Consider the following 72,089-nt stretch of genomic DNA (forward strand, 5'->3'; position numbering starts at 1 on the left):
TTCATTTCTGTAATCAAAAAAGTGATAAAAATAAGTTTCATTTTGAATAAAGTAGAACGTTAGATATCATTTCGAATTCTTATCCAATATTTCACGTCACATATATTTGAGGGTACAGAATAAACTCGTTCTACTGGTTTCGTTCTCATACCTTTCCAGCTATCTTCTACTGTATGCTTTATTACAGATTCAAATTCTTCATCAGTTGTATCAGGCTTTACTACAGATACTTCATTTAAACTTTCTGCTTGATTAACTTCTTCCTTAGGTTTAAGCGTAGATCTATCAAGTTTTAAAAAGAAGCTCTAATACATGCGTACGAAGCCGAATCAATTTTCCGCTAGATCAGTTTGTATTAAAAAATATTCCTCGCCTGTATGCCCTTAATATCACTAGCGTTGCCGATATTAGTATTAAGAGTGCAATTGTTACTGACGATGCTGAAATGATAATGGATAATTGGGCACTTGATGGATTCGGATCTTTATATTCTGAAGAAGATTTGATTTTTCTTAGGAATTTGACGTAAAACAAACATTTTAATAAATAAAAATTTAGCATTATGCTTACGTGGTGGAAATATTTTAGTAATTTTACTGGAGGTAAAAGATGCTTCTTCCGTCTATTATACAATCATGAATTTTAAGGAGTAAAGATCATCCGTTAAGTATTCTTGTTGTGATCACTTAGAAAGTCTTTAATTCTCCATCATTTACCGAAGTCATCATTTAAGCTTGTGGTTCGTGATATTGAATCCATACAATACATTAGTAATTAAAATGCAGTTTGCTATTTCTTACCGTAACTTTATGATGAACGTATGCTCTTAGAAATATTCCTTGATGATGGTCGACAGAGAGTGGACGATTATAAAATTGTTTGGATGCATTTTTATCGCCAACTATGAAACTGTTTGGAAAGTCAGTGGATAAAAATCGAGCTGTCTTGTATATTTGGAGCAATTTATTGCCGTATTCTAACAACATATAGGTAGTATTTTCTAGTAGGATTGTTTCCCCGGCGAAATCTTGATAAATATTGTCTACGATAAGATCTTGAAGGGTAGAATTTGCAGCAATAACGATAAGGTCGTAGTGGCTGTAAATTGCAAGTGTAAGCAACTGTATATCAGTTTATAAATTTTTTATATATAAACAGACCATACCCAATGCAGAAAATTTGATTTAGTGATTTTACGATATTTACAGTATGATAATGATAATTAATTAATGGATTGCATTGGATTAATTACTGAATCTATACAATATCGATATCGAAACCGTTTAGTAGTGTATGGCAACCATTGTTACCTTAAAGGTCCATTCTCTTCTGATGCAGGTTGCAAAGAGACTTCAACAGCAAAAGTTTTACCGGGCTGAACCCACTTTGTTGCATTGGTCACTTGTACTTTATTCACTTGAATTGGAGCTATTAATAGTAATGTTTATTAATGATTAAATTAATGATCTGTTTTAGAAGTGTTTCATATTCGAGGATTTAATCAATATCAATAAACTTACGAGCAATCAACGTTACGACGACTATATCTCCGATCACACCCTGGATCATGTTGCTCACCATGGCAGTAACTTCGAAATGATATTGGGTGTACGGCTTCAGGTCTTCAATCATATAAGTTGTTTCACTAGCAGCAAGATCTGATATTACGTACTGTGCTGACTTTGATTTGTTATCTTTCATCTTTTGACCAGTATATTTAATCTAGGAATGTAGTGGAATTTTAGTAAGCTACACAACATCCTTGAACTGTCATATATCTTAAATGTACAATTACGCTGTAAAGTCTTAATTTTTCAATCAATACTTACAGTATATCCTATGATGTGTTTCTTCAATGATGAGATTACGCTCCAGTTTAAAAATACGGAATTGCTTGTGACATTGTAAGCGATTACTGAACCCAACTGATCTCCATTAAATGAGATTGTAGTTTCAGTTGTCGTACTTGCTTTGGCTAAAGAAGACAATCATAAAGACTTTTCATTAATTTTTAGTAGAATAGCATTTTAAATGTTACAAGGCATTTGCATACTATCTTAAATTGATAGTTTCTGGACATAATTAACTTAATTCTGTGGTGTATTTTATTGAAGAATGTTATAAATATAGAGAAATGGTAAATATCAGATGCTTGCATATAAAATATAGTAATTTCTAGGATTAGGGACCGAGATTAGTTAATCTCTCATTCAATTTAAATTAGATTCATTTTCAAAGAAATTTAATCTATCATATGCAGCATTGTAGTACAGGAATAGAGTTTTGTGCAGATACAAAATTGACCATTTAGCTGACATTTAGTATTGACAAACAGCAAATGTTATAAAGTACAGTATTTGATGGGATAAAAATTCTAAAATAATACCAAAATTACGTGTACTAATGAATTATCGATGACATTCTGCTGTATTTATCCTCCAAATACTACTAGATATGTAAAAATAATTGTTATATATCTCTATTAATGATCTATTAAACAAGATTTTAACTAAATTAATGGACTAATGAATTACCTGTCGCTGACGTTGCAGTAGTCTGAACTGTCGACGTACGAGTTGTAGATTTAGTCCCAATAAACGTACTAGTGGCTCTACTTGATGGAGTTGCTTCCTCTGCAGCATTTAAGTTACAAATTTAGCCAGTTAGTAAAATGAAGTGATACTTGATGAAGATCTAAGTTTTGATATTTCGTAGCTAGTCATAACATAATATAGATTCATTTTACTTACGAGGCTTCGTTGTTACTGTTATACTTGCTTCTTTACCAGTGCCAGCACTATTTTGAGCATTTATGCTAATTATATAGGTCGTATTTGGTACTAATAATGATAATACAGCCGTATTTAGAGCTTATGAAATGGCGTATTAATTACATATAAGATATTGATGAGACTTGAAAATGAAATAACTATGCTGAATAATAATCAGTACCGTAATCTTTCTTACTGCAAATAATTATAGAAAATTGCGATAAATTTGGTTATACATGTATGTTTTTAAATTAAGTACGGTGCCTAAAAATTTAGTAATATCTTGTTATAAGCAAGTAAAATCGTATATTTTACTGTAATTGACAGTAATTTACGGATTAGAATTCTCCTAAACTATAGTATTAATTTATTCAGGTATACGACTAAGGAAAACTGATAGTATTTGTATAGTATGTGCCTTTATGTCGTCTTTAAATGAAGCATTAACAGTTTTAGCACTATATTATTGTTAAGGTGTGAAAACTATGTACGCTATATTTCATAAGATTTTAATTACTAACTAAGATTGAAAAAGCGAAAAAATGTTTGAAATCCGCTCAATCGGGTCACTCGGGCAATTTCATTCATTTGACGAATTGTCAGATAGAAATTTGTCACTTCTTTAGCGTTAACGGTCCATTCGACATCGACTGTAGTACCGCTTAGCACTTTTGCAGTTATCTTTGGAGCCGAAGGAGCTGCAAGTACAATAAAGTAAATTTATATCTGCGAAAATTTTATTAGATATTGGACTAATGAGTATATTTATACTGAGTTGAGCTATGCAGACTGGATTATTGTGCTTAGTCTGCCATTGGTAGTAAAGGAGGAAATATTGTAAATATGATGTAGTATATCGAAAGTGCTTAAGTTATCGTATGAATTATCTAAATACAATACGAGTATAAAATAAAGATAATTTTTAGCCAAAAGCTTACGAAGCGGTGCGGTTTTGATTTCGATTGTACTTGAAATGCCGTTTCCAGCTACATTAAATGGTATAATGCTAATAACATAGGATCCTGAAGGCAGTAAATTCTTCACATAGCAGGTCTTTCCATATAAATGATTAAAATTTCATTTAGTGATACTTTGTTACAACTTACTGGCTCATACACTCCTAGCAATCTGATATTACGGCTAGACAGTCCCATTACTTACATGCTGATTTTTAGCCAGGGTAAGCTCTCCTTCTTTGGTATCTATTGCGCTCCTTTTATACCAGGTAACTGTATAACCATCAATAGACTGAGAACTAGATAATGTTGGTGGGTCCCATGAAATTTTTATCCACGTCGCATTTAATTTATCTACGCGAATTTTGAACACGGCTGATGAAACTGTTGTGTTAAGAAAAAATTAAAAAAGATAATCTTCATTTAGTTTCTGATTTCTTCATTGCATAGGTAGGATATCACGGTATTTAGTATTTTACCTTCCGGGAAGGTTCTCACTGATATACTCCGACTTCGTTCACTGCGATAAAGAATATTTTCAACTTGAAGGCTGATTAAGTACTTTTTATTTGCCTTTAGCCCAGTATAAGTGTATTCGGTAATATTATAAGAAACCGTTTTGATGTCAAAATTAATATTATCCACTTTTTCTCGGATAAAAATTCTTATCGAACGTAACGGTCCGTTAAAGGTGTCAGGTGATGGTAGCTCCCACGAAATACGAATTGCATGTGGACTTATAACCGTTGCACTAATGCTAGTGGGTGGCTTGCTTGGCTCTATTGTCGCAATCAATATTTGAGGCACGTCAATGGAAAACTCAATGACGAACGTTAAAATTTACGATACGTTACATGCAGCAAAGGCTATTGTGCAACATCTCTATTATTAATATATCAAATTTTCTATGGCTACGGCCCTAAACTTACTCTTAGGCGGGGTCTGGATGATAATCACATTGCTCGATTGGCTCATCGACGTATTTGCTATCGCATAAATATATACAGTATAGTTACGGTAAGGTAGCAATGATCGCAGAACGAATGATTCCATTTTGGGAGTTTTAATAATTTTAGGTTTGTCGTAGGTATTGACGACAATCCCATATTGTTGAATAATGCTGATGCCATACTTTGGTTTTACCCAATTTAACTGTGCATCCCATTCTGAAATCATGGTAACGGTTAAATTCCTAGGATGGCTTGGTGCTATTTTCAGAAGAAAAATCAACGAAAGTTGAATGACAGCCAAAGTTAGATAATGTTCAAAAATTAGTTCTGTACGGATTGATAATTATATTTAATTAATTCTTAACAGGACTGTCTGTGTAATATAACTGCAGGTATACGTATATTAATTACAATTAGCAATAGTATTTTCGAGCATATTTAATCAAGTAGTTATTACTGCCCTTTGACGTCATTCTCACTTTTTGACAATTAAACAATCTATTTAATACATGTTGTATAGAATTATTAAGCAAGTAAAAAATTTAGATTTGAGATGAAATTCTCCAATTGAGACTTCCAAAGATCCGATATACTATCCTTACTCTAGATTTATATCCGCCATTAATCGCTAGGAAATCAAAAATAGCGTAAAAGAATTAATATGCCGAATTTACCTCCTTCTTGGACAGTAAAATTTGTTATTAAGGAGAAAGGTCCCTGTCCAGCTGAAGTTTTAGCCGCCATTGTTAACCAGTATGCAGTTCCATTTATTAAATTGGAGATAATCCTACTACCGAATTCATCGTGATTAGAAACTTTAATGGTATTATTTGAACTTTGATCAGCTTCTCTAGCATATATGATGACATATTCCGTGATAATTCCATTGGGTTTTGATGGTGGATTCCACATTACTTCGACTGATTCATGATTTAAATTGTAAACCATCACATTTAACGGGGATGATGGTGCTGTCATAGAAATACAAATAATTGTTATCCCAGTGATAAATTAAAATTACACACTGATATGAATTGGAAATGAATCAAGCATATCTAACTAAACTGATGTCTGTATTTGTGTAAAATAAATTCATGAAGCGGTTAAAATTGAGTTAAGATACGAAGAGTAATTATAATATGTGCGGTTGCTGAACTCTTATTTAACCTACCAGCTTCAGCAGTAGTTATCGTTAGGGTATTGCTTGAATGGCTTTCCCCGTAATTATTTACAGAAGATAAATTAAATTGATAACGTGTAGCGGGTGATAGTTGGTCAACGAAAGTTTTTAATTCATCGTTATGGACAAAGATTACGGATGACCAGCGATCATTGTTCTTGGAGATATCCAATATCTTATAACGGAGAATATAACGATCAACCTTTTGATGGATATTTCCAGAAATCTGCGTAGACTGCAACTGCCAGCGTAGAATGAAATTTCTTGATGTGATATTTGTAGCTATTAAATTTTCAGGTGGGATTGGTAAATCTTATCACATGAAATATAAATTACATATTAGAAGAATACAGCATCTTCTTAAAGGATGTATTTTGTTTAATATTCAGTGAAGCTAGTTTCAAATCTTCGTTCTTAAATGATGATTGTATCTCTTACCTACAATGATAATCTTAAAATATCTGGTGTCTTGACCAAGTGAATTGGATGCTTTACAAGTGCATGTTATGTTAGATGTTAACTTACGTAAAATAATTACTGGAGCACTTTCCAATGGATATGCACCAGTTGAATTTATGCATTTCCATTGTATACTAGGTGTTGGATAACCTTCAATGGTACAATTTATTCTAATACTGTTTCCTCGAATCATAGTCAAATTTTTCGAAAATTCATTAATAGCGGGTGGTCGATCTCGTTCTATTATAGGGAATTTATAGAATTAGAATTACTTAAGTGTTTAATCCAGGAAATTTGTAATAGAGATTATCCTAAGTAATTACAATATTGTAGTACTAATTTCTGTTTCTCAAACTTACCTGTAACATGATAATAAACTCTCTTACTAAAATAGCTACCATGCTGATTTCGAGCTGCACATCCATAGGTTCCATCATCCGATGCTATAGCAGAATAAATTATTAAACTACCATTTTTAGCTATAAAGATGCGTCCTTGGTGATCTAATATATTAATTTCCATGTAATTCTTTTCCCAAATAACTTTGGGATATGGATTTCCTATCGCATTGCAAATTATTTCCTTCCTGTTTCCAAGTATGAAGGGACGAGATCCAGTCTCCGGTCCAGATATAATATTAGGAAAACCCTCTGGTTTATTTTCAGCTGAAATCAATTGAATCGTAGAAATATTAATAAAAATAGGCCTCAATGTTGATTCATAATAAAATAATAAGTTACAATAAGACAATACTTTCGATCTTGAACTACTAGCTAACATATTCATATGAAACTTTAAAAATGCAAACGTTTATATTTTTCGGGATTAATTATATCAACGTATATTCAATACAGTATGTTTACTTCAAATTCGCAGAGCATTCCATAAATAACTATTTACTGTATTATCGTCTTCATAGACGCAATATCTATATTCTAATATTTGAATATTAAAATGGCCTTGCCTGGAATAGCTATAATTTTTGCAACTGCCGTGGCAGGTTCACCAATGCCATTATCAGCAACACACGTATAATTCGCTGAACCTTGCTTAACTTCGAAAATTCGCAATTGTGATGGGCCATTAATAAAAGTTTCGGTCTTCTTATAGGGATCATCATCTCGAATTACACGATTATTAATTAGCCACGAATAAGATGGTGGTGGAGATCCATCAGCGTAGCATGAAATAAAAATACTGGATTTTACTTCTACGACTGTTGATTTTGGAGGACGCGTTATTTTCGGTGCTGAACCTATCATGACAGCAACATAACATGATATAGTTAACGATAGTTTAATTTGATTATAATAGTTTATATCGAAGTCATTGTTAAACCGTTAGTAATTTCAGATTACAGTATTATCGATTATCATTCCTCAAGTTAGCTTAATCCATAAATTCTATCTATAGTTTTATAAGACTCTATCGGTGATGTACACAAAAATATCATGAAGAACCGGTAGAGATGAAAGCTTTATGCGTCCATGTCAAGCGTAGTGAAGCTGAGCTATAGCATTTAAATCATCGCAAACACCACGCTTTACGAACACAAATTATTTACTAGTCACCTTAGAGTTGCTGTTGTAAACTTACAGTATATCACATGAAGAAATTTAATTGTCGCGCAATTATGGCTTATATCAGTTTTGATTATTGCTTTTTTGTTGCTTAATCATGGTCTGCATTTATAATACAGCACTTAAATAATCTCATAAGTTTAGAATTAGAAAATTGATAGACTTAAGACCTCAAATCTTGCTTAAGAACGAGAAATGTAAGCGCCTTTCTTATAGCAATGAATCACAAGTCGAAAAAATATTTTAAGTCACCTTACTGTTATATACTGTATAATCTTTCAGGTTCAAGATTTCGTCTCCATCCTAACTTTAGATTTTAAACTGCTAGTAATTATTTTCTATGACAGAGTACCGTGTCATAATATTATGATAATATGAACTAATCTCTTCGTAACAGTGCTGAATAAATGAACAAATGATTGATGTGTTTACTATCCGTAGTGGCATTATGGTACAAAGCATTACAAAATCTGCATATTTTTACGAGTGTTAAGAAGATATGAAGGAAACTAGATTAGATTATACTGTATCATATGCAAAAGAAAGGTTGATTGTATCTTGCAATGCTTAAATACGTCGATACACACGATCTTAAACGAAAAAACTTATCTTTTTATGTCGTTTGTAAATAATGCTAAAGTATGATTCATATTAACATTTACAAGGGTGTAAATTATTGCAACTTAACATAAAAAATTTAACCCTAAAATTAGTAAGATTTAGTATAGTATTTTTAATACACGACAACATGTGTCGTTTTACGTAAAATTTAACGATGACTTACTACCTCAAAACGTGTGGCAATTGCAAAATTAAACTACTATTAATTCAGCACATTACATATCAAATTCACTTTTTTCCACCGAAATAACAACCGTGCATCTTTTATCACTCTCATTTATTTATGACAAATAAATTTGCAAGTTTATTTCTAATCAGTTGACAGGCTACTAAGCAGCAGCATAGCTAACGCACTATTTATATAAACTACGGCAATGGACTATTATGAAGCTAAAACAAATACTATCGCATACAGTAGACTATATCATAAAATTTACTAATTTTCTTCCCTCAAGTAGTTTCTCTAACTGCAAATAATGAAATTAGACCTATTCTAATTAAGTGATTATAATATGTAAGCTAAAAAATTAGTATATGGTTTCGGGTAATTTTTATCTTCTTATACTATAAAATTGTTTTAGCAGTTTAAAATCAAATCGGTAAACGCAGCGTGAAGGTACCGGCCGTTATTATATTTTATCTCATGAGCTGGCTTTTCTTGGCACTATTTTTTTGAAGTGAAAATCGAAATAAAGACTACATATATAGTAAGAGAACAAATATCTACGTAGATACAAAATTCTTAGAATATTATAACAGTAAATATCGAAGTGGTTTTGACTGCGAATACATTCAGTGATAGCCTAATGGCCTATTTTGCTCATATATTGTGGCGAGATTAATTTTGAATTTAATGTTTGGGAGTCAGCGTTGTAAAAACTACAAGCTCAAATTTAGAGCTAATAAAATATTTTAATTATCACCAACATAGATTTACTTATCTAAGGAAAGCTGTGGGCTAAAAAGCTTGTTGTGTAATTTAAGTTTATTTCACGCTGTCACTATGTAGTAGGGTGGATATAATCAGTATATCAGTATGTCATAAGTAGTCTGATTATAAACTATGCGCAATGTTTCGTTAATCGAAGTCATGGATTTACCAGTCTGGAAAGCACTAAAAGCAATTTTTTTAACAAAAACGAAAAAGTTTGAACTTTATATTGTTAGATTAAGGTAATTCCTTATGGTAGGTGCAAAATTATTAAATTTTTTTGAAATTCATTTTAGCCGCAATTAACTTAAAATTGTAGTTATATCAGGATTTAATAGTAAAATTTTAAAGTTTTGGAAGATTTTATCAATAAAAGTAATATACTAGAATTAGAGTAAGTATGGTGCTCTCAGCTGTAGAATTAAAAAAATTCTTTATATTTACCCGAGCATGGAAATAAAAGCAATAATTTTGTATCTGGAACTGAATATTTGCAGTAAAAGGGTTTTGAACCTACGGTTTTTAATCCCTACCTTGAGCCGCTGCCGCCGCTGTGCAAGTTGTTAATAGGAATAGTAAAATCCATGCCATAGTTACGACATGAAGATTATTTTTCGGTTGGTTGGCTATCATCACGATAAAAATTGTATGATTACCATTGCCTTATTATCGAATTCGTATTCTATTTTCCATCGAAATTATTTCCTATCTGCGTACAAGCTGAGAACCAATTTGATTAAAAGTATTTTTAGTGACTTAACTATTAATTTGTATAACATAAATAGCCAGGTGGTGTTTCAAGCTGTTAAATTCAAGCTTATTGTATGTTACCAATGTGTCATTCCGGTATACTTTTGAATATTGATTAGTAATGTCTTGCCTACTTTAAGGCTATTACTAATTGATTACCATATTTAATATAAGGTTAGACAAATACGGTAACGATGCCTCAGTCATCAAATAGCATGAAAGATCTTTTATAGAAAAACATCATGATGGTAATGGTGACTAATGGTTTCTATGCTGTAATCCTTATTGGATATTCCTATTGATCATTGCTGGGAGTATTTGTTGATTCTCTTGTCTAATTATTCACTCAGATTAACCGTAAATATTGTATTGTCAAATGTGATCACTGATCGTTTGTGCAGATTAAATGTTCGTACAAGATTTATAACTTGGCATCGATAGGATTATTCTAAACTACAATATTTTTTCTACACCTACGCGATGTTAGAATATTTTCATTCTACATAAATATGAAGTAGACACATAATTTCGAAAATTGTTTTCATTTACTGATCAATTCTTTTAGCCTCAATGTCTTGCAAAAGTTGCTGTTAATTGTACTTTATGTTTTTAAGGCAATATTTGTAACTCTATACAAACAGTACAACCACATAATTACTAAGCAAAAAGGGGGCTATACCTGTCAATCAAATGCTTTCAGCAAGAAATTAAATACAATCAGGCAATAAAGTGACTACGCGGTCCATTGGCGTTGGTATTGTAACAAAAGCTATTATGCCGTTTATTTGTTACAATTTAATTTGAATAATTAATGGAGATACAACAATTCTTGGCCCACTAAAATTGTCAACATTACATTATGCTATAGGCTACTTTCGATGATATACAGTATATCAAACTGGGGCTAAATGACGTAGAAATCTACTCTATAGAACTAGGCAGTAAATATATAGCAGTTTGGGAAGTACTACATCGTCATCAATTTCTTTCTTTGTTACAATATAGATGATGCATACTAGAAACAATAGCGTACATCTAAAAGGCTTGCTAAATTGACCGCACGTAATCATTCTGTTAACTTTCATGTGTTATACTAATCACTATTAATTGAAATGTTTATTACGGTAGTCCTTCTTCGGTTACATTATATGCTACACTTTATTAATATGATAGTACTTTCCAGAATAATTCTGAATAATTCTGTTTTAATTAAAAATTTAAGATTAATTGGTAAACGCAGACACTTAACTGAAATTAGACTATTTTATATTACGTATTGAACCACGATTTCTTCTACTCAAAATGGGTGCTGCAATGTCTTTTTTACTTCAGTCAAGGATAGACTTGCTTTCAGAAATGGTTAAAATCAAATAATTAAAAAGGAAGATGAAGAAGCAGTATGCTCCTTCCGCATTTGAAAAGGCAAGGTGGAGCTGACAAAGACCTATGTACAAAACTTGTTTGCCTATAACGACAAATGATGCCGCTAAAACCTAGATTAGAGCTTTGTTGCTGTACATCGATACTGTTATTAAAACAATTTTTATAACAATTAGATATGTACTGGTTCCTGACGGGCCGAAAAATTTCTTACAGGCAGTTACAAATAAAAGCGCGATTCTTAATGTGATGGTCGAAAGTATACTGTAGTCTTGACTAACAGTAAAATTTTTGACCATATGGATTATTCTAAATTTTTACTTATAGTAGCCCGAAGTGAGAGCTTAAAAACGGTGTGGAGAATAAATATCACGCTGTTTTCTATTATAGTTATGCAAAGCGATGTTCTTCAGGATACACAATGAACTTTTATAGCATATTCTATTTTCTATAAGTTAATCAAATAACGTGGTAATGATTTCTTGGAATCCTTAGATTGCGCATATGATTAATAAATTGCTTTTCGTTCACAAGATTATGTTGTGTGTTATCCTATATTCACTTGTATAGTATTATTACAATCTACAAACCAGAGCTGGGAGGTTAAAATTAGGACAATACACATATCAATAGCAATTTAGATATGATGTAACCAAAACATTTGTCAATGTCTTTGTTAAACTTATTAGCTATATCTCTATTAACTTCTGCTAGCCTTATAACTAGCTATTTTTCTCTATGTATAGCTATTTAAAATCTTTACCGATTATAAGCAGACTATTTGTAAAAGAGTATGCAACAATGAATTGAAGCCTAATTCTTGTTATGAAATCTACATCGAACGATACAAAGCTGCATCGCGAACTTTCAATCTGCTGTTTTCCGATTGGATATTAATTTACAGATAGTTACGATATAACATTTGCTGATGATGATAATAATAGCAAGGTAACGTCGTTATTAGAGTCAACTATATTTGCTTAAATAGAAATAATTAAAAATTAAAAAAATTTTAATCAGCTTTATTAATATATTAAGTAGGCACTTGAGTAATAGCAGATATAGTAGTTCCAAATTTGTTAAAATATTAAAAGTAAGTCAGCATATTGTAGTTTGTTCATGTTAAATAATAAGAAGCTATAATTAATATTGCATAAATAGTGTTTGCCATATTTTGGAGAAACAATGGTTAATACTGATATTAACTTAACAGGAGCACGGCCTATGGGCTTGTACTACTTCTTAAATTGATAGGATTTAATAAAATGCTTTAAATAAAGCACTCAAATGATTTTTCGGTCATTTGATTAAAAAAATAATTTAAATAATTATCACTTGAACATGTTATAGCATCTGCGTATGTGCTTTTTATGTACTTAAGATAAAAAACCGCGCCGATTAAGTTACTGTAGTAACAGTATATGGAAAGCGCGGTATATTACCAACGATTTTGTATAAAGCAAGACGCGATTGGAGTTTTTGATCTGGGAATGTTCAGTTCGCTCCCTATGTACATTTGCCACTTTTTTTTAATTTTACATGCTACGATGGCCCTTTTATATGGTTGATCAATAGTTCAGAGGATTTAAATAAGTAAGAAGAAATAATATTCCGCTATGATCTTTTGATACAACAATTTCCATTAAATCCAAAAGCTGCTTCGGTCGTGTTGTGATAGTTGGCGTCTCATTTGATATAATGAAATAGAATCACGAACATCATCTTTAACTTGGTATTGATATTTTAAGCTATCGGTTTCTTCTTGTTCGTCTGCATGCGTTTGAACGTAGAATAGTTGTATTAGTAATAAATTTTATCACTTCTATTTTAATTAGAGTAATGTATAATTTAACCACACTCAGACTGAACGGAAAACATCAATCGTCGACGTTAACATTTCATTAATTAAATTTTGCTCATATTTATGCTGACTAACCGTTGCCAATATCGATGTGTGAACAGCTATGACACATACTGTCGTCATAATCTAGTCCAACATAACCTGATTCATGATCTTGATCGAAAGTGTTACTGGGAATCTGGCAAGTTTTATTATATGAGGCAATTTATTAATAATGTCAGCAAACGATTCAGCATAAGAGGATTATTAAAAAAACTTCTCAGAAAATAATATAATTGGTGTACTGAATTTAAATTAAGCCCTGTGAAATTCTTTAACTGCAATTGATTCGCACGCTAGTTGCAAGGATTTATTAAGTCATTTCGCTTGCAATTCTTACCTTTTCGTCAGTTGGATATTTACAAGTTATGATGCGCAATTGAGGTTCGGAATCTTGTGAAGGCTTTTCTTGGGACGATTCTCGAGTTTGATCAATCGATATTGAGTTAGGATAATGAACCGAACAATTATGAGGACGCAATTGTGCTTCATTATTGCCCTATATCATATTAATTAACAGAAAATTACTGTAATATCTGTGATAACAGATAGGACTATTAAATCCTTCTGATTCTATGATGGCGACTGCGTACGATAATTCTTCAAAGAACTGAATTATTTTTCGTTACAGCAATAGTTTTTACCATATCAGATTCGATATTGCAGCTATTGGCTGGCTTATTTTCAGTTTTAGGGTTTCTGATCGTATTCTCGAACAATGTCTTATTAGTTTTGTCGTTCTTGTCCTCCGTTTTAGTATAGTCTGATTGGATATTAGCTTTAACTGTTAAACAATTTTAAAAGTCCATTTGCAGAAAGAAAACTATGCATCAGAACCTTATTCCCAACAAGCATGCTATATGACAATTCAATAATGTGGTTGATATCAAATAAGACTAACCTGGATATTTAACTATGGTTTTCAAATTTCTCTGCGAAGATGTTTTGTTATGAATGCGCCGAACAGCGACAGGATGCTTATTCTTGTAGAATTTTCTGGAAACAATAGCAAAGATTTTTGGAAATTTATTTATAATTATGATACTTTCTGTCACGTAGACAGAGTTCATTCTTAGGTGAATTGTTAGAATTTAATTGTCCATTAAACTAGGATAAGCAAATTTTGACTGAGATTGATTTCATTCCTAAAATGTTATGAATTTGAGTTGCATCTTACCTGACTATAACCGCGACGAGAACTATCAATACAACTGTTAGAAGGGCACTTCCAGCTATAATGATTATTGGAAGTGAAATTATGACCTGAAGTTCAAGTTCCAGACTATCCTCGATACCTAAGTTCAATATAGATCCATTAATTCTTATTCATTAGAACCGGAATTTAGCTGATAGTTCTGGTAAGTATGAATTCGTATTGAAAAATAGCAAGATGTAAGCATAATTCTAATCGCTAAGTGTAGTTACCTGGCAACTGTACCATATGACTGGACGTATAAAGTAACGAATCCTATATTATATAGAAATAAAATAACATTAGGAGCTAAAAGATAATGATATCTAGTAATTACTTCGATGATAATTGTGGATGACTGCATAATTTAGAAATTACTAGCTACAATAATTATCAAAAAATATTCATGTACTACATCAGAACTTACTTTGACTTGATTTGTTTTTACATAAGCTCTTAGTATTGCTGCATATTTTATATTAGATAACAAAGGACGATTGTAGATACTATTTGACGTCGTATTATCGCCAATAGTAAAATTTATTGGTAGTTCTTGAGGCGAAAATCTTGCTGTTACATATGCTGGCAGGTCGATGTGGCGAAACTGAATGCCCAGGAGTCGATTTAAAAACTGAGGATTTAAATCCTCGAGATTATAGACTGGCAATAATTTTTTATCACGGCCAACTACAATCAATTTTATGATAATTAAATCATAGTAGCTAGGAAAAAGTTAAGCATAAAATTGTTAACATAAATTCGATACCTTTTCAGTGAGCTCAATTTATCATGTTGAAAATGGTTGAGTAATTTTTGAATTCGCAATAACAAGTTATTGTACTAGAGTTACCTAATTGGACCATAAGCTTCCGAAACTTTAGGTATTTGCACTAGTACCTGATACGATTGATTCTGATTCGGTAAGAACTTTAATTTCAAAACATGAATTTTTTCTACAGCAACCGGCGCTAAATAAGCGGTATGTCGGCGTTAATGTAAAAAATACGGTAACTTACGGAAGCTTCTTGAAGTAATTTCTTGACATAAATCACTTATCAATTGAAATATATTTACCCAATTTTTCGGTAGTAAACTGGATATCGCTTTGTAGTATCCTACTGTCATTCATGATTACAGCAATGTGACCGTGATAAGTAGTAAAAGGCAGCAATTTGGTAATTCTGCAGGAGGTTATGTTAACCATGAGAAGTTTGCGAATTGATTGCTTGCGTAAATTACTGTTTGCATCTTTACTAGATGCTGCCAACGAAATCTATAAATTAAAGCGGCAAGTTACAGGTAAAATATGCTCAATAAATATTTTACAATTTATCTGCTATATATTATATTGCATTAATTAATATACAGTCCTACCTCATAATGATCAAATTTGCTTCCTGAAGATAGATTTGGATATCTCCAATTCAAGATTATAGAATTTGGCATAATGTTATCGATGCTAAGGTTAAATTGGTTATATGCTGCAATATTCACAAAAAATATATTAAGTATCTATACAATTTTCGTTCAAAGATACTATTACTTTACATTGATCCATACTTTCGAAAATTGCACAAAACAAGGTATGTAATAGCTATAACTTACTCGCTTGATCATCGCTGTTTTTAGCTATGGTTGTCGAACGTTGAGACTGTTTCGTTGGCAGTAATGCAGTAGTTGTAGTAGTAGCGGTTTTAATGCTTGTTGCTTTAATGTTTTGTTTTTCTACAGTGGATATTTGCCATTGATGTTGATATTTAATCTCTAAAATGTGATGTAGCTATGAGCTGAAATATTCACAATACCTATCGGATTAATTGGAGTAGTTTCCTTGTTAGAAGTTGATACATTGATAAAAACTTCTTGACTTGCTGACTTTCCCCATCCCGCACTTGTTTTAGCAGCTAGTTTTATCGTATACTTGCCACTTTTACCTGTAATCATACGATATGATCAGGATGCTATTTGTAAGTTAGCGTAAATGTTTAGCATCAATGCTACCTTACCAAATTCAAATATTCCCTGTTAAAGAATTAGACATTCACAACTATCGTGTGCAGTACGTGTTATACTTACCTAGACTTGAAAAGTAATGGAACTTAAAATCTGGCGGCAAGTGGTAAACATTTCCTGTATTGTTGTACAGGATGGAAATTTGATATTTTGTTACGGTATCTACATGAACATTTTTAGGCGATTGCCAGCGGACAATAATACTTGATTGGCCATATACTTCTAGTGTCATATTGGGTTTACCTGGAACTATAACGATTAATACTTTTACTACTGGGATGTTAGAGAATAGAATTTACAAGATTTCGCATATTAAATTCCATGTTTAACGTACTCAAACTTGCTGTGGTACCCACAATTGTTAAGCGTGGATTATCAGCAGTTGCATTTAATGATGTTACGTGAATCAGATAGCTGGAACTTGCTTTTAAATTGGAAATAAGGTATTTCTAAAAAATTTTAAAATTCGTCGAAATGAATATTTTTTTTCAATTTCATTATTATTGTATAGCTTCTTGATGAAAATAAGAACAGCTAATGCTTTACTTAGTTATACTTTAGAGCTGCTACTTTATGAGATAATCTTTGTTCTACCTGGATTTTCTTTACTTTAACTTCTCCTATTTTCATTAAATTTGAGACTAAATACCATTCAATTCTGTAAATAGATTGCTTGCTTGTTGATGGATTATTAAAAAACTTCCATCTAATTTCCATAGATGTTCTATTTTTGAATGATATCCTAATATTTTTCATGTTTTGGGTTCGTTCTGTAATGATTTTCATACATTTCGTATACAGTTAGGCATTATATAATGCAATTTGACAGCAACTGCATGGCATGCAGTACGAAGTGAAAACAACAATACAGAGCGGTTAGTAGGACAATTAGTCCATCTATTCATACCTTGAGATGGCATTTTAGTAGTCACCTTAACCGTTAGTTTACGACGAAGTGCAAAATCGTAGGCTATTACCGAAATAGTATATTTGGTGCGGGGCTTGAGACTAGTGACAACATAGCTTCTCTTGGATCCCGGCAACACTGTATTTCTAGCAGACGACGAATGTGATTGGCGAATCATAATTATAAATTTTGCAATTTTGTACTTTGCTTCTTTAGTTATATTTAACCGCCATTCTAAGATAACTGTCGTTGAATTGATAATTTTAGTTTCCGTTATTTTCAACATTGCCCCTGTCATTACAGAAATCATTATTATCATTAGTGATTAAAGTTGTGTTGGCTGTAAGTATATAACACCAGACGTTAATACATCTGTCCAACATAAAAATTTCAATAACATCTTTGAAATTAGCTAAAATCGTCATAAGAAGACATTTTTTATGTACTGTTTATGTAGATAAAATATATAACCATAAAGTTTAATAATATAACTCTATTTCAATTTTGTCTTTACGGCTACACGTATATGGAATTCAAATATACTGTATGAATTTCAGTAGTCCAAATGAATTAAATTTTTACAGGTACTTTTCACTTAAACATTACTTAGAAATATTCATATCAAAATTTATTCCTCACCTTTTCTAATATCGATATCGTTGGGCACCACCATAACGAATAAGCACGACAACAGAGTTAAAAGTAGGTATCGATTCATATTCTTATTGCGATTCAAAATCCGTGTTTATAATTTAAGCGACAGTGACTTTCTCTTTGGATACTAGCAATTAAAGTACGTTGAGTTATCTCAAATACTACTAACACATCAGCAATTGTGTATTCTAGACTAAGCCAAATCAGATAAATAAGGCAATAACATAAGTATTTCTAGCCTGGTCTAGAGCGCTGCTAGATTGCTATCAGTGATAACAAATAACAGTTAGATTAATTACAGATACAACTGTGTCATAATACTTAAAGAATGATGCGTTGGTAAGTCGTTTGATCGTTTAAATGGTAACTCCTGGCAGAAATTCATTTCAAGTTTAAAATATAAATTATTTCAAACTATTGTTTAAAAGAATTTTGTAAGTCTATTCATTGTTATAGTTAGGACAAGCTCCTCCCCACAGTCCATGCCAGCACTTAGCGAATAAAGAGTTATCTTGTTCTTTCCCATCTATATTATTTAGGAATGCTTGAATATTTGTTATGAAACATTTTAATTGCATTTATTCAACATTATAGATGATACATTATTATTACTGAAAGGATACAACTATAAAAATATTTGCTATGCATTACGATTTGGCAATAAAGTAATACTAGCTCACATGTATAACTTTGTCCCTAAGTGAGGATTGTAAAATTTAATATTCTATATTACAATTTATTTTCCTTCGATTATAATTATAATTTATTTTGAAAATTTGCCATTTCATTTCTCAGCCTAATCAGTACTGAGAAACTGACTTCTTAAATTCACATCGAGAGCTATCGGTAACACTCTCTCATCGCATCTACTGAAGCAACACGTATGAAATTGCTCTTTCCTTTTGGTTATAATTCTCAACCGGATCTGCTTAGAATACGAATATTTTCAATTTATATTACAACAGCCCACTGATAAATAATTTAAAGTTTTGCGTAAGCGTTCCAAATAATTTATTAATACAGTGAAAAATGATTCTGAAGATAGCGATGAATGCCGCATGTTGATTACATTTTATGGTCAATTTCTGTGGTAAAAATTTGTATTGGAACTATATGATTCCTTTGTTGAACTTTAAGATTTCAACAGGTGGTAATATCATTTCCCAGTAATTAAGCTTAATGCCTTCAAATCCGATGCCATTGTAATGTAAATAAAGGACAAACAATAAAAGTAAAGGAATTAGGCTTGGCATCACCAAGGTAACAAATTATAAGATTTAAATATTAAGCGTCTACATCTGCGTTTAATTAGATCTTTTCTCACGAGTCACGCACGACAAGAATGCTTGGCACTATCTAAATTATCATGACATTATTGTTGTCACAGGGAGCACACTGATAAAATTTTAGTCTTGTTTATGTTATAAGTGGCAGTATTAGCTAGCTAGCCTAGGCTACACTATTTTATTGCATTAAGAAATACATCGATAACTATTTTTTTTAAAGCATAATCACGGTAGTAGGCTGTAACTAAATTCCACAGTGAAGCATTAACTTCGGCAGCATTTTACTATATGCACACCTCTTACTAGATCAAAGACATCTCTACGACGATACGTATAGATTATCTTGTATTCAAATACTATCTACATTTCTTCTAATCGAGCACAAATATTTGTATTCCATTAAAGAAACTATAAGTCATAAACTAATAGGATTAAGCCAAGGTAGCTGAATATGGGCAAGATCTCTTTTAAAGAGAAGGATAGTTCAGTAAAAGAATAACTGTACTGTACGGTCTGTGTCTGTACCGTGGTCGATTCTTCAATTCGTCCTCAAAGCGTTATCGTTAATTATTAATAACAACGTATTTTGTATTTTGTATAGTAAAAGAGTTCATCGAATAATTTATGAATCGGTTGATTAGCTAGGTATTTTTACTAATCAGTAAGATGAATTTGTGTAATAATGTATACTCTTACTTTAGTGGAGATCAATCATGTCTATCTTCATATTCATATGCTACCATGCTAAGACAAGACATGAATAATTGACATACACTTGAGGTTGAAACATGCGCCTAAAAATGGCGCAAACTTTTGTTTTACTACACATGCTCATTAGCTTAACAGCTGGATGTCTTATTAAAACTACTACCGTAAAATTTCCTAAAATGAATACAGTAGCCTGCAGATTAATTCGTTTACTAGTACCGTACGTATATATTAAAATGGTTGGAGATTTTCAGATGGTAAAAATTACTGGCTTTACGGTAACATTCTGTTACGTCCCTCCCAGAAAAATACTGGCAATTGCATGTGATAATAGCCATAACAAGTCATTGCTATTAATCGTGAATTTTAACTTTAACTTTATGTCAGGGTTATGGGTCAGTTAGAAATAGCTAGCTTTACTTAAAATATAAATCTTGCCAGCTTTGAAACGTTAGCAATTAAGGTTACACGATAAATATCTAAAAACATTCTGCACATGAATGTGCCCTAATATAGTACATTGATAAATAATATTGTCCTCAACTTTATTCTGAAGAATGTACGCGTAAGGGTGATAAAAATAGTTTAAAATATTGCTCTACTAAGTACAGTACCATTGCGATGTGAGGGTAAATGTAGGATGGTATATCTAATGTGATCGAAGGCCAGGTATGTCGGTTTAAATTCATCCATGCTTTGTTATAATATTATAAATTTAATTGTTAATGAATATGCAATATTAGAATTCAGGACAGCATCTATACTTCGTATTGTAATTACGGAGCTTATTCCATTTAATTTTAAATTAGCACGTTGCAATTTTATGCACTAATAGATCTTGAAGGGAAGCAAAAGCTTTATTATTAGCAAAGTTTCATGATTTTAAAGCGTTGAATTAAAAGGTATACAGATCAGTCAAATGTTGTGTATTATATTATCAAGAGTTTTATCAAGTTATACTAACAAATGTACAAGAATATGCGCTTCACTTATTAAAAAATTTATTGAACGACTAACGTACCGAATATTGCGATCTGTATTTACATTGAATTCTTTAATAAATTGCTTTAAAGTGCTAATTAGCTTGGATTTCCGAGAGTACTAAATTATAGTAATCATGGTTTAGCTTTAAATTTTATCTTCTACAGCACTTATAGTATAACTACAAAAGTCCACTAAGATCGACCAACAATCTTAAAGCAGATCTTATATAAGTAAAATATACTAGGTTCTGTTATCAACCAAATAAATTATTTTTCTAAAGCTACAGTAAAAATAGAATTACTGAACCAATACAGCTTACATGAATTGAAGTTTGTGAAATATATAATTGAGATTGCGGCATTTATTATTTACTGATTGACTAGAATTTAACGGCACATCATTTTGATGCAAACAATAATTAGTTACGTTTTAAGATGTTTTGATATAGGCTATTATTGCAGTAATTTTCAAGTTTAACTGTAAAGTTAATTTGTCACTTTAAACATATTAAGTATTTTAGATTATTATATCAAATTACATGACTGATATAATTGCGTAAAGTTAACTTGTATTTATACTGGACTTCTGAAATGCTCGTATTCAGACATAATTAAATCATTAAATCTATGGCCACAACTGTGGCCATACCTGAATCATAGACCTCAATACTCAGCTATCCGTATCTAAAAGTCTATAACTGAGCCCTACACGTAAACTATACACGCTCGGTATTTTAATCAAGTAATCAATTTGAATTATATATTATGCCGATAAGAAGCGAATTATATGCAGCATCCAACTAGTGATTACGTAATTATAAATTGTCTAAATCAATAATTATACGAAAATTTTAAAGCTAAAAATGATTTACAGGCTCATTAATTGTAGATGACGTAATGATTTGTCGAAATACGCAGGATATTTTATAGGCCGAAGGCATAAAGATGATTGTATTTGCCATTGACTTAACATAAAGGTAGATAATTTTGCATGGTTAACGAAATGATATTCTCCTATGTAAATTAGCGTTGAATCACTGGCTAAAAAGTTTAAAAGGCTTGACCGGATTCTAACCTAATAATTGAAATTCACCGAGCTATTTTTAACTACGATTAATTAGTAATTAATGAAAGGCAAGCATTCTATATGAGTTTCCAAACGTTGTGCGAATACTGTACGTGGCCTTGGTCGTGATTAACAGGGTAAAAATTATAATAATGCAACGGTATTTTGTAGAACATATCTTGAATAGGCGTACATCTCTAATCAATTTTGGAAATTCATGCTTATTGTGATGGAGAGTTCGAAGAGTCTGCGGACGGGGACTTCTTAAGCATTTCACAATAATGATGCGAGGGGCTATTAAAAAAAGAGATATTTATTGTAGAGAATAACTAGGTACAGAGTAGTAGTTGCTGGTAGATCAGAGTGTAAGCTGTTGTGAAGTAACGTGTGTAGATACTAACACTAACAAGTGCGACTGACAAATCTGAGGTAGAAATGGTCAGTATTTATAATTTTAGAGAGAGAGAACACATGCAGAGAACAATTTTGTAAAATTAGATACATTATATACCATAAACAGGCTATATAATAGTAAATGATTGTAGCAAAAAGCGAAGACTGTAGGTGCCATAAATAACTAAACATGACAAGCTATATTTGAGCATAGTTGAAATAGACTGTAGAGGTATTTATGTTCAGAACATAATAAAATGTCTATATTTAAAAATATATCTAAAACTACAGTAAAACTAAATACATAACCCTAATTCTTGCAGTTGGCTTAACGAAATCACGGGTAGATGGCTACCAGCTTTTGCTTAGTGCTATAAATTTCTGTTTATAGAATTATGGCCCTAGCAAATAAAAATTACGTTGCTAAAATAAAATTTGAAGATGTAAACGAGCCCGAGTGCGTTGATTCTACGGAATCTCTAAACTAATTATCAATCATTAAATTATCAAACACACAATTCCATAGTATACTCGTACAGCCGAACGCATCATATTTTTGCCTCACACTAACATTTTAAAGTGATTTTTATGTAGTTCTACAATTTCTTGATTGAATGGCTCTTACGTCAACAACAAAAACTTTTTAAATAATTCTAAAATTGATTATTTATTTTACCTAAGTAAAAACCCATCAACAAATAGTTATATAGTCTAGTTTCATCATGGTAGAGTATTTTGACGTATATAAGATACACAACTCTTGATGACTCATAGTTTTCTGTATTTTGAATATTGCCTAAATCGTATCTACTAACTTCTTCAGTAACATTTTAGTGTGAAATTAGCGAAAAAACCTAGTACTTATGTTTACTTCATTGAAAAACCTACCACATTGCCGTATTTGGTGAAATGAATTCATTTCTTTCGTATTTGCTGCTATTGCTAACTGTAAGAGATGAGAATAATATTTTTCTGATCCTGTTGTAGTGATGCTACCTGTAAAATAGAAATAACTTTCAAAGTTTGAATGCGATTTTTAGTGCTAGTCAAAAATTTCACTCTAGCAAAGCTATAATGTAATGACTAAAGTAGTAAAAAAATCTAATCTATTTAATCCGTAAATCATTTTAAACTCTTCCTGTTACTTTAGAGTATCATAGCCGTTTGATATGATTGAGAACACTTCAGAAAAAGTTATATTAGTTTCTGATCTAATTTTACTGTAATATTGGGAATTATGATAATCGTTGTACAGTAATGAATTTAAATAGCAAAATGTTTGTTAGTTTAGAAAGAAATACATGAACAGAAATTTTTGATTGTTAACTTGTTAAAAATTCTCATTAGAAGCGATTAACTTTAATTTTTGAAAAATTTTTATTCTGTCAGCAAATGTAACTAGCAAAGGATCACTTACAAAATATAGTAACAGTTGCAGTAAATGCCGCTAGTTTAATGATTGCAGATGAAGTGCTCCTGTTAGTTACTAATTTAATACTTTGTTTCTTCAACAATTCTGATTATATAATTACTATACCTATGTTATAATTGATAATAGATAATAAATATATTAGGGGCTCTAAATGAACAATTTAAAAATGGTAAGTCGTTCAGTTCTACGGTTTCTGCTATAAATTTGTAAGGATTTTTCAGGTCCGAATAGCTAACTGCATGTGAAAGTGAAGATTTAAGCATGATATTTAGTACTATAGCAAATTGATTCGTTCCTTTAATATACTTGATTACTATCCTACGCAGTTACAAGCATCATTATAGAAACTTTCTTTTCGCATTTTAGGCGATCTAAAAGTATGTCAACGTAATAGATGCGATGCTGGATTGTGTTATTTAAAAGGTCGTACTGAGATATGTGTATGCTACGATGGATATTTCGGAGATCGATGTCAGCATGGTAAGTGAAATAGATTTAAGCTTAAACTATTGTAAATTTCTTGTTCGGCAAGTGTAGCTAGATGTTTCTGATAACTTACCATTAAATCTGTTATTTATTGCATAAACTCTCTAGCGGTTCCTTATCCATTAAATCCTTGCCACAGTAATCCATGCCATTATGGGAAATGTATTTCATATCGCTTTCGTGATACTCTACTAAACAAGCTTGTATCATCTTATTTATGCCAATGCAATGAAACTACGATCAATTCTGAATGTCACAATGGTAAATTACTATACTTTCACCGTGGCTGTTTCTATACTTATTCAAATCTTATTGCTGGCAAATGATATTGTCTACGGGTACACAGAAAGAAGAGTTTAAAGTCCTACCTAAACTAGATTTAATAATCAGACACATCCACAATGTTGTTTTTAGGAAATAGAGGGATGCAGCTATCACGAATTAATATGATCATAGCTGAAGAGCACTAAGTACCGTAATGGCTGCAGCAACTCAGATATGATCAGTAATTAATTGGGTTTTGTACTTATGGAATAGAAGTTACTTGTTGAGTGCAACTATAAGGCTGAACATACTGCAATATATCTGGTACATCATAGCAGTAAAGAGTAGTAGCAAATAATTGTAGTCGTTTATAAAGTACAGTACCCCTTTTAATACTGATTATAATTATCGATTTTCGCATGAAAGCAGTTTTTGCGAATTCGGTATGTTACTTACCTACAATTGATCACACCCCTATTATTAAATCAGGGATTTTTGTCGGAAGTCCTTGATCAAATATTATTTGGTTTAAATAATAGATCAAAAGCAAACGATTTTGTACTGTTAATAATAACTACAGTAGCCGCTGATAACATAATTAATACTAATTTAAAACCTTTAGTACAAATTTAAATTCTAGGTTAATCAGCTAAGAATCTTTCATAATAGATACGATTCTTTAAAATATTAATATTCTAGCTGTCCGATCCTACCGTCACGTATAATTATATTCGTATATGCAATAATCACAATTTCTTAAAAACTTATCTTAATCTTGAAGATAGTGTTAAATTTAGAAGTTCGACATATCTATTTTTTTCGTGAGATATTTAATACACTGGCAGATTGCTAAAGCTTCGTATTTTATTTCATGGTCATAGTTACTCGCTGCTTCCAACCCTGTGCAAGTAACCCTTGTGTAAATGGTATTTGCACGGTTAGTAATAATAAAAATGGCTTTAATTGCCTTTGTAAGAGTCGATGGACGGGTAAAGCTTGCGAAATTGAAGGTAAATGACATAGAAAATTTTTTTTAATTTCTTGGTTTACTAAGAGCGACTGTTCTAGTAAATCTGAAAGTATTACAGGAAAGTAGTTTCTAGACTAGGTTTGATAAACAAAATGTATAGAATAATGATTTAATTTATCCTGCCTATCTCTTTCAGGCAATGAGTAGATTTAGACTGTTCACTACTATACTAGATACTAGTCATTGTAAGATTACATATCAAATGGAAAGGGATTGTGCAATTTTAATTATACATTAATTTGTGAAGATATATAATACGATAGTAATTGCATAATTCAGTCCTTTATATCGTAAATGAATGTTAACAAAATAACTAGATATCTGAAAAATCTTCTGAATACAATACTTCAGAACTCACTACTTTATAGAATAAATAAATTTACTTATAACAGAAAAAATAAAATCGTAAATTACTTATGTCACTGGACCGTTGAGAAAATTGGTCTCCTACAAACGACGTTCTTGAAGATACGATCTTCAGTAATTGATAGGGATTGTATTCTAAAAGAAGTATTAAAGGGACCTTTTACTACTTAGGCACATTTATAAATGATAATGCATAGATTTTCGTAATACAGGTATCTAAGGATCGAAAGGCGTGCTCTTTACTCTAGCTATAATTGTAATTTTGCACGTTGAAGTTTCTTTGCAAATGACAATGCCGATAATATAAAGAAAACAAACTACTTTAGGCGAGTGTATGGTCAGTTACCAAGTTAAAGTATTATACAAGTATGCGAAGTATCACGAGCAGAGTGTTCGATCAGTAAATATGATTTAGAGATAGATAATGCAGATTTTGCCTCATTATATAGTATAGCTTACAATTTAAATCAAATAAGCTAGACTACAGATAATTGCATTTATTAAATTGTAATTTGAAGATTCGAAAAGTAAATTAGATTATTTATTGCTATAAAATTTAAACTGTTCAACCGTTTTGTGGCGTTGTACTTATTTACTTATAAATGACAATATCCGTCATAGGATAATTTACAAGACTATCCTAATTTTATTAGTAAAGAATCCTTGTGCTTCCAATCCTTGCTTATACAATGGGATATGCTCAGTTAGAAATGAATCAACGGATTATGTTTGCTCTTGCAGAAATTCTTATACTGGACGAAATTGCGATACAGGTGGTAACTCTTTCTTTAATACCAGATCTAAGCAGATCATGATGTAATTAATTTAGTTTAGATTAATACTCGGACAATTGTAATCTAGAATAGCGTCATGCAATGGTAAATTTAATATTAATCGTTATTTCCTTTTTAACAGAAGTAACTTGGGCAGGATGCTTATCGAACCCATGTCCAAACAATGCTACTTGCGTATTAAGTAATTATGCCTATTCGTGCATATGCCCTCCTTTATACTACGGCAATAATTGCCAGCATGGTAATAAGTGCATTAACCTACTTAATGTATAAGAATTATTAGCTCAAACAAATATTTGCGTAGCTGCAAGAAAAGATGCAATCGACATTCTGTTGGAGGCTTTATACTACGTCATTTAAAATAAATTTCATAGTGTTGCTGCTTAAGTTAACGTTTCTAAATTAAATCTATGCTTAGGTCCCGTTAAAACTGGAGAAATTCAGTTATCAGGAATATATCATGGCATCCCTCTGGTTTATTTTAATAATACTTGGGGCTCGATCTGTTTAGAAACAAAATTTCATCTGGATAAATTCTTTATTTCCAATGTGATATGCATGCAGCTTGGTTACAGAGGAGCTATCACATCGTTTCACTCTTCCCCAAATTTCGACATATCGCCAATTTTACTTGTTTACCGCTGTTTTCAGAAATCTATGTCCATTGGTCAATGTAATACAAGAGATTTTGGAGACGTTTCTTCATGCTTACCATCAGACACACTGAATATTATTTGCGATCGTAGTAGGACACAAAAAAATGCAACTTACTAACATATAATTTAATAAACCTTTATGGCTTTAATTTCTACAGTAGTATAACTTATCATGAGAGACTAAACAACTGTTTTTTATCTTAAATAGGGGACATAAACTGCAAAGAATCAGATCAACGTATCTGCAGCTTGACAAATCACAAATGTCGAAAAGATGTGCGCGGTGTAACTTGTATTTGTGCACAGGATTATACAGGGAAATTATGTGAAGTTAAAATAGGTAAAGTTAAACTTTAACCTGTAAGCAGTATCTGGGTTTGCTTTCATTTAAACGCATCTCTTTCTGTATATGATCTTATACGTTTGTTGTGAAACTGTACCACATAATCCCTATAAAACTAAATTTAATTCTTTTACACTAATAGTGTGATTGTTGAAAGCTAAATCTAGTTTAAAGATTGCGTAAATTTGTTATTTAAACAGGATGCAATCTGGGATAGATTTATAAATTCCTTTTAACTTTCTATCTTGTTACTCTGTATTTTCGTCGCGTGCTTAGCTATAGCTCACCATTGCTAGCTTACAACTTACTGTAAAATAAATATTTAATACTAGTTTTAAATACATCATATGCTTATATGTCTATTATAATTAAAGTTGAACCAGCCGAAGGAGCTATTCGATTGAAAGATGAGAATGCAGGTTCTAACTTTAAAACAGTGGAGATTTATCACCATGGATTTTGGGGTGGCATCTATGCCAATACAACCAATTTGCCCGAAGCTACCGTTATATGCAGACAACTAGGCTACAAATTTGTTACTTGGTATTCATGTTGTCCAACTAATTGTAACATGAAAATATGGGTTAATGGATTGCATTGCTTGGGAAATGAAAGCAAGTTAGCCGACTGCCAAGTAAAATATGGAGCAAGCAAATCTGTAGATAGCCGATTTCTACTAAAAATAAATTGTCAAGGTGTGATTTTACAATTACACTTTAAAAATTTTCGCTGAGCGAAATGTAATGTAATTAATAATACTGGAAATCAAGTATAAACTGTAAAATTAGTTTATTACAAATGCTATCTATCTATGCATGTTACTAAATACACCTACTGTATTCATTTATGAGATGAAGAAGTAATATATATATTTATTTTTTAGCGATGTGAGTTCATGTAGGTAACTACGTAATTCACTACTGTGTAGTTTATGTACTTTCAGTAGGGTTTATTTACTTGTCACAAATAGAGCCTAATAATATGAGAGGATTACTATTACTTAATTCAAAAATCGCCGCTGTAAATTTATTCGTCTTCTGCTCATCCTAACTATTTCAGAAGTATTTATTGCTGCGGTATGATTGCAAAGCGATACTGCATAAATTATATCTCAGATCGAGTTTCCATAGGGCAGTGAGATTATTATAAGTATACTTCTATCATCTACCTATCGCGTTGTTGTCAGATAGTAATTTGTTACCCTTCGAGAGGTAAAATTAACTGGCATCCATTGAATTAATCTAACTAGGCTCAAGTTGAAAAATAAAAAGTGATTAAAGTGATGTTTTTAATTTTATTCTTTAGATAATATTTGTCACAAGGCCTGTGCAAATGGAACATGTATAAAGTCATCCATAAAAATCGGCAATATTAATTTTCAAAAGCCAGAGTGCCAGTGCTTCCCAGGTTACTTTGGAAATCGCTGCCAATTTTTTAATCACTGCCAGAATTTACCGTGCTCAAATAATGGAACTTGTGAAGTTGTCGGGTTTGAATATAGATGCCATTGCAGGCCAGAGTATTACGGAAAAAATTGCGAGCACGGTAATTTTAATACTATTGCTAATAAAAAAGAATTGAACTTTGGTATTTGCAAGATTTTGATTCAATTTAATAAATTTTACGATGTAGATCCGAGCAGTTTTGGTAATGTTATTTTAAGTAGTTCGATTTCTAACGCTACAGCAAAAGGATATGTTAAAATTTTTACTGGTGGTCAGTGGCTATATTATTGCCCATTGGTCTCATTGTCTGTTATAAAATCAGCACGAGTCGTTTGCCAGCAACTGGGGTTTGCTGGCTATGTTAGATTTTCATGGCATCGTATAACTAAAATCAATATACAACTATCTCCAATAACTCACTTGTCATGTTCAGGCTTCGAAACTTCGATATTGCAGTGTAATAGCACAAGAGCAGATATATCGAATAGTACAAATGGACGTAAATGTCTATTTATTACTTGCTTAGGTAAGGTAAAATTAGGAATTTTGCTGTAATTTAGTGAATTATAAATCATTCATTTATTAAAATTAGAATTGCTTCGATGCTATGACAATTATTTTAAGTAATACAACTTTAATTATAGCGTTAAACCTGATTGTAACCGTATAGTATATTTGCAATTTATAGAAAGGAATGAATGTGCTTCTAATCCTTGCAGCAACGGAGCAACATGTGCGAATATGTTTTATGGCTATAAATGTCTGTGTCCTCCAAATTATACTGGCACTCTTTGTCAAGATTATTATGGTACTGTAATGGTACTAATATCGTCATATGATTTAATATACCGTATTTAAACTGAAGTACTATATTTCTAGAAATTCAATCATTCTGCAGTATTTTTAGCGTAGATCTATGCTTATGTATTAGTTACGGTATACTCGTATATAGAAAATATACCATATGGATAGGGAAACCGTATCTATGAGCGTTTCTATTCATACAACATACAGTATTTGCATTTTTCATTTCTTTTAATTATGTACAAGAGCTTACAAATGGCACGGTATGGCTATTTCATGGAAGGAATCATGCCGAAGGATTCGCCCAAATTTATCTTAACAATCAGTGGAATTCTATTTGCTCAACATACTCCAGTACCACCGTTGCAAATATTATTTGCAAAACAATGCATTTGGGGTTCAAAAAGCAATATGCCAATAACTATTTTGGCATTGGCGCCACTATAGCAAATGTAACAGCATACCTAATTCATTGTCGTGGCCCAGAAACTAATATTAGTGAATGCATGATATCTAAGCTGAATTCAACGCAAGACTGTACGTCTTTAAGTCAATCAACTTTGGATGTTAGTGTAACTTGTTCTGGTATGTATACGCAAATAGTGTACCAGGGGATGCGTTGTTAAATTTTTCGATATACAGTATTACTGAAACATCATAATGAACTACACTACAGATTATGAATCAAGCTAGTTCTAATTAAAATTTCTGAAGATAGTTTTAAATAAGATTTATATCTAATATCAGAAAGATTCAACAAGAAGCTCATACATCTTTGTCGCTTTGCTAGTTGACACATGCTCTTCTAATCCATGTCAAAATGGTGCCACATGTTTAAAAAAGAAGCAAGGGTACGAATGTATTTGTGGAGAATTAGAAACAGGAAGACATTGTGAAACAAGTATGTTGCAATTTATAGACATCATTGATGAAAGAAAATCTTTAAAAAATTATTATAGCTCATTTAGTTAAAGATAAATGTAACACTATCAGTTTTTTTAATCAAAATTGTAGGTGTCGGTAAACGAATTCGTTTAACCCATGGCGGTAGCAACTATGGAAGGGTAGAAATTTACTATAACGCGAAATGGGGGGCAATATGTGATACACTCTTCGGAAAAGTTGAAGCCGATGTTGCATGCCTTCAGTTAGGCTTTCAGAGATCTGTGAACCTATCATGCTGTTCGTATTACGGCAGATCCTACATTGGAGCATATTATTTGAAAGATCTGTACTGTCGTGGTTATGAAAAATCACTAATGATTTGTGGGTGGGGGTCGATGATAAATTTTAAATGTGCCAGAAATAAAGCTGTTGGAATATTTTGTACTGGTTTGTATATTCTGAGAAAATTAATCTTAGTCAACTTCTAGTAGAGTAGTGAGATTTTTTGCCCTAAGGAGCACGGGTATGGTATGTTCTTTTATAATCTATTTAAATCTTTAATATAACAGATAATCCTTGTCAACCAGGCTTATGCCGTAATGGTGATTGTATTCCTTCTACTAACGTAAGTAAGAAATATTATTGTCGATGTCACGACGGCTTTAGAGGACCTGTATGTGATCAAAGTAAGATTGCAAGAATCAAATTTAATTGCTAGTACTTTAAAAGTTTCACTGAGATCGCTGTTAGAACAATAATATCGCTTATTTGAAACTCACGTTGTATTATTCCCTTCTTTTATAATATAGTCGATTATTGCTTCAACAGTCGATGTATATCGAATGCAACTTGTGTAAACGACTTTAGTAGCTATGCCTGTTTATGTCCTTCTGGTTATTACGGAGCTAAGTGTGATCAAGGAGGTAACTACCATAATTTGTGAAATAATTACAAAGTCATTGCGTGCGTATATGACTATTTTTAGGGAAATCTTCTCAAGGATTAGAATCCGATATATTTCTAATTTGCGATTTGAAGAAACTTGTGTTTATAGTTATTGTTTCTTGTACCGGTATTTCAAACATTATGTTTTTTCGTTGATATTATTGGAGAAATAGTAATATAACTAAATCTGAATACTCTTTCCAACATAGGGAATTTAAAGAATGGCGATTTACGCATTATTGATATGAAAAATAATACGCGCATATCATCTGGGATACTACAAATATATAACAATGGCACTTGGGCCGCTATATTAAAATCCAGATCTGAGAAATCCTTTACTCTTTTAAGTGGCCTAGTTGCCTGTCGCAGACTAGGATTTCGTACAATTGGCAGTGTGAATTGTATGCGAAATATAACAATCTATCGTGGTAGTAGAATTCTATACTTGAGTTTTAATTGTAGCGGTGGAGAAACATCACTATTAGACTGTCCTAACGCAAAAATACTCTGGAATGTTTATAGCCATCGATATTCAGTAGTTACCCTTAATTGTTCAGGTATAAATGGAATTTCTCATACAGCTGAAATTTTCTTTAATGATTTTATCATTTATTCTAGTTTATTTTATACCTAGGAAAAGCTTATTTATTCAAGTGATTAACATATTAAAGTATATAATGGGTCCGGGTTGGGACCTACTATACACTTTAATCGTTACCACCATTATATGCGTATATGATAGCAGGTTAATTGCAGAGTAGCTATGAACATTTACATAAAAGTAGTTTTCCGTGTGTTTATCATCTGCACCAGTGACATCTTAACGACTCGATACTTATACCCTAATTATTTTCTTGGGTATTGACGCAAGAAATTACCCTTAGTAATGCTGATTTTAAATTCTATAATATTGTTATATAAATAGCTGTTTTAGGATTAAACGTAACAATCAGTAGACTGCTGGAATATTTTAAAAGCAAAGATTGTTTAGAAGCTGTAATTGCGTGTAATACTTATTACTGTACCCTTTAATATTTTAGCTTTGATGTATTAGTCGCAATATCTCGACAGGCACTATTTTGTAACACCGAGATAAGCTATGGTATTAAGAGCTGTTACTTATGCGAATATTATTATTAATAAGCTTGTAATACTATGACGCCATAAATATGCGATGTCAAATCTAAAGGCCCAATTTCATTTAGTACATTTGTTATGAGACAGCAATATCTATTCAGCAAATATAAAATTTTGATAATTAAATTGAGTTTATTATCTCAGCGTTATTTAGGAACTCATGTATACGCGTAGGTTATGCAATTAGCACTATGCGTAAATATTCAACTGAATCTTGAAGATTTGTGATCATATACCGATTAACATGAGTGTTGAAATTATCATCTAATCACCCATATTTAAAAGCATTCATATTTTTACGTACTAGATTCCCCATGCCAGCTTAATAAGATGCAATGCTTGCATGGTGGGCAATGTATTCCAGATGATAGCGATATTATTGGCTTCAGATGCAAATGCCCTCATCAATTTTCTGGGCAGTTTTGTGAATTCGGTAATAATATAAAGTAATGTCAGCGGTTAATCTATGTGATAACTATACTTATTTTTCGCTGTTTCTTTCATAAAAAAAAGTTAATGATGTTTTAGCTAATAACGATTTCTGGTATGTTTTAGGCATGGAAAGTTCATTACGCTTACAAGACGGTACTAGTCCATACGATGGCCGATTAGAAATTTTTCATAATCGCCAATGGGGAGGAGTTTGTGATGATAATTTTTCCATGGTGGAAGCAAATGTAGCTTGTAATCAACTTGGTTACGGAAAAGCGTTGTCATATTTCTGTTGTTCAAACGTAATAACGAAATCTCAACGAAGATATCGCCAAATTAATTTTTATGGGGTGTATTGGTTAGATAACGTTAAATGTAGTAGCAAAGTCAAAAAATTATCGGATTGTCATCATGCTGGTTGGGGAATGAATAACTGTGGAGTAACGGAGGCAGTTTCAATACAATGTGAAGGTAACTTTTTCAGAAAGATTTTTGAAAAATACCAATTAAACCCTTAAATTTTTCTTAAGAGAGTGGTCTATTGGTAATGTAAAACCCAGATTTTTTCAACTAGTAATGTACTATATAATGGCAGTTAATACGGCATATGATAAATCTACCATTTAAAATCTAGATCTACTTCTACAACTATAATTCAAATTTTACTAATATTGTTTTATATCCATACAATTACCTAAACTTGCATGTACCGTAATACGCGTACATGACCAAAACGTTTTATGATCTTCTGTTTTAAAGAGCTTACCAATTTATCTGTAATTTCTAATACAGTACTACGAGTATTAGCGCTACTAAGATCCAAAGATTCAGTTCATTAATTAGTGCTACACTTAAGCATACTCTGTTGCCCTTTTAGATTATGAGAAGAATACGATATGAGACTGTGGCCAATCTACTGACAGGACTTATTTTAGGACTATTAAATTAATTCTCCAATTATTAAAGTCTGCTGCATTTTTTCGATACGCTATTAATTACAGTAGTCAAGTTTTTAACAATCTGTTTGGAGCATGAATTTGAAAATATTGGGTGCCAAACCAACGCGATTAATTCTTGGCCGAAAATTAATAATAGAGATATCTGCTAAATATTATTTCATACACTAAAGTTAATACTGAATTAAAACGTAGCTGTCGTCATTGCTTTTGCTAGGATTACCCTACACTTGTAATTCTTTAAACCCTTGCAAGCATGGCAAATGTATTTATGTTGGAGCAATGCCAAATTACAAATGTAATTGTTCCTCTACAAATTACATTGGTTACAACTGTGACACCTGTAAGTATACGCGTGAAAGTTTCCTTCGTAACTATATGTAATTTAATTACAAATCGGATACCTGTGACCAGCAAATTAGACAAGAGGTTACACAATTCATTCTCTTATGATCTATAACTCTATTACTACTAGTTAATTATTGCGCTACCAATTTTTGTCCCGCTGGCGCAACATGTCAAAACGAATTCAATGGCTACACTTGCTTATGTCCAAAAGGATTATACGGAAAAAATTGTTCAATAAGTGCAGTATTTCTTAGCTTTAGCAAATACTAAATCCCGAATAGTATCATATAATTGCCACCTGTGCTTTTAATTATATTAAATCCTCTATGCAATTAAAAATTATCGCATTTTCTTATATAGATGCTAGCGAAGGAGAAATAAAATTGATTAACACAATCTCTAATGCAAGTATGGAGGGTATCGTACAAATTTTTCATAAAGGCGAATGGATGACAATTTGCGATGATTTTGCATTTAACATAGCTACAGCTAGAGTTATCTGCAGACAACTAGGTTTTGTATCAGTAAATTTAACCCAGTGCTGCTCTAGATATGGCCATGTGACATCCACAAAATGGCTTCGTAAGTGATATATCATGTAAAGTTGTAGTATACATATTTAAATGACGGTAATATCTTTATTAATAGGCTACAGTACTGTAACACACATACGAATGCCAATTTTTTCTCGCTCACTTTGTAATAAACAAATATGCCTTACGTAATGTCTATTAATTTTTAACAGGTGATTTAAGTTGTTCTACGAATGAAACTACCATTCATAAATGCCTTCAGAAAAGTACTGTAACAAATTCATGTACCTCTATAGACAACATTGGTATTCGCTGCAGCGGTAATCATTGTCGAACATTTACAGATACCGGAACAGTAATTCATTATCAGATTTTATTAATTGGTTTTGTAATATTTGCAATCATTAATTACGTTACCTGATATTAATGTCGGTATATATATCTTCTTTAAGTATTTTCGTAATCTCCTTTTAAGTCAGATATTTCCGTCAAATTTGATACAGTAATTTATCTACATTATATTTATATTAACTGATTAATATCATGGTTGGATCTTCTTAAAATTATTATTAATTACACTTAATTTTTTAGAAAATCCATGCTCGCCGTCTAGTTGCTTAAATTCAGGTATTTGCATGCCTGATAGTAATGAAATTAGAGGCTATCGGTGTGAATGTAAACCACCCTATTCTGGTATTCGCTGCGAAATAGGTGAATTAAAGAAAAGCAATAATAGTTTCATGAAATATTGAGATTACTGTAAGATAGAGTTCTCCGTTTTACAATACCATTATAATTGTGTTATTTCTACGTTTATAGTAGTTTCTTATATGGAGCGGAGAATCCATATTTGAAAATTAATGTAACTTGTTATCACTGTATTCAATATAGAATTTGAAAATTCATTGCGGCTGGTATCTGGTCCGGATAAATACTCAGGAAGATTACAAATTTATCATAAAAAAGTTTGGGGGGCAATTTGTGACGACAAATTTTCTCTAATAGCTGCTAGTGTTGCCTGCAGACAACTTGGATACGACGGCGCAAGTTCTTTTAAATGTTGTTCGTATATGTATGGTGCTGACGGTTGGCATTTAAACAATTTTGGATTCTATTGGTTAGACGATCTTGATTGCATTGGTAATGAAACTGAACTTGCATCGTGTAATCATGCTAGTTGGGGGCAAACGAATTGTCGCTATAATGAAGCTGTATCTATTAAGTGTTACGGTAGGTGATTAGCAATATGACTTGGTATCTATATTTCAGCTTAGGATAAATTCGATAGCGAATTGATGGCCGAACAATTTTTATATGGAAGGTTTTGACGTTACTAATAATAAAATCCATTAAAAATGATTATACTCTCATATTAAGTATTACAGTACCCAGCTAATCAATTTATGCTACATATTAATCGAATAATGCATATGTAACTTCCTTCATATTTTATAGAACTAGATAAATGCAGCAGCAATCCGTGCATAAATGGCAAATGTATTAAGACGCATACCATCCCTAAGTATAAATGTATTTGCAGTTCTGGCTTTACAGGATATCATTGCGATACAGGTATTATAATATCATTCGCTACGACTAATACCTACATACGTGACTATAAATAGATACTATACTCGTATACTGTATGGCTGTGAAAGATATAACTAATTCGCATGCTATAAGTATAAGATACTAAGTAAAATGTACTGCAATGAAGCCAAATAAGTTTTTCTAAAGCTACAATAGTTATTACAATACAAAATAGTAATGCAGAATTTTAAAGGTTAAGCTTCATTACATTGTAATCCTGTACTGTGCGCATTTTAGGTATTTCATGTCTCAGTCATCCTTGTAATGCAAGTTTTAAATCTTGCGAAGATACACATTATGGTCATGTCTGCATTTGCCGGGATGGCTATTACGGTGAAAACTGTGAAAAGCGTAAGTTCAACAGATACGTAAGTACTAATTGACAATTTAATGTGCGGCATATAGCTATGAGCCACGTTCGTACATTGATTAAAGATAGCAAAAAATGTAATACAATTAGTAAAGGGTCTCATGTATGGTTAACTACTTTCATATAATAAAATTCCCGAATAGATGCAGTAAATGGTGCACTGAGATTAATAAATGATAACAGCACTCAGACGACTAGCGGTATTGTACAGATTTACCAAAATGGAACATGGGGTACTGTTTGCAGTAGATATTCATTTAGTCGATCTGCAGCAAATATTCTTTGCAAACAGCTTGGATATAAAACCGCATTTTCTTATGACTGCTGTTCTAAGTATGCTCATATAACCGGGAAAATTTGGATAGGTAAAGTCAAAATAAATTATAATGTCATTCCATTCATTAGTATGTTCGCAAGCACTGATAGAACGTTTATCATACTATGCTAAATCAGACATGATTAAAACAGTCACCAAAAAATATTAAATTTTAGAAATCCATTCTTACAGGTGAAATAAATTGCTATGGAAATGAAACCAGTATAAACGATTGTCCTCAGCTCAGCTTTAATTCTAAGTCGTGTATGCATCAATCAGACGTTGGTTTGCATTGCAGCGGTATGTAAGATTTGAAAAGTTATGAAACTTTAGCAGCCGTGCCCTTCCTAAATAGTGGGGTGGAGCATATGATTTATACTGATAATTACAAGATGCTACAGTATGAACTAGAATCCGGTCTACGACTGCTATTACAGCAGTTATAATTTGTCTAATGATTGTTAAATATACTACCTGGGTTAGTATGAAGTAATAGATTCTATCAGAAAGACACATTTTAGTTTTATTCATGATAATAGTAGGTGAATAATTATGATTTTCATAGTATAATACTTGTAAAATTTATACCAAAGCATGGCATCATTTATACACGCACGTTTCGTTAAAAATGTAGTTATTGATTTGCTTAAAAAATTAATAACCTGGTTTACTTTAACGCTTTATTGCATATCCCATTCATATGAATTGAATAGAATTTCACGTTTAATTCATTAATGAAATCAACAATTACCTGATATTTCCTATGAATGCTCTTAATGTTACAAATATAGAAAATCCATGTTATTCTTTACCTTGCTTAAATAATGGCACCTGCCTCTATAATCATACAACAGTGGCATATACCTGCCGATGTACTATAAAATTTAAAGGAGAATACTGTCAAATCGGTAGGTTGATACGCTGATTTCTTCTAGGAAAGATATTGGATAACGTAAGTTTGCATATATCAGTAACCCCAGTTTATAAACCCTAAAATAGAACGAGAAGGAGAAGTACGTTTAATTTATCAGAGGGAAAATCGTACAGGTCAATTGGAGATATTTCATAAAAGCAGTTGGCATACAGTCTGTGGCTACCGTTTTAATATGAACGCCGCAAATGTTGCATGTCGGCAACTAGGTTTTCTTAAAGCGGAAAAGATTAACTGTTGTTCGAGAGATACGGAGCACAAAGAGGTATTTTTGAACGAATTTGTATGTCTAGGCGACGAAAAAAGTTTACTCGATTGCAAACAAAGGTATCAGAGAATGTGTACCTACCGAGGAGATATTATCATGTCGCTTACCTGTTCGAACGGCCAATGTCGGGATGGTACTCTGCGTTGTTCTTCCAACGCATCTTGTGTAGACAGTATTGCTACATCTTATTGCACGTGTCCGAATGGCTATTATGGTCGTTATTGTGACCATAGAGCCTATTATGGCGATATTAGGTTAACCTACTCAACTTTTGGTCGTGTAGAAATTTATTCTGGGGGCTCATGGAATTCTATATGCATTCAAGGCTTTTCGTCAGGAAGTGCATTGGTAATCTGTAGGCAATTAGGTTTTAAATCCTATAAAAGTTATCACGTCAGTTATAAAAGCTACGCAGATGCTACAGGTGGAATTTTGATGGACAGCCTAAACTGTACCGGTCATGAGCAAACAATTTTAAAATGCCCGTATAATATCTATACGAAATGCAATCATAATCAAGATGTTGCTGTTGAATGTACAGGTAATCGAGATGGATTTTTTTAAATGGTTTAAATAATGTAATTGCTTTAAAATTACTTGTACTGCCTGAATTTTACAATATAATTTCATAATTATAGACGTTCCCTGCGAATCATCACCATGTTTAAATGGTGGAGTATGTATTTCAGGCAAAGATAATTTTCAAATTAACTGTAATTGCCCTCAGTGGTTTACAGGAAGATTATGTGAGACAGGTAAACCTAAAATAAAACAATATTTATAACGATAGCAAAGGTCGTCAACTTTGGGAAGGAGGTCTTTATTAAAAGTACAGCGCAGTAGGGTGATCGATATTTGCTTTTTACACCTATCAGAAGCTGTGTAGCGATTTAATTTAGGTCATATGCAAATTTTTAAACCAATAATTTTTTTAATTAATTTAATATCTTAATGCATTAGCTCTTGAAAACGCACTTCGATTGGTCCGTGGAAGTAACAACCGCACTGGTCGCCTTGAAATATTTCACAACAAGCGTTGGGGAGCTATTTGCGATGATGGATTTAATGATATAAATGCCCATGTAGCTTGTAAACAACTTGGCTTTGTCTCATTTGAGTGGTATCATTGTTGTTCAGTTTATGGAATAGATGAATTTTTATGGATGGAAAATATAACATGTTATGGAAATGAATCTATGCTCGCAAATTGCTCTCATTCTCCATGGGGTAGTCATGATTGTTCAGGCTATGAGACTATGTCTCTTAAATGTAGATTGAATAGTTGTATTACAGGTGATCTTCGGTGTTCATCCAATGCAACATGCTATCCTCATAATTTGTTTCAGGATGCCTACTGTAGGTGTCCTGATGGTTCATATGGCCGTCAATGTGAGTATCATGGCGTGAATAAGGGAGATTTGAGGCTTGTACCAAATGTATTCTACCCGGGCATGAAATCAATGTCAGGAAGAATTGAAGTCTATGCAAATGGTACTTGGAATACAATATGCGGTAAAGGGTTTACGAAAACTAGCGCAGAGCTTATATGCCACCGATTGGGATATAATGGAGTGAAAAGCTATTACAAAAAGACAAATACAGATGGAAGCTTTGGCAAAGGGTATGGACGTATTATTATGTCGCATTTACAGTGCTTGGGTAATGAAACATCAATTCTGGATTGCCCTTATCACGCTAATGTTAATTGTGATCATTTACACGACGTTAGCATAATATGCTCAGGTAATGTAATGCAAGATCTGGAGCCATGGCTCAATTATGATTTATAACTTTATAGTCTATCGTACAATGTTTTTAATATTGTTATGAATAGCATTATGATCTAGTCTTATGGGATGCATGTTATACTATATTGTATGTTGTGATAGCTATTGTTCAGTTTTTACTATATCTTACTGAAGTAAAAATTTTTACTTCTTAGATGAAATATGTAGAAAACAAGTGACCCCGTGTATGTATGGACGATGTATACAGGGTAAAAATGCAGCTGAATATGAATGCGCATGTCAAAGAGGATATACTGGCCAAAATTGTAGTATTGGTAATATCTGTAAAATCGTATTAATTTTAATTTTATTTGGATAGAATTTTACGCTATACTAAAATTTTATTTTGCTACGTTGAAGAAATAAATGAATGTGCTTCCAATCCATGCGGTCCTTCCATAAATAATCAGAGTATTTGCGTAGCAGGTGTAGATAATTTCTTTTGCCAGTGCGCTGAAGGTTACACTGGATATAATTGTTTATATGGTAATTTATATATATTTTTATAATTGTATCCAAAAAATGGATAGCCACAAAGTCAGTAGTTGTACTACGATTATCAGTTATGATTACTTAATTTTTTCCTATGGGATTATTTACAATGTGAATAGATGATGACAAAATAAAAATACGATTATTTGGAGGTTCTCATTATGGAGAAGGATATGTAAAAATATTTCAACGTGGTCGATGGGAAATCGTTTGCAACGATGGCTGGAAGTTCGCGCATGCAAACGTAGCGTGTCGCCAGCTAGGATTCAAAGCAGCCAAAATGAGTTATGTCCGTGGGAATAGGAATAAGCAGCTTACATTTATAAAGAGCTATGGGAAAGAAATAGGATACTTGAAAGCAAGGTCTTGTTCAGGCAATCAAGTATCGCTCAATCAATGCTTATTTAGTATTTTGAATTCTTCTCAAGAATGCTTTACAGGAGAAGTTGCTGGTATCACCTGCATAGGTTCGCTGTATTCTTGTGAAAACAAGTAGATAATCAATTATGTAATAATAAGGGTAGGATTTATATATGGAATGGCTTACATAACTTTATTCGATACGATAGTGCGGCATTGTATCGTTAATGGTAAACAATAACAATTAATTAAATTTATGGAGTAGCAGTTAATCTATAAATTCTCAAAAAATTAACTAATCTAGTGAATTTGGGAATCGCTCCTTGTTTTTATACGTATCTTAGACGTTACAACTTTTCTAGTGCCAATAGAAGGAGTAGATACTTTTACGCTATATCTATGAGTATGAGTATGTATTTATGCTTATCCTGTAGATAAATCACTGGATCCATCCATGGAAGGATTAGCATCAGTCCATTCGGCGTAAGTTAATTATGAATCTTGCACAAATTTTAAAATTGTGACATGCTATCTGGTAATTGTTTAAATGTCTGTTAAAGTGGACTAATTAAATTCTAAAGCATTGAGGAGAAGTAGTAAAATGTGTGCCATTCAAATCTCACATTCTAGAGCCTCAGCAGATAGCCTTATGTGCCCGAATGATCAAATAGGTTTCTTTGTTTTATCATTTTATAAATAAGCATATAACCATAACAGCAAATCTTTACTTTTATGAATACGATAAGGTCGATCCTGCTCAAGTTCTCCATGTATCAGAAGTAACGGCTCATGTATAGATATCATAACGCCATTTCAGGGTTATATCTGCACCTGTTCAAGTGGGTTTTGGGACGAAAGCCAATGCCAATCAGGTTTATAAATTTTACATCGAATGAATGATTTAATCCTATAGGGGCGGCCCCGACTTGCGAATTACTCAATTTTTTATTTTATAATATATCTTAGCCACATATTTTTATTCATTATTGTAATTTAATTAACATGGAGATAATTTATAATATGATTTATTTCATTGATTAATATTGGCCGTTTCTTTTCTGTTTAGAAACATTTATGTCTGAGGTTTACCTAGAGCCTAATGCTACACGATTCTATCTAAGTGAAAGCATCAGTATAAAGTGCTCGATTGTCGGAAAACCCAAGCCTGACATCGCATGGCTTAAAGACAATGTAGCAATTCATTTAAATGATCACACTAAACGATTTCATATAGTTAGAATGTATCAAGAGTCTAATAAAATATTAATATCGTGGCTAACAATATCCGAGCTAAGACCAACTGATGCGGGAAATTATACTTGCATAGCAAGTTTTCGACATAATAAAACAACAAAATTGAAACAGGGATCTACATATTTACATTATGGTATGTTTTGGGATTCTGTTATCTTTAAATTTACAGTACTGTACATGCCTGATTGTTTATTATGGTTAATATTGTTCTAGTTCCTCATTCTGCTTTTTACTAGGACTTTAGTGTAATAATAACAACAACTTATGATTTTTATACTGGTTTTAAGGATTGCATTTTAATATGATTACTTTAATCCTTCCCAGAAGATATTATGGATGATGAGAAAGACTGCTTTCGGTATTCCGTATGTGACAGAAATGCAATATGCAGAAGGATCGATTCTAAATTTCTTTGTCAGTGCAATGAAGGGTATACAGGAAATGGTCACGTTTGCCAAGGTCTGAATTAAAATGTTTTCCTAATTTGATAGATAATTTAATTTTTATTAATTCTGAATCCATATCGGATGAAACTAAGTGTATTTATCAATTACTTAGTGATGCAACATATAGCAACAATTATAGCTCTCAATAATTTTAAGCAATCTATTAATCCTTTTTCAGATATTGATGAATGCCAATCAGTTATTACACCTTGTGGCAATTTATCGACGTGCATTAATGTTCAAGGGTCATATCGCTGCAAATGCAAGATTTTAGTAAATATAAGCTCTACTATATTAGATGGGACAGAAAGGAAGTCAGATCAAGATTGTTCTGGTAATGCGAGACTTTTTAAATTAATTTAGTATTTGGAGTACAATTCATTCCTTAGACGACGGAGACACGAGTGCAAATTTAGTGATAAGACTAGCTAAATGCAAAACATTCGTTGAAAATATAAAATAAGCTGCGTATCAATGTAACTGAGTTTAGAAGAATTAGATTTCAGCATTAACTAATCCTCGATAAATATATTTTACATTTTAATAAGATTGTATTTAAAAGTCAAGTAAACGCTCACATTTGAAATTTAATTAAAGTATAGCTTTAGAAGATAATTCCCTAAAGCAATTACTAGTAATGGCACTGTTGCTTTAGGACTCTAAAGGGATTTAAAATTGCTAGTTCGATGAAAAATAAGTTTACTGAACACTATTTAGATAGCTGCAATAAAATTAGATAGCATAACACTGTTAGTACAATGGTGTACTTGACATTTATGGTTGGCCGTAATAAATGTATTAATGTATTTACTTACAGTTAAATTATATACCGCGACCGTTATCTTATCGGGAAGCTTTAACAATGAACTCTATAATAAAACGAGTACTGAATTTAAAAGTCTTGCTGCACTAATACGGACACAGGTAATAAATAGTGATTTTAAATGACAGTAAACAAATTATATATCTATGTAATGAGTCATGGAAATAAACAAACTGGAGATTTTGATCTTTACTTAGACGGGTATTTCCTAAAAGTAGTAAATAGCTATGATGTATTATCATTTTTTTGTATAGATTCTTAAAATTTATCGTGATACCGTATTTAATGGCACAATTTTGGATATTCTAATAAACCGCATCAGGTAAGTAAGTGTGCATTTAATTTAATTTAATCTTGTAGCTACTGTAGATTATGGCTAATGAAAATCTGAATATATCTTGTTATTCCGTTTATTTCATGTTTGCTTAGACCTGGAAGCATTAAAGTAGAACTGACTATAGTTACTCGAAGTAATGCGTCAATTTCTGTAACAAAGTTATTAAACACTTTAAGGAAACTACCAAACTTGGGGAGCTATGCAGTCATTGGTGTAATTACACCAGGTATTATGAAATATTATAGTTTATGTTTTTTTAACGTAAAAATAATGGTAGGTAATACTCGTGTAAAAATACGAAACTTGCTAATACATTGATATGGTAGGTTTAAGCGATCAATATTTAGGCAAAACTTGCAGTTTAATAGGGAATTTTATACTATAAAATTGCAAGTCTAATGAATATACTATCAGCTATATAATGATCGCTTACGGTGAAGTTGTTTATTATTTGTGGAAGTAACTTTATGAAATGTTCTAGTAAGTTCCACATATTCTAAAAGTGTTAAGACAGTAATGACTACTTTAAACGAATAGCTAAATTTTAATACGAGAATAAATGTGATATTAATTGACCTCTAGTAATCAGTAAAGTTCTGAAATCGTAACTAAATAGCATACATCATATATGAAAGTAACCATCAAAGTAATATATAGAATATGTGCCAATATGATTTATATAGAAATAAAGTTTATTGAAATAGTCTCGATTTGATTATAGTAAAATAGTATTCAATTAAAGAGCTTTTCTTAAGTGAAGACCATGTTACCTATTTTAGGGGATGACACAACAATCTTAGGGTGGATTGTAGGACCTATCGTGCTATTTTGTATTACATTTTTAGGGATTTATTTATACAAGAAAAAAGGAAGGTATTTAAGACTTTGCATTACTATTGGGATAAGTGTTGTTCATATTTAAAATAGATTCAGGTTACAGATCGTTTCCTATGATCACAGTTTTACGTTAAATCGAGTCATCTATTTTATTTGAAGATATCAAGGAGTAAATTATTTCGATTTTTGAAACAAATGCACAATTGTAAAGTTTGATTATCGCATGGTCGCATCTGCGCAACATTGCGACCGCTTACTTTCTAGCGAAATTATTCACATATGAACAACTTTCTCACTACTAGATCCTTGCGTCATGCGGTGAATGAAAATGATAAAATGCAAATCTTAAATGATGAAAATAACGATACCCTTATCATGCAAGAATTTGGTAGGCAAAGCAATTTAAGCTCTAATTATTGATTCTAACTATACAACGGGTTAGCTTTTACAGCTTGCTGAAGTTGGTTGTAAAATGTATGCTCTGAATACTTTAGGTCACTCAGGCTGAAAAATTTGAGAAATAAGAGAATTTTGAAAGTTATCAAGTTGGCTTGATCTTGAAAATATATCTAGCGTAACATACGCGTATATCAAGTAGATTATTAAGTGAGGGTCGTTATATTACTATTAACTGTTAATAATTATTTTCAATACAATTGACTAGGTATCTTAAAAATCCTCAATGTCATTACGATTGAAATTATTGGCTCTATTTCTACTCACTTAATTGCCAAATACAAGTACACTGTTTTTACACATTGCAGTTCGTTAAATGTTTCCTTTGCGATGATTTTATGCAGTACGAATTTCTTAAGTAATCTATTAAATGTATTTCAGTAATTCTGAAGGGCTATCAAACAATGAATTGTTTATATATGCAGTATTTAGTATCGTACATTTTCGGATAGCTTTATTTACATTAAGATGGTGATACACAAAGACAAATTCTGTTGTATTAATGAATCCTTTTACACATCTCCTACATAGTAATTTTAATGGCTGACAAAAACAAAATATTATTTTTTGTAGGTTTTAAGGGTTCAACTATAATAATTAATAGATTACATTTACAGAATCAGCACTCCATCGTAAAGTACCATGTCTTTTAAAACCGTTTTCAAGTTACGTAGATTTTTAGCCCTATTTGCATCGCTAGCGCAACTTGATGAGGTATAAAAAAAAGTTCTTTCATGCTCCTTTAGCAATTGCTTATCTGTCACTTCCACGAGGCTTCCTATTATAGGTGTAACTTTTACTTTTGCGATATGTGTCAAAGGCGTCATTAAGGGAAACACCAACACCCTAAAATAAAACCAATTCTAATGTTTAGTAATGGAAGAGTATATTGATGCTAATAACTTGAATTTTATATAAATCACCTTGTACTGATCAACTTTGTCTCTGACTTCGCCTTCTTTAATTGGTTCATGAATACCTTGTTCCTTTGCTCCCAGTCCAGAACCGCCCCATCCTGAGCCATATCATAATTATATGGCATATTTTATCCACTTTTAGTAGTTATTTAGTCAATTAGCATAAAATTTTAAAACTGACCCATTTTTCGTAATAGTTGATGACCAACATTATCTTCGTTTATAAAATCTTCTCGCCTTGTAGATTGAAAAGGGACAAATGGTGGCGTAATACTTCTTCTTTCTCGATCGCGAGGAGATCGCTTTGGAGAGTATGATCGCGATCTAATTTATGTATGTATTGAACATAATTAAATTAAGTAATCGTAACTGTAGCAACCCAGTAAATTGCAATTAACGCTATTTACGCACCTTGATCGGCGAGGAGAGGAAGAACGCGAACGTGATCTTCGCCTAATATAGATATTAACAACTTCGTGATTAAATCTTGTAACTATTCATAAGTAGAACAGATTAGAACTACTTGCCTGTCCGATCTTGGCGATCTAGATTCTGATCTAGAGTGGCGCCTAAATACGGTGATACATTTTTATTAGTTTTGTTATCTGCAACAAAGTAGGCGTATATCGTACTCCCGAGTATCAGTTTATGTAGACTTTTTACCGGCGTCTACGTCTTCTTGGAGATCTCGATCTTGATCTAGATCGCGATCTTGAATAAGACCTGAAAAGATGTATTTCAAACTTTAGCTAATAAAATTACATGAGTAAATTCTTTATTGGGTATCACCTTCTTTTATCTCTTGTGAGTTTACTTCTTTTTGGTAAAGTTTTCGTAAAGGCTAAAACAGCTTCAATATTCCATCCTTCACTGATAGGGGGATAACAATGAAGATGTAGATCAACTGTCGAAAAGTTATACTATTACGCTAAAGTTACCTGTCTAAGTTGCCTTCTTTTGTTTCGAAACTGTAAAAGGTATCTAAAGCTTGCAATAATTCTTCATCAGGGGGTTGTGGAAGAGGTAGCTTAACCTCACCTGGTTCTAGAGATTTATATTCAGTGCTACAGGTCTAAGATATGAAACAGTAGATAAATATTTTGTATGCTTAATGAAAACACCGTAGCGAACAGAAAATTAATTACTGTACAGGCAAAAAGTTTTATTTTTATTTTACCTTGGTTAGAGGGACAATTAAGCCAGCGGGTAGGTCATAATATTTAGCTTGCATTTGGTTCGCGTCCGGAGTTGTTACAGACATCCCTAACGGCGGTGGTGGTATCTGACCGGAAGAAGGTGGCATTGATGAGCTAGGGTTGTGTGCTATAAAATTGGGTGGGGGCTGAAGATGAGACATTGGTCGGTTAAGCGAAACATTAGGCGGATTTGCCAAAGATTGAGGAAAAGTTGCATGGCTAGGAAACTGTATGCATATAAAAACTTTTGTAAGGTTTTTGATTCTTACATACGTACTGAGACATGTCTAAGACGGTAATTACCTGATTCCCTACTGCGTTTGGCTGTTGGCTGGGAATTAAGGGCGGTACCATATTGGGAACGCTGTAGCCTTATAAGTGAAAGAAGATACATTCAGATCTTACTCACCACCTTCCTAATAACAATACGCGTATGTACCTGCGGAATCAACATGCTGCATTTTAGGTGTCCCCTAAACATTAAAATTTGGATTTCAGGAGAATAGGCGAGAGAATAATATATGTATGAGTACAAGGCGCTTACTTGTTGGTAAGCACTGTTGTGGCGTACTTGCTGCAAAAAATAAAGAATTCATAATCACATTAATCGCGAATGATTTCCACTGTGATCCTATTGATGTTTCCTGAACTTTTAAAAGCTACGGTATCGAATATTGTGTTATTGTACATAATTAGAAAACCTACGTCGAAAAGTTGCGGGCTGAAATATTTATTAGATTCCCATAATCCTAGGACCTAAAAATAATGGTTGAAAATACTGAGGTATTCCGTATGCCCACGTGGTTTCGACGGCAACTGGCTTTTACCTTATCGAGTTTTTGCTTATGATCAGCAGATTCGCATGATTTGAAAGCAGCGTCGAATATCGGAGGAATTACATGTTCTAATGCCTATTATAGACGGTAATAAATATAAATATTATTACAATTAATAAATGGTCATAATTCTTTAACATCTATAATATTTAAATACATTGGACGACGGACCCGTAATAAGTCATTTGCGTTTTTCCGGATGCTGCCAGTGAAATTATAAATATAGCAGGCCAACGAAGCATTTATTTAAAATAATTTAAAATGAAGCTTAGATAAAATAATTAAGTGAATGTTCAGAGTCACCTACCAGTGATGAAGACAATCGTTTATAAGATAAATCAGATTCAGTCTATATATGAACGGTACTCCGGAAGCAACAGCTCTGAAATAATTTGGAATGTAATTTCATCAATAGTTTCAATTATAAAGTAAATTAATCGTGACATAACACTTAACCTATTGAATATTAGATGAGCTATTTGTTGGCAATCCTCAATGGTCATCGTATGATCAAATATCCAATTCTTTCCGTTAGATACCGAATCTTTAGAACATGTTTCTATCACAGGTTTGAGAATGTCATTAAATTCATTAGCATCGATTCCCATGCGATGCATAGGAGGAGCTACTTGCATCAACATTCCTGGAGGCTGCTGCACTGGTGGAAATGAGACTGACTGATGTGATGGGGCATGTGGTATAGGGTTTTGCTGACGCCAAGGAGCTGTTTGGATTGATGGATGAACATTTGACTGCAACGGCGGAGGAACGTTATGCCTTACAACAGGCGGCATTTGCTGAAGAGATTGTGCTTTCATATCTGTAGTCAAGAAACTACACTTTAGAATCTACTTAATAGTGATACATTGGTGATTACATTATCTAAAGAAATGATTGCTAGTGTACATTGAGGTAGCATATTTACTTACTTGCTCTTTCTTCTGCTACACATCGGTTATAAAAGTCATGTTGTGGTCCACCAAATAAGAATGAGAATTTCGGGTTGCCTCTTTGCTTGTTTTTCGTCATTTCTTCAAACTCAGGGCCATTTCTAGCTACAAAGTTAGCTAGTTTTATTATGATGTTCCGCTGTTCAGGGTCGATAGACTCTGTAAAATTAATGATCATATTTCATTTTGATGACCGTTTTTATCTATTGATCTACTTAATAATCATCTCAGGTGAGGGAAGAGTAAATAGTTTTGCTGGTGTAACGATTGTGCTGAAATTATCATTAGGTAATTTAAGCATTCAATGCTTGTACGTCGAATGCACACTTGTACAGTATGATTGAAGCGAGTAGCTTCTGTCACATAGCAATGCTTAGCAGTTCCACAAACTATCGTGAACCAGCGCTTAGAAATACCTATACTTGGAATACTTAGGAATGGAACTGTTCCGATTTCTTCGCAAAATAACGAGCTTTTCGTTACTATTGTAGAACCTTATCCGGTTATATTTTTAGATTATCATACTCGCTATTATGGTATACTGTAGTTATTAGGGAAGTATCTGGATTGTGCTGCAATTATTGTGATGTTATAATACAAGTTAACAATAAATTAATTTGATTGGCAATGGGTTAAACCACGCCACCGTTAACATTACTGTTGCTAGATACTTCACTCCAGGTGAAACGATTTATTAACACAAGTTTAGCTTAGCATGCGTTCCATCGCCATAGAAGCTTGTATATGCAACGACTATTTATTTAGACGGAATACAGATTTAGCGAGTTTATTACAAAATGTAGGATTTTAATCAATATTTTAACAAATGGATAGTTATGTCCTTGGCTGTAATATTAACCGCGCTTAATAGCTTATACACAGTATGATGAAGAAGATATAGAAGAAAGTGATCGTAGAGGGTTGTATGTACAGTATACGCATATACTGTATATACTCTCGAGTCAATCTAGTGGATTCGAGTGGTGGTGCGAAGCATATTATACTGTGCTGTAAATGTACTGTAAACCATGCAGTACTACATATTCGTGTGCTGCAAATGTACCATAAAGTGAAATCACATTGGGGGTAAACAGATATAATCAGCCTGGGTTGAAGCGTGGGATTAGGGTGAGAAGAAAATTAAATAAAAATTTTTAACGATACTTCCTTTACGAGGTATTACGGTGTAATTCTTGTGCTATCAAATTGAATTAATCAAAGCTTTCTTACTTTCAGCCATTGCGGACGACATTCTCGGCATTTAGACGTACTGTACGCTGTGTTGCACACCAATAACAGCGTAGCTTGTAGAATTGTCCGGCGCTTGAGACGGTTGTTACTATACACTTGTACAGTACAGTAAAAAAAGCACTTTGTAAGGTACAGTACTGTACAGTACTGTACAGTACAGTACAGTATGAGGGAACTAGTGGGGCCTACTGTACAGTACTGTACAGTATGTACTGTACAGTATTTTTATTAGACTACAGTACTGTACTGTACTGTACACTGTATAGTACTGTAGTGTACAGTACAGTACTTAACCTTTAAGAGAGAATTTTCTGGAGATCTGTCCATGATTATGGATCTACAGTAGTACTGTACAGTGTACTGTACTGTATACTGTACATTGTACTGTACATTGTACTGTACATTGTACAGTACAATACAGTACAAGGTATCATCCTTGCTTGTTTCCACATCAACAATGTAGAGAGATTGTGATATTTCTCCTTTTTCATTGTCGCCGATGATTATAATCTAATCTATTATACAGTACAGTATATTCTATTTCTTGTTTGTGCGTGACATGTACTTTTCAATTAGTAAAAAGTACATATGTTAAACAGAGTACTGCATGACTGTACGCAAGAAGTCCTCCATGACTGAAGGCGCTGTATGAAGCCCCTGTCTGAGGCTCTGAGCCATAACAGATATTTTTTTTTGGCTATATGGTTCTGAGCACTGAGTAGATCTGACTTGGAGCAACGAAATAACGTGCTCTTACTATGTACACGTATACGTATTGGTACAATACAGTACATACTGTTTTATGCCTCTCATTGAAATTTTATGAGAAAATTGCTGTTTTCGTAATTCATTGCCTGGAGCTGTAAAGGCCAAGGGTATTTATTTGTATTACCCGCGTAGTGTAAACTAAAAGGACTGAAAGGACTCTTTCTCAGTTTACAGTACAGTAAAGTATTTGCAATGCATTTGCACCACGTTAAATTTCCTGTTGTACATTACAGTACAGTACAATATATATTTTCAGTAATGACAACATATGCAACAGGAAGTGTCAGAATAGAGCCTCAACACTGAATGAATAGGCGTACTAAAGAATATTACTAATTTACAGTATGAAGCGCAGCTGTTGTAACAGTTGTACTGGCTGTTACTTCTTTAGGGATTGTTCTTTACTTCACTCACACGACATAACATAAAGCTGTGCGACGTTTTACCGTATTTGATTTTATCATAATTTATGATTACTAGTCGATCCCTAGTACGTAGTTGTAACTTTTACTTTTTACATGTTATTAAGGTCAATGCATAATTTTACTTGATACAGTACTGTATAAATTTGATGACTTCCTTTGTTTGACGTAGATCAATTTTTGTCGACTTTGCGAATATAAAGGTCTAGTACAATCACCCGTCGTGTTGCTGACGTATTACTATGCGTACTAGACTGTACTGTACAGTACAGTATACAATATACTGATATGCAAAAATGACACGTGTGTATTAGTCTCCGACATTTGGTAATTATATTGTACAGTATTGTATTATATTATAATATAATATAATATTTAATATTTTACTACCTATTTATTATACATAACATATATACTGTAGTGTGTGGTAACTGTACTGTACAGTATTAATGAGTGAGTGAACAAACACAAATTCAGTTCGAAAGCCTCAGCAGTCAACCCTCAGGCTTTCAGCCATAGGGTGAAATGGCTTTGCGTATTAGCCTCTATACCTTCATTTGTGCACTGAAAGATATTAAAGAGAATCTTTTGTCCTTTATTTCATCAAGGATGAAGCAGTCGTCCGCCCTTACGGCAGGCATGTGGCACTTTTGTCAGGCTTCCTGATATGTCGCGTTTGTCACGTTGTCACAAACTACAGTGTACGGTGCAGTATGTATGAACAGTACAGTACGTCCGGTTCCAAATTGATCAGCCCGATTTTGCGTACTGTACCGTACAGTACAGTACAGTACTTGCTAGTTTTACTACAGTACTAGCTACAGTACATGTACTGTAGCACATTACATTTTATAGTACCGTTCAGTACTGTACAGGCTGTACACTGAAGGGACTCCTCTTATTACTGTAGATTTGTGAATTGTGTGTTAAATTTGCAAGTCCTTAATTAAAGTACTGTTAGTCTGTTACTGATTCATAAATAAATAACAAAATATCGCATTTTTCATTTACATTTTGTAACCGTAGAGTATACCGTACTCTGGAACACTAGTAATAATTCTGCTTAACAATACTGTTCCGATGTTGATGGGAGGCTCTTTTTAAAGAACGGTTATATCGGATACGTCGACATATTCATCCGAACTTGCAAAGCTACTAGGTAAATTTGTATTTGTTAATAATTATAACTAATAATTAATTATAATGCACTAAAGGCTTGCTATGCTGATTTGATTTGATGTTACTTTCTGTAAGTTCACTGCTGCCTGCTGATCTACAGCAGGTACAGCATTGCAATTTACTTGCTTACAATTGCATATTGTCTCATGCCGTAGATTGGAATGGGCTATGGTAGATCACCGCTATTAATTAATCTTGATATGATATGATTAAAATTATTAAAATTACAACTACAATTACAGTAACGTACTTTAGATGTTATTATATATGTGTATGTGATAAAATGCGATCACGAAGATTCCAAAGTTCTAATTTTCTACAACTTTGGAATTTTCGTGATCGGATTTCATCACAGCGTAGTACATACAGTATTAAAAGAATACAATCAATAGAGCATCTCGGTTTCACCTTTGCTGATACAAGTAAAATTACACTGTGCGCAGACAGTCGAACACTGAAATCTGATAAGAAACCCTGGAACCATTTAGCTGCCGTACATTTATGTACTTTTCGAGGATTGATGATATAATGTAAAAAGAAAATATACTTAAAGGGGTGTATACAGAACCTGAGTATGCAGTTAGTATTTTTCGTGCTTGTACTGTACTAACATTTTCATATTGATCTAAAATTTCATATTAAATCCAATCCTGCATTGCATTCAACTCAACCTGACCTAACTTTGATTCTGACCTATCTGTAGTAAATTTGGAGTAAAAAAGTTTTGTGCATATATATATGTACGCGTATGTTAAGTCAAGTTTACTGAGCTGATTATTTCATAAAGTAAACCAGGTCAGCTTGGTCATTTTATAAAATGACCATTAACTTGATTACTTTATGAAGTAACTAAGAAGGTTTGTAAAATTACCTTTGAAATGTTATGTCTTAAATTAACGATTAACTTCGTAGTAACTTATTATAAAAATTGCCATGGTTCAAGGCGACCTGGTTTACTCTATAAAATAAGCAATGATTTGATGGCTTTATAAACGAGATCATTACTTTGTAAAATGATAGGCTCGGTAAACTTGACCTAGCGTATTAACTGCAATACAATACTGCGCTTTAACAGTTTTTGTTTTACGCAGGGCAATGTACAGTATTTGATTTTACTTTATAATACCAGTACAGTACTCATTTAATTGATTTGCGATCAGCCAGTCGCTTCTTTTGAATTTACTAACAGTAAGACACTAAGACTGTATGTAATTGTTTATTAAAAATATTTAAAATACCGCATATAAATGCTGTTGTCTTGTCATGTTGCATTCTAGTGATATACAGTATAACAACTGACATACTGTACTGTACAGTATGCGGTGTAGTAAGGTGCCATTTTTGCGCTTCAGTTTCAATGTTTGGCCTAAAATAAGCGGCTTGAGCAGTGATATGCGTAACAGCAATACCAAATTACCGCAGATACTGTATATATTTCTAGCTCATATTACAGTACTGCATATACACACAAATGTGTATTTATTAATTTCTGATAATCCTGTGAATTACGCGTAACTTATTTATCATGTATGCTGTCAGTGTCAAGGAGCGCTGTTTCAAGAATTACTAGATGCACGGTACCAGTGTTGTACAGTGTACACTAAGTGACTAAGTGGAGCATTAAGCTTTTTAATATGGTATCGATTCAGGGTAATACAAATTTTACTTTTTGTGAGCATGTGATACTAAGCAATAGTGACATCTATTGCATTAATCTTGCGATATTTATAAGATAAACTCCATGTCACTTAATAATATGGATTTTATTTTAAGTGTTAAGAACCTGCTATGACAGTCAGATGCTGCTTATAGAGTTAGTTGCATATTCAAATAATATTATTTTATTATTGAAGTATTTTAAAAATTTCGCCAAAGTTGTGGAAGGGCTTTGAATAGAAACTTACTATCAGTAAATTTTACTGTAATTAATCTCATTTAGTTACCGAATCACGTAATCGTCCTTTCGTGTCGCCAATGTATCCAAAGGGCAACACTTGATATTCTATTTGCCTAGTGAGACGATAAAAATCATATTCCTTACGGTGATCTTATCTTAGCATGTGTTTACAGCTTCAGGAATGTACTATAGGATGATTTTTGATGGGAACATAATACGATTCTGTCATAGCGTAAGTAAAACGTCTTGCTTGGGTGATGCATCTTTTACAAATTAAACTTAAAGGTAGATACTCGTATTTATCAGTCAATAATTCTGGTAAATTTTTGATATCATACATGTATTTTCTGCACTGCAGCACTCTGAGTGATCTATAAAACGACAAGTGGTAAGCTTCATGAATGCAAAAGTGCTGACATTACAGTACAAAAATTAAACTGTTGTATGTACTCAATTATTGCTAGAATGAATTTAATTATGTTTATTCATCGATTAATACGTAACTTTTCGTACAGGTAATTTCTTAACTTATTTAAGGTAAAATTTTCTGTCATTATTAACTAGATTGCAACAGAACGTCGCATACATTTTCCATCGGTGGACGGAATGAATTATTTTGCATGACGTTGAAATCTATGTTGTGCAGTTCTATGTATACAAACTGTATGGCACGGTATGCGATGTTTCTACAGTGGATGGGCAATTGATCAGGTGCAACGTAAGCAGCGTGATAATGAAAAAGATCTTACAAGTTTTGTTGACAGTTACTTCCTTTTGTGGCCTAATTATTACCCTATATTTATCAAGAAATTTTATGCCTTTGTTGTCAGCACTCAAGATACAATCGACATATTTTAATGATAGCTTCGATGATTTGCCTAAACCACTTATTGTAAATTTCTCGGACAGCTTTATGATTCAAAAACAATCACCTGGCTGCTTACAGAAATTTGACCCTTATATCGGATACTACTCTAGATTTGGAACAAATAATTATTATGGTTCGGTTTTTAAGAATAAGCCACGCTGTGATAAGATTATTGGTAACGATAATCATAATATCAAACATGTCACTGATAAATTGAAAAACTCTGGAAAGCGAAGTACAATTTCAGATCAAAGACTCGCTGATTTTTCTAGCAATTGTTCTAACTTTACGCCCTATTTTCCTGTACTTCCATTTTCTAAAGCAGAACTAGAGTATCCAATTGCTTACATTTTAACTGCACACCGCGATGCTGAACAAGTATTAAGATTACTACAAGCTATTTACGTTCCGCAGAATATTTATTGTATTCATGCAGATAGTAAATCTTCCCTAGCCTTTCATAACGTATTACGCAACTTTGCTAAATGCTTTGATAACGTTTTTCTTACGAAATCTATTTCTGTAGTGTATGCTTCATATAGCAGACTAGAAGCGGATTTATTGTGCATGAACGATTTACTGCATTCAAAGAAGCCATGGAAATACGTTATCAATTTGTGTGGTCAAGATTTTCCTCTAAAGACAAATCGAGAAATAGTAACGTATTTAAAATCGCTGCATGGTAAGAATGATGTCGAGACTTATCTTGCTCCTCATTTAAAATGGCGTTGGCAGAAGGTATATAAAACGATAAACGATCAACTAATCAATACAGCTAAAGATAAAGAAAGCCTAACGGGAATCGAATTATTTAAAGGTAGTGCTTACTATGCTTTAACGTATGAATTCTGTCGCTTCGTGTTTACCAATCCGGACGCTATTAGATTGCGTAATTGGCTTAAAACCACTTACAGCCCAGATGAAAATTTTTGGGCAACTCTTCAGCGTCATCGGGATGCACCTGGACGTTACGATAATACTCAGAGAAATAAAAGATATAATATGAAAATAAAGTTAGCACGCTGGGGCGGAGAATCATGCAAGGGTTTCTTTCTCAGAGGAGTTTGCGTATTTGGCACGGGTGATTTACCATCTTTGGTTAAAGAAGAGTATATGTTTGCTAATAAATTTATATTGACGTACGATCATATTACTGTTGATTGTCTCACTTCTTATCGATATAGTAAAATGGTGATGGACTACGGTAATTATTCATTTTGCGCAACGTGAATTAGTACATACCTATTAAAGTAAAGCGTAAACTTTAGAATATGATCATTGCATTATTGCATATTTGATAAATCAAATTCTATTCGTTAAAAATATTGGTAGTTATCGTACTTTTTTAGCTGAGAGTTTAGACCGAATGGTGAACAGGCGTATGTCAGGGACAAAGCTATGATTTACGAAATTTAATTTATATCATATTATTCATTCTATGATTTCTTCGAAATCCCATAGCATTACAGTATGTAAGTGAAACAGATATCATATTTTATTATGATTACATGAATAAATATAATGTGAAATGCCTTCTATAGCATTGTATACGTATTTTCAAGTTAAACACCACCGTTAATTGAATTTGGAATGTACTTCAACTTTAAAGATTATTTTAAGTTTCACAGCTTTTCGATATTTTTAGGCGCTTTCTATATTGTTAGAATGCAGTGTATCCGAGTGGTAGACACAAGTCAGCTTGCACGAAATTTATAGTAAAACTTGATACATTCGTTACCTACTTAGTAATTCCGTATAATGTAACATACTGTATAATATACAATATTTTACAGTACTGTACATGCAATGCCGTATAGGCAATCCTTGCATTGAAGATAGTGTTAGCTAGTATACTTCAAACGGTATAACTACCAGTCCGCTGCAATAGTTTGCCGCTTTACTTGCACTGTGCTTAGTGGAAATCATTATAAAAAGATAAAAACAGTGGCAATATAGAAGATTCCCCTTGTAAAACCGCTTAATTGTATAGATCAGTGACCGTAGTTATCTTCCATACAAATATAGAGTAGAGAGACTATGTAGGGTGTATATCACTAATTTTTGCACCGAAATAATTATAGTTAGTTTATACCATTCAAACTACTCTGTCCATTTTTTTCTATTTATCTACTTTACCAACATACCAATATCGTAATTACGATAATCATTAATTAATTAATTAATTATTGTAACGTAGTGCGGTACACATCAGACATATGATCATTCATTATTTACTGGAGACTGGACTCATTAACAATTACAGTACATACGCCCTAAGAATTTTTTACATCACAGCACACGCCCTAACCATTTGTGCTAGAATTGTTGCTCATAAAGAACAGAGCAAGGCAGTGTTGTTGCAGTGTGCAGTAACTACGCTGTAGTGCTGTACCGTACCATATTTATTTAGTTTTGTTTTATTTGTAACTTTCTAGCACGTTGTTTGCATAGTGCTGTACTGTACTCTGTATACTGTACAGTGTACAGTACTATCCCTCACAGTACTGTATCTTTCTCTCATTCGAATTACTGAGTACAGTACAGTAGGATGTCTATTATTCAAGTATTAATGGCTAAATTTAGCCTGCTGTGACTGCGAGTTGTTGACAAGTACAGTACGCCGCCGCGTACTGTACAGTATGTTGTAGCCTTGCACTGTATGGTACTGTACTGTACACTGTACAGTGTACAATCGTTGAGATACAGTACATCCAGTATCGAATGACCTAATACAGTAGCGAATTCATACTGTACTGCACTGGACATGGATTCAAAATGCTGTCCTTACTACTATTTTAGTCCAAACTAGGCGTAAATGGATATGAAACTTGGTACAGTAAATTAAGTTGCTCTATTTAGCTAATAACCCTATTGTTACTTTACATTGTTACTTGTGCAGCATTCTAAATTGGTGTATTATAGAATTATCTCTCATACTTCAGGAAGAATAAATGTTGACCGCAGAAATATCAAGTTTGTAGTAAATTCTGTATTGAATGCTTAGTTAAAGCTTCAGTTGAAGAGCCGCCTTAACTTAAAGGGAAGGAATGGGCATCTTAAAATCCTTGGTTTGCCTGGTGATATTAACTTTTTGGGCGTCGTCGGAAGGTAGAGCGCTTTATTCTTGAGTTCTTCACGTTAGCGTAGCGTTCTTGTACACATATAAACTAAGCCATGTTGACAACATTCTTATGCTTTCCAATTTGTTTACTATGAAGTCAAAACTCCTTTGGATATAGAGTACTTCATTATGCTTTGAGAAATTTTATTTTCTGCGCCGTAGTTTAAAGAGAAGTTCGGTCATTCATGATTCAAGCTGAGGGCTACGAGTATTTGCATATTCTAGAGTATTGTCAGACGAGTACTGTTCAGTACAGTTTAGGCGCAATTGACTAATTTACTGGATGCCTTCTTGTAATTACTTGTTAGCTTCTTGAATCTTGCTTGGCTTCCTAGATCGAGTCACTTGGATGTGACTTATTACAGTACTCTATACAGTAATTATAATCCAATCAGTATGTGTTGGTTTAGAATTATACAGTACAATTACGCGTATATTAGTAGAGCCATGATTGCTAGAATTTTCGATTTCTGAATTAAGTTAACAACGTGGGCAAGACTAATACTGTCCTTTCTGACATTGTGAATTCTAAACGAGAAATCAGTAGTAATGACATAAAGTGATCAGTTATACAGTGTAATTATCAATTAAGGATCAAAGTAGACTAGTTCTGAAAGTAAAGTTATGATTAATACGATTGGGTGGAATGAATTTCTTACCCGTTTCCATCAAATAGATCTAAAGGGAACTTTATGATTTATGATGATGTTTTGCTTACTTGGACGGTATATCGTAACTTACGAATTGTGAAATGTAATCAAAGATATTGCATAAGGTCGAACTGCAGCTATCAACGTACAGTACAGTATATGTTATAACTTTAAATAAAGTAAATATATTTTTTAATCCATTTAGGATACATTACCTGTAAAGATAACTAAAACTACAAATGCAATACTGCAATTTACACTACTGTACTTCAAATTCAAATAACATATTACATCTTCATCATTGGTGCTACAATTAAACAACATAAATATTGTGTCCATTACTGTGATTCTATCATAGAGTTCAATACCGCTGTATGTTACATCACAATGTTGTTATGCAAGCTCTATAGCAATCTTGCAAAGTAGTACTAATCAGTAATTATTTAAAGGAATATCTCATTTTATCCATGCATACGTGATAGACAATTCATATGTTGCCACTAGTCTGTCTTGCGATTAATATTAGAAAGTTACGGTAACGCGGTAGCAGGACTTTCGGTTTTCATATAGAGTAGTTAGTTCTTATGGTCGAACTGTCGAGGCTAATAATGATATACAATATGTGATGTGACTTCTATTAAAGATAGACTATTATCCGAAATTCGTGATTAGCAGCATCTTAGGCTAGCTTTAAAGTATTATATTCCTAGAATCTAGTACGTCTAAGTTGATTATTTTTTTTATAGTAAAAGACGATGTTGATTGTAGAAGTGTAGTTGAAAAGTGCTGCATATAAAGCATGATCATAAATTATCTATTCATGTATTACGGATAGAAAATGATTGACGAATTTTACTTCTCCATAATCTCTAAATGATGTCATAATTAGATTGTAGATTATGCTGTGCTGTATGTAACAGAATACTATACTGTACAGTATATTGAGTGCAGCTTATACCACCATACAGTATGAGCATATTATGATAGAACGTAGCAAAGATTAAACGAAATTAATAATATAATTTGATTTACGAGTATGTGAAATTTTTTGAGAAAATTACATATTATTTATAGAAGTTCCTCTCACATCTTCAGTCTTAAGCGTAATAGGAAGTTGGCCTGCACCCATAATACTATATATAACTGGAGTGATTAGATTGCGACGCGACCTAGTAGTGCAACGTACTTCAATCTTCGACGGTATGCGTCGATGTGCATTGCTGCAGCTTGTACATTTACGTACTTGTTTCATCCACTTACCTTGTACAGTTGTCAAAAGAGCTATTACTGCCATCAAATACACGTCGTACCGATATGCCGTAAAGTACGCTTTTATTTAGAACAATGTATTAGAAAATACTGAAATATCTTGTAATTAAAGTGCCATAATATCTTCAAATACCGTGTATTGCGACTTCCTAATTGCAGATAACAAAATAGGAAATTTATAATTTACTACATAATGCAGAATACTACACTATATTAAAGTTATTATATTTCTTTATAGCTACCCAGGATTTATTTGAATAGTTTAGCTACTGCAGCAATCAGTACTGACTCCTTTATTGAACTTAAGACGCTCTGCTTAAACCACAGTATTGTCCAACAATTGTTATTCTTATAGCGCACTCCGAATACCACACATAGTTCCTATCGTCAAATTACATGTACTGATTCTTTAAAATCACTTAGGTGATATTATAAGTAATGTTATTCCTAAGGGGAATTATATGAATGATGGAACTATCTATTAGATATTTCCTAGTCTACAATAGCATCACATAGCTTGAATGTTGACGAATGGATATCATGAATATATATTTTAATGAAAGTGCTGCTGGTGAAATAAGACTTTCTAATAATGCAACATGCTGTAAATTCTTTTAGAATTCGTAGATAGCCGCTATTATTCGTGATATGATTTATGTCTGTACTTTTATAGGCGCAAATGTTGTCGAAATATTATCGGACAAGAATGTAGTGCTTGAAAACGATTCTCTGAACTTTACATGCCAAACTATAGGAAATTCGTTATATAATTTTACTCTATACAAAGACGGTAACATATTCGAGGCTTCTTCGGAAAATATTACCGCTAATTATGTAGAATTCGTAATAGAAAATATTACGCAGTCAGATATTGGCACTTATTCATGCGAAGTTTCAAGTAGAAACGGTTCCTACAGTAGCCGAAATATAACAATTACTCTTGGTGGTAAGAATATTTTGTTGCTATATATTATTAAATCTTGTGTTTAGTAATTGAATGTGTTTTACTATTCCGGTAGAATTAAAACCAGTAATTAAAAATTCGTTGGATTTATTAACACTACTATCATACAATAATCCTTTTACTCCACAGCGATACCATTAGTAACTCTGTCACCTCAAAGTAAAAACGTAAGTGAATTTCAGCAATTGGTACTACAATGCAATGGAAGCGGTAATCCTTCACCATCGTTTACGTGGTTCAAAGATGATGTCGAGATAGACAATCTTACATACAGTATTACAAGCAGTATGGACGGGAGCAGTATTCTAAATGGGACTGCGTCAGGCAACTCAGCGGGAAATTACTATTGCGAATTATGGAATCAGTTTTCTAGAGTGAACAGTTCTTCTGCTTCTGTAATTATATATAGTAAGTTGAATTATGGTTTCTTTGATTAGGTTACATTGGACGCTTATTGCGCTGCTTTTGAAACGAAATATCTTTATTTTTGATTCTAGCGTTGCCTTACTTTACTGTTAAGCCGCTTAATAAAACTATCAAGATTGGCGATAGTGTATCTTTTGAGTGTAATGCAAGCAGCATTCCACTACCAAATATTAACTGGTATAGAAACGGTAATCTATTGAACAGTAGTAGCTATAATATTACGTCAGGACTAGGGTATAGTCTTCTAACCATTAATAATGTGGAAAATGGTCACAATGGAAGTTACCGATGTGAGGCCTATAACAGCTTTGATTCTGCTTTAAGAAAGGATGCTAATACGTCGCTGATTGTACTAGGTAATATGTTTAACAATTGTTATAATAAGGAGAGCATTCAATAAGTGCACAGTATTTAACTCACCTGCTCGTCTAAAGGGAATATGGGGTTATTAATAAACTTCGGCATAATTATATATATATATAAAAGGCTATATGAAATGTTGTTTACTAAACGACCTACGGTATGTAATTTATCGTAGCACCTCCCGGACAGATACCAGAGATTAAGATCATCGCGTCATCTAAATCTTTTGATATTGCTTGGGCTCCGCCACTATTCTTGGGCAATTTGTTTGTATCAAATTATACAATTAAAATTTCGCAATTAACCAATCAGAACTATACTTCACCTAATTGTAATGGAAGCCTGCAGTCTGGTGAATGCATAGTTAACAAAACGATGGCCACGATCATGGATTTACATCCAGCCTTAAAATATTATGTTCGCATAGTCGCTAGTAATGCGGTAGGATCTAGTATCCCGAAAGAAATCTCAGCTTATACGGATGAAGCAGGTGATACCACATTGCATTAATATAATGATTACCAGATTTATTACGCTGAAGCTAATAACTTGTGATATGTGTTGCTTTATTAGCACCCGGCAAGATAGCCATAATATCTGCTATGGTGCTCAGTGCAACTGGTATTAATATTTCATGGGGGCAGCCTTTGCCATTGAATGGGATTGTTAGGTATAGATTGCAAAGAACACTAGCAAATGAAAGCAATTGGCAGTTAATTTTTGATGGCAATGAAACAAGAGAGTTTAACGATATGGGACTGCATCCTTATACGGTATATTCATATCGTGTTATGGCATATAATTTAAAATACGGATTGAATGGATCAGAAAGCGAATCTATTAACGAAACAACAAAACAATCTGGTATGATATGATATAAATTGATAAACTATACAGCAATAATGATGGTGGGTACATGTAGGAGTATATGTACGAGCTTATGTTTAGTGTATATAAATGATTAATATTATATGTATGGAACTTACATATATGAATTGCAATCTTCTGAATATGTACGTATAAATAAGTACTTATAAGTAATACTTATGACTATTATACGTATTTAGCTCCAAGTGCACCGCCACAAGAAGTAAAAGTATCAACAACAAATTCGACTAGTCTAAATGTAGTATGGCGATCACCACCTGATGGTAACAAGAACGGCATTATTACAGAGTATCTGATTCAATATAAATCGGTATCAGAAGCATCATATAAAAATGTCAGTGTCGAGGGTAATATATTCAGTGTTGACCTTGTAAGTTTACAAATTTTCACCAACTATACGATAACGGTAGCTGCCAGAACTCAGGTTGGCCTAGGACCTAATAGTCCTAGTATAACAAGACGAACAGACGAAGACGGTTAGTTAAGTATATGAATTTACACTAAAACATGCTTACACTGTAATAAATTTATATTAATTATATTCTACATTATGTTATAAATATAGTATTCAAAGTAGTAACATTTAAATACTGTAGTTAAATATAATTAAATAGATAGAAGAAGGTAATGTAAAATTATTTACAGTACACATATTACGGAAACAAGATAAATATACTGTACTAAATGTACTGTATATTACAATACAATTATTAGCTGATATTTTATATATATACTGTAGTAATAAATAAATTCAATTATTTTATAGTAAGGAAATCAAATAGAGTATTAGATACGTTAATACGTGATATTAAACGTTTATAAAGAGAATCATGTTTATTTATTTCAGTTCCTAGTATCGTTATGGATGTATCTGTAACGGTGATCAACTCGACTTCTATTAATATTACATGGGGCGCACCATTAAAGCTAAACGGATACGTAGGATATAAATTAGAAAGGACATTAGCAAATGAAAGTCAATGGGAATTAATCTTCGACAGTACAACAAGGGGATTTACTGATACAGGATTACATCCATATACAGTATATTCATACCGTGTTCTCGCATATAACTTAAAATACAACTTAAACAGCTCAGAAAGTCAAGAAGTTAACGGAACGACAGAACAATCTGGTATAGTATACAAATATAAAGCAATATAGTCTTTATTTACTTATTTAATTAATTAGTTAATAAATCAAGGATATTATTTATGTAGCTATATACTATATTGTATAAATATGTATAGATATATGTGTAATATACATATATATATAAAATTATACTGCACATATAATACGATGGGAATTATTAATTATCATATATGCGTATTATATAATACACTTAGTTCCAAGTGCAGCACCACAAGAAGTAAAAGTATCAACAACAAATTCGACTAGTCTAAATGTAGTATGGCGATCACCACCTGATGGTAACAAGAACGGCATTATTACAGAGTATCTGATTCAATATAAATCGGTATCAGAAGTATCATATAAAAATGTCAGTGTCGAGGGTAATATATTCAGTGTTGACCTTGTAAGTTTACAAATTTTCACCAACTATACGATAACGGTAGCTGCCAGAACTCAGGTTGGCCTAGGACCTAATAGTCCTAGTATAACAAGACGAACAGACGAAGACGGTTAGTTAAGTATATGAATTTACACTAAAACACGCTTACACTGTAATAAATTTATATTAATTATATTCTACATTATGTTATAAATATAGTATTCAAAGTAGTAACATTTAAATACTGTAGTTAAATATAATTAAATAGATAGAAGAAGGTAATGTAAAATTATTTACAGTACACATATTACGGAAACGAGATAAATATATTACTGTACTAAATGTACTGTATATTACAATACAATTATTAGCTGATATTTTATATATACACTGTAGTAATAAATAAATTCAATTATTTTATAGTAAGGAAATCAAATAGAGTATTAGATACGTTAATACGTGATATTAAACGTTTATAAAGAGAATCATGTTTATCTATTTCAGTTCCTAGTATCGTTATGGATGTATCTGTAACGGTGATCAACTCGACTTCTATTAATATTACATGGGGCGCACCATTAAAGCTAAACGGATACGTAGGATATAAATTAGAAAGGACATTAGCAAATGAAAGTCAATGGGAATTAATCTTCGACAGTACAACAAGGGGATTTACTGATACAGGATTACATCCATATACAGTATATTCATACCGTGTTCTCGCATATAACTTAAAATACAACTTAAACAGCTCAGAAAGTCAAGAAGTTAACGGAACGACACAACAATCTGGTATGATCTACATAAGATGATAATACTTTATTATGCGGTTGATATGTTTTATCGTTTAATCTTTATGTATATATGTAGATTTATTAGTAAATAACATTTATAAAACATTACTTATTTTATGTCTAGTACCAAGTGCATCCCCACAAAAAGTACAAGTAACGACGATAAATTCAACTAGCTTAAAAGTAACGTGGAAATCACCTCCTGATGGTAACAAGAATGGCATTGTTATTATATATCTGGTTCGATATAAATCAGTATCAGAACTGTCTTATAAAAATGCCAGTATGAATGGCACCATTCTCAGCGTTGATTTGGCAAATTTAGAGATTTTTACAAACTATACGATATCGGTAGCAGCCGGAACTAGTATTGGCCTAGGGCCATATAGCCCCCAAATAACTGGTTTAACCGATGAAGACGGTAAGATGATTTTTATCCATATATATAAATTTGTATTTCTATCGTTTCTATGTGTTTAATTCATAAGATTCGTCAATCGATGCAAGGAAAAATCAGCTTACGGTAACAAACTTAGTTATTTAATTCAGTCTAAATCATTCCTCGCTTCATTTTACAGTGCCTCTGGATCCTCCAAGGAATATCTTAGTTGTTGATTATAACGCCACTGCTCTTCGAATACTATGGTCTCCACCAGTACGATCATATGGTAGAATTGCATATCTCGTTTATCAAATAGGATCCGTGGCTAATACTGCAGATCTATTAATTTATAATGGATCCTTAACTGAAGCATATGCCAGAAATCTGGAAGAGTTCCGTAATTATACTTTCTTTGTGAAAGCATATAATATTAAGTATAACCTTGAAGGTCCTTCAAGCATCCACGCAGTTGGTGAAACAAGACAAGAAAGTAAGTTTATTCAGTTGTACCTTATGCTTCTAGTTAAAAGGCACATATTTAACTTGGCATTTTTTTTGGTTTTGTTTATCAAATTGGCTTTTGGTATCATTTATAAAGAACCTAGTGAATCCCCTCAGTCTGTCATTGTCAGAGCCTTTAATTCAACCAGCCTAAATATCACATGGAGTCCACCACCGATTTTGCATCAAAATGGACACATTACCCAGTATAGATTAATCTATTTCAAAGCTAACAATAGCGAAGTTTATTCTACCATTGTAGTTAACGGAAACAAGAGAAATATAATACTGGTTGGTTTAGACAAGTTTACCGCTTACAACGTCACAATAAGTGCTGCTACAGCTGTTGGTTTTGGCCCGTATAGCTCTTTAGTGAGTGTAAAAACGGATGAAGATGGTAAATCAAAGTCTCCATTTATTTAACCTAAGTTGTTCGATGCTTCATTTATTCTATTATTGACTACATTTATATGTGATCTCTAAATTAGCGCCTGAGAGCCCAGCGAACGATTTTAATGCGTTTACTATCAATTCTACGGCTATCTTTTTAAACTGGACAGTGCCCATTGTACCTAATGGCATCGTTGAATATTCAATTTATCAACAGCTCGATTATTTGAATAGTCCTCAAGAAATAGTCTATCAAGGGCCTGATACATCTTATGTTGCCCGTAATCTGCATGCTTACTTTAATTATACTTATCGGATAGTCGTATATAATAAAAAATACAACTTAGAAGGTCCAAGTACTAAATCGATTAAAAGGCAAACTGATCAAGACGGTTAGTGGGTTTCAGGTGTTACACCTACGGCAAATAATAATAGAATATTGCTTGAGAAAATTGATGAGTAATTGTAATACTTTGTTTCAATACCATTATTTGAGAGAAGTTATTTAGGTAGTCCGAGAGTCTAGCGTTACAAATATTACCTTTAAGCATAACGCAATGAATGATCTTACTGAGATTCACCGCTATTTATCATATGCTAATGATAGTTATTATATACTTTAATTTTTTTCACCTATGCAGCTCCAAGTGCTCCACCAAGGAATGTTACTGGTTTTGGAAATTCGTCAACTACCATTTATCTTAATTGGGATCCACCCTCAATTTTTGATGAAAATGGTATCATCCTTTTGTATTCGATTCGATACATGAATATCCAAACAAATGTAACCGTGCAGAAGGAAGTCGTTGGAACTAGAAATTATGCCCTTTTAGAGAATCTTAAAAAATGGAGCGAATACAGAATTGCGATCTCCTGTTCCACAGTTATTGGGAGAGGACCTTTTAGTGCAATTCTCTCTGTCATGACTGATGAGGATGGTATGATGCATTTTATGAAATGTAGACTGTATTTAAATCCATATTTTATTAAATTTCTCACTTTTAAATGTTCTAATGTGTTACAGTACCGGCGTCACCCGTACGGGATTTGAACATAACTGCCGTCAATTCTACCACTTTAATGGTGTCCTGGTTACCGCCCACTATCCCAAATGGAAGGGTTAAATTTCTTGTGTACTCAAATGCTGTTGATACAATTGGCAGCATACTTGCATGTAATGTAGAGCAACTGCATTGCAGCATAGTTGGTCTTCAAGAGTATACGGACTACAACATTACTGTCGTCGTTTATAACTTTAAATATGATCTACTTGGACCGCCTAGCGAGAGCGTTGTTGGAAGAACTCTACAAGACGGTATAATGGTTTATGTTGGAGACACTTTGTTTTCATTTGTGATTATTTTAACATTTGTTTTGTTCTATAGTTCCTTCAGCGCCACCAATGAATGTTTCTATTACTGTGCTTAGCGATACGAGTTTAGGAATACGTTGGAACGCTCCATTGCAAAAAGATCAAAATGGGATTATTACATCTTACCAGATTCGCTACAATATCAGCTCGTTAAATCCTATTAAGGAATCTTATTTTACAAATTATACCCTTTCCGGTTTATCAATTTTTACTGTTTATGGCATAGAAGTAAGAGCTAATACAGTAGTTGGTTCCGGACCATGGAGTGAAATTATATATAATAGGACGGATGAAGCCAGTAAGTTTCTTTATTATTTTGACCTTCAAATTTCAAGGAACTGAGCAAATATACTATTGCGATCTCGCACGCAATCGTACTTGGAGTACGTTACTAACTATTTAATATTTCGTACGTTACATTTATAGTTCCGGCTTTTAGTCCGAATATAACAAGTATTTCTAATATTCAAAATACCACGGTTACATTGCACTGGCCGGTAAGCATGCAACATTTCAGATACGAGATTAAGGTTGACGTTAGCCAGTAGGCATAAAATTTTGTTTCCTTTCTAGGCTTTAGCATTATCTGAAAGACATGGAATTATCATTGGCTTTCATATCATCCTAAACAATACAGATTTTGAAATATTTCAAAATGTCACCATATCTGCTGCTGATGCTAGTGTTTCTATTGGGGAGAGAAGCTACGTCATTACAAATCTGAAACCATTTTCTACATATGATATTGCATTGCAAGTATTTAATAAGAAAGGCCCAGCAGCGATTGGATTTACTAAGTCTGTAAAGACGACGGAAGGAGGTAAATGAACAAACAGAAGAAAATTCTATTTTATATTTGCGGCTAGACAACACAATAATCGGGAATAGTTTTACTAATCTAGTATTAAATTTGATTTATAATTGAACCAGTTCCTACAGGTCCACCCATTAATGTAAATGCAAATTTGGTAGCAAGGTCAACATCTTTAAACATCACCTGGCAGTTACCGGTCGCTGATGATAGGAATGGAATTATCGACCGTTTCATAATTTATTATGAACCTTTCGCCACTTCATCAACAATTCAGCAAACTGCCGTAGCCGGAAATATTACAAATTATCTTCTGCAAGGCTTACAGATTTGGACAAACTATTCTATTTCTATCTGTGCTGTTACAATAGCTGTAGGACCTTGTAGTATAAACGTTTATACCCAGACCGATGAATCTGGTAGGTTCATACGAAGCGTCAATTGCCGTACTGGAAAGTTTACTTATTTCTAAATTGTTAAATTTTAGTTCCAAAGAACCCTCAAGACTTGACTGCGACTACAGTATCGACAACTCAAATACGTTTAAGTTGGAGGGCACCATTAGAGCCGAATGGAATAATTAAATATAACGTCTATGGTTCTCAAGTCTCACAACCTCCATATATTATCGGATCAACTGAATCATTATTTTTTTTCGTGCGTGGCTTGAAGCCCTACCATTACTACTCATTTTTTGTAAAAGCTTTAAATAAGAAATACTCGTTACTAAGTAACCAGAGTAATCTTGCAACAAATCGTACTTTGCAAGGTAAGATTGCGTAATAATACTTCACATTTCAGCAGAATTAGTGTTTGTTATCTCAGCAATAAATCTTTCTTTTTATACTTAGCTGCTCCTGGGCCCTTGCGTAATGTTACGGCCATACCACTATCTTCAACTTCTATTAATATCAATTGGCTGCCACCTTTACCGGAAGAACTTAATGGAATAATTAGTAGATACAATGTCGAGTACAAACTTGTTGGGCGCAATGAAAGCAAGGTCGAAACTACTCTTAACAATGCAACGACTTCACTTATTATTAGTGGCTTACGGAAATTTTCCGAATATCGAATAGTAGCTTACGCCATTAATGATTTCTTGGTGAGAGATGGCAACGGAACGACTTCTGCTCCTATCACAGTTATAACGAAAGAAGATGGTAAGAAATCAAATTAATGGATGAACTTGAAATTAAATCCAACCTATTCTTATAGTCTGTTATATTACAATTTCAGCACCAAGTCAAGGACCCGTTCCGTCAATCATTGGTATTACAGATCGTCGCATTACTATTACTTGGAATGTATGTAATAGAATCTGATATCTGTCGTAGAAATGAGCGTAACAGAAATGATAATAATAATGACTTTGATGATGTAATTATCTTATTAAATAAGGCTTGTAATTTTTCAGAAACTTGCCGTACAGTACAGAAATGGGATAGTCAGAGGATATGTTATATCTTACTATGATCCGTGGAATATGATAAATAAAAACGTAAACTTAACTAGCAATGATTTATCTCTAAATGAGAGTAGCTTTGTTTTCGTTGTGAAAGCATTACATCCGTTTACAAACTACTCATTCGGTATCGCAGCGTATACTTCTGTCGGAGTTGGGCCGGCTAATGTTCAAGCACATGCTACAACGAACCAGTCTGGTATATTTGAATCGTATTAATTCTCAATTTTGCTGATTAAAATCTAGAATCAGTTACTGATTTATATAGTGGAGTGCGTTAGGAGACTTAAAAACTTATTTTCTTTAAACCTACTTTTCATTCTTGCAGCTCCGGACGCAGCTCCAAGAGGTGTTCAGGGAACAAACACGAGTGCCACAAGTATTTTGATAATGTGGTCTCCCCCAGTAGCAATTAGTATTAACGGAATCATCACGAAATATGTTGTGAAAGTGAATAATTTTACCAGAGAAACAACTCTAAACCAAATTGAAGTTGCTCAACTCTCAGTCTTTACAAAATATGCAGTCCAAGTCGCTGCTTATACTGTTGATATTGGTCCTTTCAGTAGCCTCATATACATTTACACGGATGAATTGAGTAGGATTTGTGAAGCTATTTCTATTCTGCTGAGTCGTAGCGTTAGCAGTTAGGTGTTTTCTTACTAAAGTTCACTATATTTTCTTGTTTTTTAATAGCTCCAGGATCCGTCGCTGTGTTGAATGCAACAATAATTCCTCCACAAATTCCAGTAACTGACCGTTCTCCTGTTGGATTGCAAGTTAATTGGTTTGCACCTGCAATGCCTAATGGAATTATTATAGACTATGTACTAGAATATTTCCCGACTAGAAATGCGAGCTTGATCCGAACTGTTACTGTCGATTGCTGTTTCTATTCTATTAATGATTTAGGTATTTCATAAAGTGTAAAATAAACAAAGTATCTAGGAATTATATCAAACTTATCATTAAACTTTCGGCTCGGCTCCATATTAAAAGTTGCTTGAATCTTTCAGTTGCATTTCAGTATTACAACGTTTCGTTGACTCCTTCTACTTCCAAGGGATATGGTAGCACGGCTATGATC

At 32.7% G+C, this 72,089-nt stretch overlaps 7 protein-coding genes across 7 annotated transcripts in view; 4 read left to right on the top strand and 3 right to left on the bottom strand.

Annotated features, from left to right (window-relative positions):
- Positions 1-5, bottom strand: part of TRIADDRAFT_27501 (uncharacterized protein) — a gene marked incomplete at both ends in the record, with an annotated part of 5,021 nt that extends 5,016 nt beyond the window's left edge. Inside the window, one exon of the mRNA XM_002114190.1 lies at positions 1-5. This exon is cut by the window's left edge and continues 91 nt beyond it. Coding sequence (XP_002114226.1) covers positions 1-5 — 5 coding nt within the window.
- A 13,215-nt stretch (positions 6-13,220) lies between these two features.
- On the bottom strand, positions 13,221-18,263 carry TRIADDRAFT_57808 (uncharacterized protein; the record flags this gene model as incomplete). Its single annotated transcript, XM_002114191.1, has 18 exons — positions 13,221-13,348; positions 13,515-13,617; positions 13,819-13,977; positions 14,123-14,262; positions 14,380-14,474; positions 14,656-14,773; positions 14,904-14,946; positions 15,098-15,392; positions 15,521-15,638; positions 15,745-15,943; positions 16,045-16,151; positions 16,276-16,395; positions 16,476-16,604; positions 16,747-16,800; positions 17,018-17,132; positions 17,278-17,453; positions 17,591-17,881; positions 18,230-18,263. The coding sequence occupies 18 exons, from the start codon at positions 18,261-18,263 to the stop codon at positions 13,221-13,223; spliced, it is 2,424 nt and encodes an 807-aa protein (XP_002114227.1).
- An 8,659-nt stretch (positions 18,264-26,922) lies between these two features.
- Positions 26,923-31,272, top strand: TRIADDRAFT_27555 (uncharacterized protein; the record flags this gene model as incomplete). The annotated part of the gene is made up of 4 exons (XM_002113871.1): positions 26,923-26,961; positions 29,437-29,596; positions 30,185-30,304; positions 31,091-31,272. Coding segments are annotated over 4 exons (501 nt in total), but the record flags the coding sequence as incomplete, so codon positions are not given.
- Positions 31,273-33,824: 2,552 nt separating this feature from the next.
- On the top strand, positions 33,825-40,285 carry TRIADDRAFT_681 (uncharacterized protein; the record flags this gene model as incomplete). Its single annotated transcript, XM_002113872.1, has 7 exons — positions 33,825-34,173; positions 36,431-36,769; positions 37,649-37,864; positions 38,008-38,115; positions 38,821-39,138; positions 39,250-39,555; positions 39,975-40,285. Coding segments are annotated over 7 exons (1,947 nt in total), but the record flags the coding sequence as incomplete, so codon positions are not given.
- A 6,083-nt stretch (positions 40,286-46,368) lies between these two features.
- TRIADDRAFT_64054 (uncharacterized protein) lies at positions 46,369-49,784 on the bottom strand (the record flags this gene model as incomplete). The annotated part of the gene is made up of 15 exons (XM_002114192.1): positions 46,369-46,652; positions 46,730-46,821; positions 46,905-47,047; positions 47,135-47,176; positions 47,247-47,292; positions 47,387-47,446; positions 47,538-47,593; positions 47,662-47,795; positions 47,901-48,065; positions 48,223-48,290; positions 48,359-48,392; positions 48,464-48,493; positions 48,747-48,830; positions 49,295-49,575; positions 49,685-49,784. 15 exons carry the CDS (start codon positions 49,782-49,784, stop codon positions 46,560-46,562), a joined length of 1,428 nt encoding a protein of 475 aa, XP_002114228.1. The 3' UTR covers positions 46,369-46,559.
- A 6,171-nt stretch (positions 49,785-55,955) lies between these two features.
- TRIADDRAFT_57812 (uncharacterized protein) lies at positions 55,956-57,492 on the top strand (the record flags this gene model as incomplete). Its single annotated transcript, XM_002113873.1, has 2 exons — positions 55,956-57,294; positions 57,440-57,492. The coding sequence occupies 2 exons, from the start codon at positions 55,956-55,958 to the stop codon at positions 57,490-57,492; spliced, it is 1,392 nt and encodes a 463-aa protein (XP_002113909.1).
- A 7,140-nt stretch (positions 57,493-64,632) lies between these two features.
- On the top strand, positions 64,633-65,422 carry TRIADDRAFT_57814 (uncharacterized protein; the record flags this gene model as incomplete). Its single annotated transcript, XM_002113874.1, has 2 exons — positions 64,633-64,906; positions 65,121-65,422. The coding sequence occupies 2 exons, from the start codon at positions 64,633-64,635 to the stop codon at positions 65,420-65,422; spliced, it is 576 nt and encodes a 191-aa protein (XP_002113910.1).
- Between the last annotated feature and the right edge of the window lie 6,667 nt (positions 65,423-72,089).

Source organism: Trichoplax adhaerens, genomic scaffold (assembly GCF_000150275.1).
Source record: "Trichoplax adhaerens TRIADscaffold_7 genomic scaffold, whole genome shotgun sequence".
In the NCBI taxonomy this organism is placed as follows: Eukaryota; Metazoa; Placozoa; class Uniplacotomia; order Trichoplacea; family Trichoplacidae; genus Trichoplax; species Trichoplax adhaerens.